General features: G+C 34.8%; 5 protein-coding genes and 1 non-coding gene across 6 annotated transcripts; 2 read left to right on the top strand and 4 right to left on the bottom strand.

Annotated features, from left to right (window-relative positions):
* Positions 1-2,432: 2,432 nt before the first annotated feature.
* Positions 2,433-2,516, top strand: TRNAL-CAA. The gene has a single exon. It is a non-coding gene; the product is annotated as a tRNA-Leu (tRNA).
* A 2,306-nt stretch (positions 2,517-4,822) lies between these two features.
* On the bottom strand, positions 4,823-5,652 carry LOC111398576. Its single transcript, XM_023025541.1, has one exon. The coding sequence runs from the start codon at positions 5,551-5,553 to the stop codon at positions 4,837-4,839; it is 717 nt and encodes a 238-aa protein (XP_022881309.1). The 5' UTR covers positions 5,554-5,652; the 3' UTR covers positions 4,823-4,836.
* Positions 5,594-8,099, bottom strand: LOC111398198. Its single transcript, XM_023025132.1, has 7 exons — positions 8,089-8,099; positions 7,813-7,979; positions 7,638-7,726; positions 7,504-7,539; positions 7,233-7,323; positions 5,847-5,889; positions 5,594-5,762 (listed from the first exon to the last, which is right to left on the bottom strand). Exons 1-7 carry the CDS (start codon positions 8,097-8,099, stop codon positions 5,594-5,596), a joined length of 606 nt encoding a protein of 201 aa, XP_022880900.1.
* An 8,142-nt stretch (positions 8,100-16,241) lies between these two features.
* Positions 16,242-22,528, bottom strand: LOC111398575. Its single transcript, XM_023025540.1, has 4 exons — positions 22,186-22,528; positions 20,616-20,765; positions 19,676-19,747; positions 16,242-17,336 (listed from the first exon to the last, which is right to left on the bottom strand). Exons 1-4 carry the CDS (start codon positions 22,396-22,398, stop codon positions 16,668-16,670), a joined length of 1,104 nt encoding a protein of 367 aa, XP_022881308.1. The 5' UTR covers positions 22,399-22,528; the 3' UTR covers positions 16,242-16,667.
* Positions 22,529-51,718: 29,190 nt separating this feature from the next.
* On the top strand, positions 51,719-53,204 carry LOC111398196 (aluminum-activated malate transporter 9-like). Its single transcript, XM_023025131.1, has 4 exons — positions 51,719-51,760; positions 51,885-52,225; positions 52,622-52,673; positions 52,740-53,204. Exons 1-4 carry the CDS (start codon positions 51,719-51,721, stop codon positions 53,202-53,204), a joined length of 900 nt encoding a protein of 299 aa, XP_022880899.1.
* Positions 53,205-64,135: 10,931 nt separating this feature from the next.
* LOC111399217 (disease resistance response protein 206-like) lies at positions 64,136-64,873 on the bottom strand. The gene has a single exon (XM_023026482.1). The coding sequence runs from the start codon at positions 64,827-64,829 to the stop codon at positions 64,242-64,244; it is 588 nt and encodes a 195-aa protein (XP_022882250.1). The 5' UTR covers positions 64,830-64,873; the 3' UTR covers positions 64,136-64,241.
* Positions 64,874-72,089: the final 7,216 nt, after the last annotated feature.

Raw genomic sequence — 72,089 nt, 5'->3', positions numbered from 1 at the left:
TTTGATCCTCTAACTGGTGGGCTTGACTCATTGAAAAAAACGAGTCCGAATTGTTCAAGACGACTCAAGCTCGTGAGCTACTCAACCCGTTTAACATCCCTAGTTATATCTCCCATTGGATCAACAATCTTGCATTCTAATGTTGATTAGGTGTGCAAATACTACACGTTTGTTAGTTTTAGAATCAATCAATTTTTTTAGATAAACAATTTTTCTCATTCTTATAAGTAAGATTGTAAATATCATAAGCCAAATGATGAGTTTGAGGTTAAATGATTTAATTTTGCTTCACTTATGACCGAAATTATCCAGAAAAGAATACAAGAATTGAATAATAACAATAATATTAACTCTTGAATTTTAACAGGTTCATTTGTACAGCTCATTCCTATATTATTGACGACAATGTTATTGTCAATAGATATTTATGGAATCTACTAGACTCAACACGTGAAACATTTTAAAAGGTCATTAACGATAGAGTGACACCTAATGGCTAGACACTGAAATGTCAAAGTTATAAATAGGCATGTTTTCAATAATGGCTTGTAACTATATAGTACAATTTGCATAGTGAATTATATAGTTCGTGTCGTAAATGCTCTGGGGTAGGTTATGTTCTAAACCCGAAACGTCCGACTCGGTCAATTTTGAACTATTCCGAATGAATGTCCTGATTTAATGATAGCAGCCGGCCCGGCCCGGCCCAACCCAAGTCGGGAAATTGGTTTTTCCCTTTTTTCCCGTTAATTTCATTGTAACAAGAGTTTCTATGCTAAGAAGTTGATCGCTTGAAACTCGGATAAGACTTCCTTACCCATTTTTTAATAAACTTTTTCCCCATACGAGTCAAGATCATCACTTGACCTCAATCTTTTCATAGTTTTTAAATTGTAAAAATAAATAACTTCACACGATCAAATATACCGAACAGATAAATCTGATAAAAAAAACCATGACTTTTGCACAATTTTCATAAATAGCAAAGAAAATCTTCAAAGCACTCATCTCAATCATTCACTCCATTCATTCTCTAGGTAAAAACGAATTAAAGTATTAATTAAGCTGAAACCCTAGGTTCTAGATGCACTAAACTTATCAACACTACCTACGAATTTATTTTATTATTATTATTGTTTTTTTTTTTGGGTTTGGGAGAGGGGGAGGGGGAGGGGGACCGACTCTAAGTACAACAAATTTCACCTTTGTAACCTTAATTTTGAAAACCTAGCTTCCCAATTTGAACGCTTTCAATACCACCAAAGACACATTCGAAGACCCTTTGAGAAAATCACTTGATACCTTTGTCGGTAAACTTCATCATAGAAAAATCTCGATTTATCATATAAGAGTGCATCAATAGGTGGGTGGTCATATTATTTGTCAACGGAGATTTTAATAGCTAGGTTTAGGGGTTAGGGTAACTGGGTTAGGTTGATTTGAAAGGATTTGGTAGTTTTGAACTAGTAAACCGACCCGACCCACATAACCTCAAATGTGTCTAAACCCGATCCAACATGACTAGAATATACTTTATCGAATAAGTTGAGTAGTTCTAATAATTAACACTAGAATAAAGACGAGACTTGTATCCTCTCCTCTTTTATTTTCTTTTATACATTGTTAACAAGTCGTGACAGTATTTGTAATTTAGGGTCCGTTTAATTGTAAAGATGAAATTGAATTGAAAACGAATTTCAAGGAATTGAATTGCCTAAAAATTGTTTACCTGGGAATTGTAAATTATTGTATTTGATTGGTATAATTTTTCACGTGAAAAATGTTGAAATAAAAATATTTTTTTATGATCGTTTGGCTTTGTTTTACACAAAAATTGTCAATTAAATGGATGGAATTTACTGGTATTGAAAATGAAATTTGTTTCCATTGCAAAATAATAATAATAATAATAATAATAATAATAATAATAATAATAATAATAATAATATAATTCTAAAAAATCATCTATCTTTTGGTGTTCGTTTGACTTCGTTTTACATGAAAATTGTTAAATAAAGGAAATATTTTTTTTACAATAATTCTTGCAATTTGTTTTCATTGAAAAAATAAAAATAAATAAAAAATCGCTACAGTAAATCGGAATTGAAATTTTCACCATTTCTTGAAAAACTGGAATTTTCTTCTTTCCAAGACAAGCTAGAAAATGGATTCTTTGAAAAAAAAAATAAAAAAAAATGGTATCAAACAGGGCAAAGATGAAAAATGAATTTGATTTTCCATAAAAAATTTTACACAATCAAACGCGCCTTAGTGATTAAAACTATATAAAATATGAGAGGGTCCATCTCCAAAAGCTAGGTTTATAAAACCCAGGCGTTTTTGTACAGAAGTTGAAGGCTGGCTAGATAGTTAACTGATGCAATAAAACATAATTGGATATCATAACATTGTAGTCACATCATAACATTGTGGTCAGGATGGCCGAGTGGTCTAAGGCGCCAGACTCAAGTTCTGGTCCTCGTGAGAGGGCGTGGGTTCAAATCCCACTTCTGACATTTTCTTCTTTTCTCTCTCACTCTCTTTGGCCTCACAGTTGCACATAATCCCACAACAATTGAATTGTCCCCGCCTTATTTTTTTCTTTTTAATTTAAATTTTTACGGTCACTCCACTTGCAACTAATTAAGTCAACAGGAAAGAAAACGAAGCTAATTTATGAGCCACTTTATTCCCTTCACGAGAAATTGAAGCAACAAGAGCCGCAACCAACATCAAAAAGTAAGGATAAAATATCTGATAAAACTCTTGCATTCGAAGCAAACTGAAAATCTGACTTGAGACTCTATACCATCCGATGGAATCACATTTGAATCCAGAAAATCGTTCTCCTTTGCCAAAAGAAAGTCATCTTCATTGTGAAAACAACACAATCATCATCTACCACGCCATCGTGAATAACTACACCAAAACTAATAAAACTCAGCTCGACCGTCAAAAACCACCCATATAAAACACTCTCTCCAGGGGCGGACCTAAACTTTTAGAGTTGTGGGGTGAAAAATTAAAATTTAACTTTTTTAAAAACAACATAATATTAATGAAAATAAGTTAATACGTATTTTTGATACTTTTAAAATGTCATATAATTACATCATTATCAACATTATTAAATAAATTTTGCTACTTGTATAATTTTATTTACCAATTCGTTGACAAATGCTAAGCCGACGAATTTGACAAATGCTGAGCTAACCAATTTGCTGACATTTAATCCGTAACGATCCTATAATTTTTTACATCATATTTCATATAAAATTTTCTAATAAAATAATATAAAATATATTGAAAAATTATCGTACAAAAATAATAAACACTAATGAAATAATTGAATTTTTTTAAAAGAAAAGAGGAGTTAGACGTTTTTTTTGAGACGTAGGTTTGACGAATATTTAATTATTTTCGATGTCCGTTTGGACAATTCAATACGAAAATGATGTAGTTTTTGAAATGAACTTTTACATTACATAGATGATTTGTGGGTTCGGATAACATACAATCGCCGACGAATTTTGAAAGTTGGCATATTATCTAAATTTTCGAAATACTAATTTCAAACGGCCTACTTCGATATATCGTAACTTTTGCTATGGTTGACCATTTCGAACACCTTTAGTGAGTGAAAAATTAGGTCAATTCGAAATGGTATCAAAAATACAATATTTCGACTTTATTTGACATCTCATAATGAGTTGTATTAAAATAAGTCATAAATAGATCAAAGCAACTACTTTTGAGAGGTAAATAATAATAATAATAATAATATATATATATATATATATATATATATATATATATATTTGTGAGTGACACACACACACTCACATATATATATATATATATATATATATAAGTGACTCCACGTGGGTCCGTCCATGGATACTACCATAATAATTTTCTCACACCAAATCACCCATATTCCACACACACACACACACACACTCACATATATATATATATATATATATATATAAGTGACTCCACGTGGGTCCGTCCATGGATACTACCATAATAATTTTCTCACACCAAATCACCCATATTCCACACACCAAATACCATTCAGAACTAAACAGCATAAATGCATGATGGAAAAATTTTCAACTTCATGATTAGGACTGGTCAGTGCTATTCAGGACGCAGCTAATCCAAAAGGATAAATATATATGTATCGAAAATGGGTTACCAAATTGGTGTTCTACTCTCACATGGATGCGGGCCCGCGTGCAATTGCAAATTCCGATTTGTGGGACCCACCATCCTATTGTGAGCGTGGGTAAAAAATTCAGTAAAAATGTGTAGGTAAATATAACATATTAATCCAAAAATAGTATGCATCTCAATAAAAGCAGAAGTACTATTATTAAAACTAAACAAAAATAAATTTATTAAAAATATGAAAACGTGTCTTAAGTACAAATCATTGAAGACTTTAAGCAATTAACAAACTAGCATTAAAAAATAAAAAATAAAAAAAATTAATGTTTTTTCCATTATAACATACAAAATAGCACAACTTTTGGTATGAATTTCCCCTCCAGCCACAATGCAGTCCGTTTAAAAATTTATCTTGTTTATCATCCCTTCGGCCGAACCAAGGGGTCACCGTTGAGGATTGTTTTTGGCTTTTACGGGGCTGAGTTACTTCAGTTTGAAGCATTCAACCAAAGTACTCGGACCAAATGACTTCACAACCATAGTAGAACCATGTCTCCGAGGGTATTGTTGAACAACTCTTCTGGATAAGGCTATTCAGAGATTAGAGTTTCGTAAATGGGGGCAACCTGGTTATGATTTGTATGAGAAATAAGAATTGAGATTTTATTTCATCAAATCTAAGAATACAAAGCCATTCCACAGGCTATGCAAGAGAATGGATGGCAGTAGATTCCTTGATCTTGCATAAGTTACACCCATCACAACCCCAAGAAAAATAAGTGGTAACATCCTCTGTACATTAAAGTGTGCCAAAGCAAAGCCGATTGAACTCATCAATATAGAGCCCCACACGGGCATGTATTTAGTCAAAGAAGGAAGAAGGAAGCCTCGGAAGACAATTTCCTCCCACAAAGGAGCACAAACAACAAGTACCAGTGCATAAAGTGCCATTGCAATCGGATCTCGAGCCACTATTGATTGCTCTACACTAGAGAGTGTGACAGGAGTCGAAGGCAAAACTGGAAGAAGATTTAGGTTGAATTGAGAAAGACAATTGACCAATGGAAACATCAAGCATCCAAGAACAACGTCGAAAAGCCAGTTTCCTTTAAGGCTAAATCTAAACCAATTAGATGGCAGGGGACGGAACCGAGACAAACACCGATGAAGAATTAAAATTCCAGCAAGCCCTTCAGTTACATCTGTCAGAAGGCTAAACAGTGCCTGCCCTCTGTAAGTTAGTGATACCTTGCTGAAGCCAATGATGTGAGCTCCAAATGGAATCATCCAAGATCCCACAAACCAGAATGATACGGTCCAAAGGAGTGTAACCTGCGTAGCCATAATTTTTTCAAACATGAAAAATATTGTTGTCATCATTTTATTATTTTATATACTTAATAAAAATGGGAAGGAAATATTAAAGAAGCAAAGTTAGACAAGGCATGGGGTTCACAATGAAATGATAAAAATTTATAAGAGCAAAATTTTTTACAATAACTACATGTCTAGTGGTCAGCTGGCTTAAAGACGCTGATGCAGATGCATTTCTACGTAGCTGTGGAGGATTAAAGGAACCTTCTTGTCCCCTGCAGATATGGGGGCAAACCCATATTCAATCATAAAAAAGAATAAGCAAGCACCATGCAACATGTAAAAGTACCACAACGCACTTTGATACAAGATCAACTCCACTTCTTTGCCTGCGCAATGTACCTGTAATAGAATAGAATAGCATATTAAGGATGGAAAAGAATTAATTGAATGTACCAAAAAGAACAGAAAAAGAAAGACTATCAGCATCAAATGAACTGGTTTAATAAATTTTTAAGATTTCGAAAATTTTGGCACAGATCATAGTGCTAGTAATAAGATTTCCAGTATTTTAAGAGACTATTTGAACTGGTGCTTTCAATTTGCAGATATGTGTAACTCTTGTAACTCAAATGCATCATTAAATATAATGAGGTTAATGCACTATCATTACACAGGTGCCTAGTGCACCATAGCTGGTGCTCTTAGTATCGATTTAGGTGATGTTGAACATCAACACTTGGTCAAGTTTATGCATCATGAGAACAAAATGCTACAAACTAGAAGATCCCGATTTAAATGCCATGTGCATGATAAAATGCTATCCCCACATTAGGAGCCTTCAGGAAGGTTGCCTAGGAAAGTGACTAGCTGAAATGAACAAGTGTTTTGTACTCTTTGTATATAGCCCCTACCTCTACTCTCTGTAATTCTATCATTTAGGAAGATAAATATTGGCGGTCCATGCAAAATAAGCAAGATGTGTACGAAAAGCAATAAAATTGTCGAACAAAATGCCCAACTTGAGGGAGATAAAGCCTAATCTACATAAAATGATGGGTAGGGCCTGCACATTCCTGTAGATAGATGCCTGCAGAAAGAAATAACTTCTCCAAATCATTGTGGTTTGCCACAGCGTAGTAGGGACAATAATATCAAGAACTTATCTCACGTGTTGAACTAGTCATGGTTGAACAAATGCCCGAGTCCAACTAAAATTGGAGTATGCCCAAATCAAAGTTTAGGAAAACAAACAGATACAAGTACAAAAACATCTGGGCCAGACCTACATTAGGATTATGGACCGGAAATCTTAGGTTTTAAAAGACCCTCTCCTACCTGGAGGCCCAGTGCTCTCTCCTGAACAATGCAATGACATTAGAATAATGTAGCTAAGTAGCTGGATGACAGATGAGATCCATTTCTACCACTCATGTCCATACTACATATGCACTATTGCAATGCCTTAAAAAATGAGTCGAAGCCCAACCACACAATGTATTGGTTACAAAACAAGCACACCTCTTTACCCATCAAAAGAATAATCTGAAACCGATGAAAACAGTGTAGAGTCCTGGCTCTTTGAAAAACCCTTTAGCATTCTCAAATCAAACTAATATTTGGGATGAAGAAGATAAAACTTCAAAAAGTAATGGTAACACATAAAACAATTAAATATTAAAATATATGGATATCGTTCGAATTAAGGTTCACCAGAGAAGATAACATTTCATTCTCAGTCATACCTTTGCTTTCCTCCTGTTGAAGCATTGAAAATGATCCAAATAATTCAGACATTCGGCTCAATGTTGTTTCTGATATAGACCTTTTGAAATACTACAACAAAAGATATTAGCCAAACAGCAGACTGTTACAATTTATGCTAACTCATGCTGCTGAATACTTGAATGTTAAGGTGTGGCAGGCTGGGAATAAGACGACCATCCTTTACAGTTTACAGGTACTTTTCATATGCACAGAAAGTAGGTTGTAGAGGAAGAATGCAACGAAACTTACAGATTCTTTGTTCGAAGCCCCATATTTGCTCTGGATCTTTTAAAACCAACCATTCAAGGATTTAGTACGATAATAATTAGGAGGTTAAGCTCTTGCTGGGAACATAAAAAAGTAATTTCTAGATATAAACTCACCTTCAGTGAAAAATCAGTTACATCTAACAACAATAACTTGGCCTCAAAATAATGTGCTAAAGCCTTGGCAAGCATTTGCTGGTACAGTTCTAATAAATAAACATGAATTATATTTAGATGCATTGACAAGGAAGTACTTGCTAAGAATAAAACGAAAATACTGGAAATAACTAACCCGCAGGGCCAGAAAGCAATATTGTTCGACTTGCAGGAGAAAGATTCCGTGTGTGCTTAGTAACATCAGCTTTCAAATGAACAAAAGCAGCACTTGTTAACAAGACTCTTGTCTGTTCACTGTAAATTTGATGAGCAAGAAAGACATCAACACTGTTATACTCAGTGCTTCAATAGCAATAAAAGTAGTCCATAACAATTGGGCTTAGATTACATCATCATCTACATAATGCAACAAAGGAAGTTTCAATTTTCCAATTATCTGGATCAAGAGAACGTGAAATTCATTTTTACAGAAACCTAATAATTTTCTCACACCAAATCACCCATATTCCACACACACACACACACACACTCACATATATATATATATATATATATATATAAGTGACTCCACGTGGGTCCGTCCATGGATACTACCATAATAATTTTCTCACACCAAATCACCCATATTCCACACACACACACACACACACTCACATATATATATATATATATATATATATAAGTGACTCCACGTGGGTCCGTCCATGGATACTACCATAATAATTTTCTCACACCAAATCACCCATATTCCACACACACACACACACACACTCACATATATATATATATATATATATATATAAGTGACTCCACGTGGGTCCGTCCATGGATACTACCATAATAATTTTCTCACACCAAATCACCCATATTCCACACACACACACACACACACTCACATATATATATATATATATATATATATAAGTGACTCCACGTGGGTCCGTCCATGGATACTACCATAATAATTTTCTCACACCAAATCACCCATATTCCACACACACACACACACACACTCACATATATATATATATATATATATATATAAGTGACTCCACGTGGGTCCGTCCATGGATACTACCATAATAATTTTCTCACACCAAATCACCCATATTCCACACACACACACACACACACTCACATATATATATATATATATATATATATAAGTGACTCCACGTGGGTCCGTCCATGGATACTACCATAATAATTTTCTCACACCAAATCACCCATATTCCACACACACACACACACACACTCACATATATATATATATATATATATATATAAGTGACTCCACGTGGGTCCGTCCATGGATACTACCATAATAATTTTCTCACACCAAATCACCCATATTCCACACACACACACACACACACTCACATATATATATATATATATATATATATAAGTGACTCCACGTGGGTCCGTCCATGGATACTACCATAATAATTTTCTCACACCAAATCACCCATATTCCACACACACACACACACACACTCACATATATATATATATATATATATATATAAGTGACTCCACGTGGGTCCGTCCATGGATACTACCATAATAATTTTCTCACACCAAATCACCCATATTCCACACACACACACACACACACTCACATATATATATATATATATATATATATAAGTGACTCCACGTGGGTCCGTCCATGGATACTACCATAATAATTTTCTCACACCAAATCACCCATATTCCACACACACACACACACACACTCACATATATATATATATATATATATATATAAGTGACTCCACGTGGGTCCGTCCATGGATACTACCATAATAATTTTCTCACACCAAATCACCCATATTCCACACACACACACACACACACTCACATATATATATATATATATATATATATAAGTGACTCCACGTGGGTCCGTCCATGGATACTACCATAATAATTTTCTCACACCAAATCACCCATATTCCACACACACACACACACACACTCACATATATATATATATATATATATATATAAGTGACTCCACGTGGGTCCGTCCATGGATACTACCATAATAATTTTCTCACACCAAATCACCCATATTCCACACACACACACACACACACTCACATATATATATATATATATATATATATAAGTGACTCCACGTGGGTCCGTCCATGGATACTACCATAATAATTTTCTCACACCAAATCACCCATATTCCACACACACACACACACACACTCACATATATATATATATATATATATATATAAGTGACTCCACGTGGGTCCGTCCATGGATACTACCATAATAATTTTCTCACACCAAATCACCCATATTCCACACACACACACACACACACTCACATATATATATATATATATATATATATAAGTGACTCCACGTGGGTCCGTCCATGGATACTACCATAATAATTTTCTCACACCAAATCACCCATATTCCACACACACACACACACACACTCACATATATATATATATATATATATATATAAGTGACTCCACGTGGGTCCGTCCATGGATACTACCATAATAATTTTCTCACACCAAATCACCCATATTCCACACACACACACACACACACTCACATATATATATATATATATATATATATAAGTGACTCCACGTGGGTCCGTCCATGGATACTACCATAATAATTTTCTCACACCAAATCACCCATATTCCACACACACACACACACACACTCACATATATATATATATATATATATATATAAGTGACTCCACGTGGGTCCGTCCATGGATACTACCATAATAATTTTCTCACACCAAATCACCCATATTCCACACACACACACACACACACTCACATATATATATATATATATATATATATAAGTGACTCCACGTGGGTCCGTCCATGGATACTACCATAATAATTTTCTCACACCAAATCACCCATATTCCACACACACACACACACACACTCACATATATATATATATATATATATATATAAGTGACTCCACGTGGGTCCGTCCATGGATACTACCATAATAATTTTCTCACACCAAATCACCCATATTCCACACACACACACACACACACTCACATATATATATATATATATATATATATAAGTGACTCCACGTGGGTCCGTCCATGGATACTACCATAATAATTTTCTCACACCAAATCACCCATATTCCACACACACACACACACACACTCACATATATATATATATATATATATATATAAGTGACTCCACGTGGGTCCGTCCATGGATACTACCATAATAATTTTCTCACACCAAATCACCCATATTCCACACACACACACACACACACTCACATATATATATATATATATATATATATAAGTGACTCCACGTGGGTCCGTCCATGGATACTACCATAATAATTTTCTCACACCAAATCACCCATATTCCACACACACACACACACACACTCACATATATATATATATATATATATATATAAGTGACTCCACGTGGGTCCGTCCATGGATACTACCATAATAATTTTCTCACACCAAATCACCCATATTCCACACACACACACACACACACTCACATATATATATATATATATATATATATAAGTGACTCCACGTGGGTCCGTCCATGGATACTACCATAATAATTTTCTCACACCAAATCACCCATATTCCACACACACACACACACACACTCACATATATATATATATATATATATATATAAGTGACTCCACGTGGGTCCGTCCATGGATACTACCATAATAATTTTCTCACACCAAATCACCCATATTCCACACACACACACACACACACTCACATATATATATATATATATATATATATAAGTGACTCCACGTGGGTCCGTCCATGGATACTACCATAATAATTTTCTCACACCAAATCACCCATATTCCACACACACACACACACACACTCACATATATATATATATATATATATATATAAGTGACTCCACGTGGGTCCGTCCATGGATACTACCATAATAATTTTCTCACACCAAATCACCCATATTCCACACACACACACACACACACTCACATATATATATATATATATATATATATAAGTGACTCCACGTGGGTCCGTCCATGGATACTACCATAATAATTTTCTCACACCAAATCACCCATATTCCACACACACACACACACACACTCACATATATATATATATATATATATATATAAGTGACTCCACGTGGGTCCGTCCATGGATACTACCATAATAATTTTCTCACACCAAATCACCCATATTCCACACACACACACACACACACTCACATATATATATATATATATATATATATAAGTGACTCCACGTGGGTCCGTCCATGGATACTACCATAATAATTTTCTCACACCAAATCACCCATATTCCACACACACACACACACACACTCACATATATATATATATATATATATATATAAGTGACTCCACGTGGGTCCGTCCATGGATACTACCATAATAATTTTCTCACACCAAATCACCCATATTCCACACACACACACACACACACTCACATATATATATATATATATATATATATAAGTGACTCCACGTGGGTCCGTCCATGGATACTACCATAATAATTTTCTCACACCAAATCACCCATATTCCACACACACACACACACACACTCACATATATATATATATATATATATATATAAGTGACTCCACGTGGGTCCGTCCATGGATACTACCATAATAATTTTCTCACACCAAATCACCCATATTCCACACACACACACACACACACTCACATATATATATATATATATATATATATAAGTGACTCCACGTGGGTCCGTCCATGGATACTACCATAATAATTTTCTCACACCAAATCACCCATATTCCACACACACACACACACACACTCACATATATATATATATATATATATATATAAGTGACTCCACGTGGGTCCGTCCATGGATACTACCATAATAATTTTCTCACACCAAATCACCCATATTCCACACACACACACACACACACTCACATATATATATATATATATATATATATAAGTGACTCCACGTGGGTCCGTCCATGGATACTACCATAATAATTTTCTCACACCAAATCACCCATATTCCACACACACACACACACACACTCACATATATATATATATATATATATATATAAGTGACTCCACGTGGGTCCGTCCATGGATACTACCATAATAATTTTCTCACACCAAATCACCCATATTCCACACACACACACACACACACTCACATATATATATATATATATATATATATAAGTGACTCCACGTGGGTCCGTCCATGGATACTACCATAATAATTTTCTCACACCAAATCACCCATATTCCACACACACACACACACACACTCACATATATATATATATATATATATATATAAGTGACTCCACGTGGGTCCGTCCATGGATACTACCATAATAATTTTCTCACACCAAATCACCCATATTCCACACACACACACACACACACTCACATATATATATATATATATATATATATAAGTGACTCCACGTGGGTCCGTCCATGGATACTACCATAATAATTTTCTCACACCAAATCACCCATATTCCACACACACACACACACACACTCACATATATATATATATATATATATATATAAGTGACTCCACGTGGGTCCGTCCATGGATACTACCATAATAATTTTCTCACACCAAATCACCCATATTCCACACACACACACACACACACTCACATATATATATATATATATATATATATAAGTGACTCCACGTGGGTCCGTCCATGGATACTACCATAATAATTTTCTCACACCAAATCACCCATATTCCACACACACACACACACACACTCACATATATATATATATATATATATATATAAGTGACTCCACGTGGGTCCGTCCATGGATACTACCATAATAATTTTCTCACACCAAATCACCCATATTCCACACACACACACACACACACTCACATATATATATATATATATATATATATAAGTGACTCCACGTGGGTCCGTCCATGGATACTACCATAATAATTTTCTCACACCAAATCACCCATATTCCACACACACACACACACACACTCACATATATATATATATATATATATATATAAGTGACTCCACGTGGGTCCGTCCATGGATACTACCATAATAATTTTCTCACACCAAATCACCCATATTCCACACACACACACACACACACTCACATATATATATATATATATATATATATAAGTGACTCCACGTGGGTCCGTCCATGGATACTACCATAATAATTTTCTCACACCAAATCACCCATATTCCACACACACACACACACACACTCACATATATATATATATATATATATATATAAGTGACTCCACGTGGGTCCGTCCATGGATACTACCATAATAATTTTCTCACACCAAATCACCCATATTCCACACACACACACACACACACTCACATATATATATATATATATATATATATAAGTGACTCCACGTGGGTCCGTCCATGGATACTACCATAATAATTTTCTCACACCAAATCACCCATATTCCACACACACACACACACACACTCACATATATATATATATATATATATATATAAGTGACTCCACGTGGGTCCGTCCATGGATACTACCATAATAATTTTCTCACACCAAATCACCCATATTCCACACACACACACACACACACTCACATATATATATATATATATATATATATAAGTGACTCCACGTGGGTCCGTCCATGGATACTACCATAATAATTTTCTCACACCAAATCACCCATATTCCACACACACACACACACACACTCACATATATATATATATATATATATATATAAGTGACTCCACGTGGGTCCGTCCATGGATACTACCATAATAATTTTCTCACACCAAATCACCCATATTCCACACACACACACACACACACTCACATATATATATATATATATATATATATAAGTGACTCCACGTGGGTCCGTCCATGGATACTACCATAATAATTTTCTCACACCAAATCACCCATATTCCACACACACACACACACACACTCACATATATATATATATATATATATATATAAGTGACTCCACGTGGGTCCGTCCATGGATACTACCATAATAATTTTCTCACACCAAATCACCCATATTCCACACACACACACACACACACTCACATATATATATATATATATATATATATAAGTGACTCCACGTGGGTCCGTCCATGGATACTACCATAATAATTTTCTCACACCAAATCACCCATATTCCACACACACACACACACACACTCACATATATATATATATATATATATATATAAGTGACTCCACGTGGGTCCGTCCATGGATACTACCATAATAATTTTCTCACACCAAATCACCCATATTCCACACACACACACACACACACTCACATATATATATATATATATATATATATAAGTGACTCCACGTGGGTCCGTCCATGGATACTACCATAATAATTTTCTCACACCAAATCACCCATATTCCACACACACACACACACACACTCACATATATATATATATATATATATATATAAGTGACTCCACGTGGGTCCGTCCATGGATACTACCATAATAATTTTCTCACACCAAATCACCCATATTCCACACACACACACACACACACTCACATATATATATATATATATATATATATAAGTGACTCCACGTGGGTCCGTCCATGGATACTACCATAATAATTTTCTCACACCAAATCACCCATATTCCACACACACACACACACACACTCACATATATATATATATATATATATATATAAGTGACTCCACGTGGGTCCGTCCATGGATACTACCATAATAATTTTCTCACACCAAATCACCCATATTCCACACACACACACACACACACTCACATATATATATATATATATATATATATAAGTGACTCCACGTGGGTCCGTCCATGGATACTACCATAATAATTTTCTCACACCAAATCACCCATATTCCACACACACACACACACACACTCACATATATATATATATATATATATATATAAGTGACTCCACGTGGGTCCGTCCATGGATACTACCATAATAATTTTCTCACACCAAATCACCCATATTCCACACACACACACACACACACTCACATATATATATATATATATATATATATAAGTGACTCCACGTGGGTCCGTCCATGGATACTACCATAATAATTTTCTCACACCAAATCACCCATATTCCACACACCAAATACCATTCAGAACTAAACAGCATAAATGCATGATGGAAAAATTTTCAACTTCATGATTAGGACTGGTCAGTGCTATTCAGGACGCAGCTAATCCAAAAGGATAAATATATATGTATCGAAAATGGGTTACCAAATTGGTGTTCTACTCTCACATGGATGCGGGCCCGCGTGCAATTGCAAATTCCGATTTGTGGGACCCACCATCCTATTGTGAGCGTGGGTAAAAAATTCAGTAAAAATGTGTAGGTAAATATAACATATTAATCCAAAAATAGTATGCATCTCAATAAAAGCAGAAGTACTATTATTAAAACTAAACAAAAATAAATTTATTAAAAATATGAAAACAAGTCAAAGTACAAATCATTTAAGACTTTAACCAATTTACAAACTAGCATTAAAAAACAAAAACAAAAAATGATTATTGTTTTTTCCATTATAACATACAAAATAGCACAACTTTTGGTATGAATTTCCCCTCCAGCCACAATGCAGTCCGTTTAAAAATTTATCTTGTTTATCATCCCTTCGGCCGAACCAAGGGGTCACCGTTGAGGATTGTTTTTGGCTTTTACGGGGCTGAGTTACTTCAGTTTGAAGCATTCAACCAAAGTACTCGGACCAAATGACTTCACAACCATAGTAGAAGAACCATGTCTCTGAGGATATTGTTGAACAACTCTTCTGGATTAGGCTATTCAGAGATTAGAGTTTCATAAATGGGGGCAACATGGTTACGATTTGTATGAGAAATAAGAATTGAGATTTTATTTCATCAAATCTAAGAATACAAAGCCATTCCACAGGCTATGCAAGAGAATGGATGGCAGTAGATTCCTTGATCTTGCATAAGTTACACCCATCACAACCCCAAGAAAAATAAGTGGTAACATCCTCTGTACATTAAAGTGTGCCAAAGCAAAGCCGATTGAACTCATCAATATAGAGCCCCACACGGGCATGTATTTAGTCAAAGATGGAAGAAGGAAGCCTCGGAAGACAATTTCCTCCCACAAAGGAGCACAAACAACAAGTACCAGTGCATAAAGTGCCATTGCAATCGGATCTCGAGCCACTATTGATTGCTCTACACTAGAGAGTGTGACAGGAGTCGAAGGCAAAACTGGAAGAAGATTTAGGTTGAATTGAGAAAGACAATTGACCAATGGAAACATCAAGCATCCAAGAACAACGTCGAAAAGCCAGTTTCCTTTAAGGCTAAATCTAAACCAATTAGATGGCAGGGGACGGAACCGAGACAAACACCGATGAAGAATTAAAATTCCAGCAAGCCCTTCAGTTACATCTGTCAGAAGGCTAAACAGTGCCTGCCCTCTGTAAGTTAGTGATACCTTGCTGAAGCCAATGATGTGAGCTCCAAATGGAATCATCCAAGATCCCACAAACCAGAATGATACGGTCCAAAGGAGTGTAACCTGCGTAGCCATAATTTTTTCAAACATGAAAAATATTGTTGTCATCATTTTATTATTTTATATACTTAATAAAAATGGGAAGGAAATATTAAAGAAGCAAAGTTAGACAAGGCATGGGGTTCACAATGAAATGATAAAAATTTATAAGAGCAAAATTTTTTACAATAACTACATGTCTAGTGGTCAGCTGGCTTAAAGAGATTCAAAAATTGACAACCTATGGAAATATTCTACAAGCAATGACCTTGAGAAAAGCTAGAAGTTAAATTGAATAAAGGCGATATTCATTAAAGCGACAGCTATCCAGAGCCTTTAAAACGTACTCAATTCTGGGCAATGACGATTTACCAATGCACTGTTCTAACAAGTAAACTTCCAAAACGAAATAAAAATGGCATTCATTAAGCTATAGCTGTGGAAAGCCATTAAAACACACTCAGTTCCCTTCTGTTCATTAGTGCTTGACAAATATAGCCCTTGTTTGAGCCCCCTTTTTTAAGTAAGAAAAAGTATTCGGTTTACGTGTAAAATTATTTTATTGGAGAACGTGTGGTTGACAATGAGTTTTCAAAAAATGAATTTTTTAAAAAAAGGGGCTCAAACAAGGGGTATACCAGAGAATAAGCTTTCAATAATTTATTTTAATGACCAGTCAGCATTTTTTAGAATTTCAACTCTATCTTGTAAAACTTTGGTAGGGAAATATTATGAAGATTAAATAAAGGTTATTATATCATGATTGCATTTTAATATTACATAGTGAGAAGCAACTAATCTGTTCCAAATTTGACACTCGGATTTCTTACTTTTGCTGTAATTTTTTGTAGTACTATACTTGTGTTCAATTGATGTTTTATTGAAATAAGAAATTTATATATATATTCCTATTATATGTTGGAAAACAATGTAGGGAACTATAGTGAAATATGAGTAGGAGCAGTTTTAAAATGTGAACACTGAATCTACACTCAAAAATGTGGTCAATTGATGTTTCACCTCTTTCAGATTTTCTTTATAACAATATCCGATCTAAAATGGAAAAGTTTCACCTTATACTATGAAATTAGTACACTTTATCTCAGAATTTTTTTACCTACCATATTACTTCTTTAAATGCTCGAATAACAAAAATATTACCTTGACCCTAATTTGGTCGGCACTTCTCCATATTATGACATCCTTTCGACTTGAAATTGCAAACCAAGACATCCTTTGATATGAAGGGACTAAAAGCCCTGGATTTTGATAAACTCAATACATAAGTGTCAAACGACATGCTAAAATTTCCCACTTCATCTGTATAGATCATAGGTTCCGAGTCGATAATGTACAAGCTCACCTAAAAAGATCTCTCAATTTTTGTACCTCAAAGCATATATGCCTTAAACCTGATTATAGGTGTCCTCAAACATTTACCTACCAAACAAGACTACTAAAGCCACATAATCACAGCACACACTTCAGTTCATATCAATTCACTCAACTACATTAAGTGCTGAAAACAGAAGTGGCTGGATTAGCTACTTTTCAGTTTATGAATTGATTAGGAAATATTACCTATGTAGCATCTGCTATTAATCTCTTGCTTAGCATTTCACTTTTATAGGACATATACAAATAAGTTCATCTTAGGACAGTAGATATTAAACAGTTCATTGTAGGTTGGACTAAGTTGAGCATTATTGGTTCATTAGTTCTAAATTAATAGGCATCAGAGTCAAACTTCGAGTCTTTCTCTTCTGCACTAAACAAGGTAGCCAAAAGCAACTACTAGTCTTCACCATCACTAACTTTATTGTTTCCAATAATAATTATTTATTCATCACTAATCAGAGACAAGGAATTTCCCACCAGTTGAAGAGAAAAATCTATTATTTTTCCTTAGATACCATTGCCATAGTAGACACATTAGTTTAAAGCAGTATTTCCTCTGGAATGGTGTTAAAAAGAGAAGATTTTTAGCTAAACGAATTAGATGAAACAGGATGATAATTGGATATGGCTATACACCATATAAAGGCTAAACATTTAGCAAAAATACTAATGAAAAATATAGCCCCCGTTTGGCCCTTATATTTTGAAAATGAAAATGGGTGAAATAGTATTTTTTTTGAAAAATAAGTGATCGAAAAGAAGGAAAAGGTTTTCGATTTACGTGTAATATTATTTTATGGAAGATTATGTGGCTAAAAATAAAAGAGAGAAAAATGGAATGGAATTTAATGGGTGCCAAAAGGTGGCATAGTAACTTCCATCAGATAATGCCACTCAAAACTTTAGAAGAATTATGCTCTAAAACTTCAGTTTATGTTGTCATAAGGCACAAGGAGTACCCTTACCTGTAGGATGGTCTCTGCAGTCCATGGCACAGCCCATGGTTTCCCAATCACTCTAAACATTGCACCTACAATCTGAAAAGCATATAATATGGATCCCATCAGTTATTTCTATAAATGTTCTAGCAATTATACACATCATAACTTTGTGAGTGACGATTGAAGATTTGCAACCATATTGTTGGAATTCATACCTCCCCCCCCCCCTTTTTTCATTTTTAGTTTCTAATAAGAAAACAAAGAGAAACATTAAATTTGTTAAAACATATAATAAATGTGGCAGGATTTTTCACCTCCCCGTTCTTGCTCTCAATTTCCATGGCCACAAACAGACTCTCAATTTGTTTAGGCATCATTTCTGTAGGACTTTGTATAGCTGAAGAAGTGCTTCTCAAGTTAAAACACCGATAGAGAGTCTTGCGTGCTTGGTCATGTTTTCCAGGACCTCCACAAAGCTGAGGTCCCAAGAACGATCTTTCAAAAGAATAAGTACAAGAGCTTCTCAGAACAGGAGCTTATGAAGCCAATTTAAATATGAGTAGTTCCTTAAATTTACATACTTCCTCAGGAAAGGATCTTTTTAATAAAAATCCAACATAATGTAGAGTCAATTTCTTATAAAAACGTTCTTTTTAAGATTATTTTGCAACTAAAACCTACACCAAACAAACCTTTAGTGATCCAACATCAGCGCATCGTACATATAATCTATGCTTACAAGAATCACTCAATAGTGCTGTTGTGCAAAACTCCTAAACCAAATTCCATTAGTAAAGAAATATAGGTACAATACATAGAATAATATATCAACTAATGATTACCATTATACAAAAAATAAACGGACATTATTTCCAGGTGATCAGGCTGGGGTTCAACCAGGCCACTATTTACACACAAACGTGCAAATTCAAAAAATACCAAATAAAAAGAATGGCATTATTACCTCTCCGAGATTTGAAACCCAATTTCTTTTGTCAACATTAGGTTTATCAACTTCCACCTTCAACTCCTCATGAAGAACCTCCTCAACAGACTCAGGATCTGGGGTGCCTGATGAAAATTCTTCATGCCTAAAGCACAAGATTTTCCTCCTCTACAATATGAAAGAAATGAAAATAAACTCACTTATGGCATACACCAATGTTATGTATCCAAATATATAAACCTTGTTTACAAACACACCTAATATGACTGACGACATGCATAAGAAAGTATCATTACTCCAGATTACAAAGCAGTCAATGGTATATGAAAAAAATAAAAATAATTCAAGACAAAAAAATACGTCAATAATGCTTAGGAGAGAACCATTGAATCTTCATGATGACAATTAGAAAAAACCGAGCAAACTCAACCCATAATTTCGTTACTGTAACTACCTATAACAAACAAGCTAAAGGTAACCAGTTATCACTGAAACTAACTGAATCAAAACCAAATGTAGAAAGAAATTGTCCATAAACAGGAAAAAGACATGCAAATACACAGACATGAAGACGTGAATAGATAGGATTCCTATGGTATATCTAGGTAGGACAAAAAATGGAACAGCAGGAGTGACAAGACAGGACATGGAGATACGTCATTTCTTAAAAAATAGGACACAGAATCCTGAAGCATTGCGAGAAAACATATTTCTGTATTTATAATAATATAAATCTCTAAATTACTATATTTATAATAACATTAATATCTAAATTCCATGGAAGAAAGTTATTCGACATCAATTGAATATTAAAAGTGGCATAATAAAATTAGAATCTTAATGCATTTTGTAGCAGTAGTAATAATAGTTTCTACTCAGAGCAACCATAGAAGGAGTATATTCAAAGTTCCTAATATAATGTCTCAAATTCAACTATATCACATCATTGTCATTGTTAACATCATCAATTAACAACCTAGCAGCCATTTGAGTTTACTGAGCGAAAATATTGAACGTTTTAGAAAGAACCAAATTTATTTTCTTCAATACCTCCATACATAAACAAAGCACGTGGATAGATAAGTTTGATTAAGCATTGTTGCCTTTTGACAACCCAACTGCTATATCTCCATACACAAACAAAAGCAAATGCATGTAGACACAAGTTTAATTACACATTGTTAAGACTGCCTTTTGATAGACTACTATTATTCCCCAAAAAGATGTGCTAAAAAAACTCAGCCCTATCTTAACTATTTCTTTTTTATAAGAAAATGAAAAAGAGAGGCACAATCACCATCCTATCAAAAATATTAATATCGAAACGCCTCAATTACTCCAAAAAACGGATAGTCCGATAGCTTCGACGAAGAACCACGAATGAACTTTCTCCATCAATTATCATTTCGCTCCAAATAAATACAAAAAAAATTAATGATATATATCTACTGGAGTTTTGTGGCTAATATCAATGCACCGACATAAACAGAACCCAGTTCACATCTAAACGACTTCATACTGACGCCCAAAGCACAAAAAATGTAAAATTCGATTCATGAAATAGTAAAAATTGGGTTTTTATTTTCACCTTAGCTGAGAACCTGCGATGAGTTTCGGGGACCCGAATCGTACGAGTGACAGGAAAAACTGATACAGGGGTGAATTTCGAAGCCCGAAATCTAGGGCTTGAAGTTGAAAGGGGAATAGACGTAATGCTATTTGAGCTTAGCATCATCTTCTTCATCTTAGGCTGGTAAAAAAAATCCCTCAAGTTAAGAGAGGAAGGGTTGATTGAATACATGAATTTTATGCATTATTTCTCCTTCTCCCTTCCAGTTCTACAGCACATCTGCACAAAACCCTAATTTGTAAAATATATGGATTTTTATTTTATTTTATTTTATTTTGGTTCAAGCAGACGTTTTTTGACTGCAGTTGAGACGAGAGACAAAACGCCGTTGGGTTGAACAAATTGTCATGTCACTAATTCCTCTTGTACCGAAGCTGGTACACGCATGAAACCTATATAGAAGTTTATGCCCGTTTGGTAGTGCTTTTTTATCACCAAAAAATTAATTTTTTATTATTATATCACTATTTTAACTGTCATTTTTTACTTTTTCACTCACATGTGATCCCCACTTTTCTCTTAAAGGTCAAAAAATCAATTCTCAAAATCACTATCAAACGGATCCTTAAAATTGACAACGTGACATTAGTGCTTGGAAGCAATAAAAAAATCTACAAAAAGAAAGAGACCGAATGTTTGGAATTAACACACCACATTAGTGCATTTTCCCCGCCACTGAGATTTCACCCGTCGAATCCTATGTGGTCGATTTAGGGATGGCAAAATGTTTCGCGGGCCCGAGCCCGACTCGAGGCTCGATTTCACAAAGCCCAAGTCGGTCGGTGTGGCTCGTGGGCCAGCTCGAAATTTTAAAAAAAATTATAAATATAGTTGGTTGTTGCCTTTACAAAGGCAAGCAACTGCCATGGAGAGGAAAAAAACAAAAATAAAAAAATAAAATCTGCTCGATAAGACCCAAGTCGAGCCTCGATTTTTAGGCCGAGATTTTGCTCGGCTCTGCTCAGGCAAAAAAAAAAGCTCGAGCCAAGCCCAAGCCTCGATTTTCGACTCGCGAGTCTATTCGACTCAACTCATTGACACCCGTCAAATCCTCTTGTACATTTCCCCCACCGACCTCCTGAATCTAAAGTCACAATTGCCAACTAAGATGAAAAACCCAGAGTACTCATCAACGACCACATCACCCTCAACTGCAAAGATGGTGATGTCCAACTTCGACGATGGCCAAATCCAGTCTTCAGTAACTCCGGAAAACCCACGTGGGGCACACTCATGTTGTTATAATTATGTTTCAGATTTTTTTATTTTTTTATTTTTCATGATTTGGTTCATTTGTAATATAAAAACCTTGGTCTATGAGTTCGAATAAGGTTTTGGAGATGTATGATTCTATGATAATTTGCTTCGAACTCAATGAATCATTTTTTGTTGTTTCATTGGCTTATTCGCTATTCTGTAATTTGTCTATACATGTGGATATATGAAGTTGTCAATTACATGTGAAGAATGATAAAGCATTGGGATTACATTTTGAATTACTTATTAAATTGTACTTGGTTTGCTGAACGTTGCAGCTTATTGTGTTACATTAGAAGGTTCTATGGAAGACGTACGTGATGAATTTTTGGTAAACAGAGATATAGAGGAGAATGTTGCGGATAATATGATATTAGTGGCGAAGGAAACGTTGGGAGAATATGGTTCGATGGTGCCTGAGGCTACGGAGGTGGGTATGATATTCAAAGATGAAAAAGAATTGTGAGTTTCTATAAAGGATATGCCTGTCATATAGGTTTTCCAATTAGAAGAAGGAATTCGAAAAAGGGAGACGATGGGAAATTGAAGTATGTGACTTTCACATGTAGTCATGAAGGTCGAAGAAGCACCAGTACAAGCGGTTGTTTGAAACCCCAATCAACAATTTAGATAGATTATAAAACCAGGATCACTGCATCTTCAGATATTCATGGAATCTAAAGAATTAACATAGTTCACCTTGACCATAATCATAAAGTAAGTCCTTTGAAGTCAAGGTTGAATCGCTGCAATCGAGAATTAAGTTCAGATGTGAAATGGAAGTTTGAAGTGAATGATATGGCCGGAACTCCCTTGCACCAATTCTGCAGCTGTTGAAGCAAGTGGATATGAAAATGTGACTTGCATGAAAAATGATTGTCGAAATTATATTGAACAAATGAGACGATTAAGACTTAGTGAAGGAGATGCCGTAGTGATACAATCCTACATTTCGAGTGCTTGGGATTCTACTTTAGTATGGATTTAGATGATGAGTCTAGGCTTAAGAATGTATTTTTGGCAAGCGCGTTGTCACATTTGAAACCACTTATCTAACTAATGAGTATGACATACCTTTCGCTCCTTCCGTTGGCGTTAATTATCACGAACAATCAACACTGCTCGGTTGTGATTTGTTGTCCAATGAGGAACAGATACTTTTGTGTGGCTATTTAGGATATAGCTTTAGTGCATGCATGGAAATGATTTCCATTTAATCATTACCGATCAAGATAGACTATGCAAAATGCAGTTCAGATTTTTTTCTAATACGAAACATAGATGGTGTTTGTGGCATTTCTAAAGAAGTTGTCAAAGATTTGGATACCATGTTGATAAGGCTTCCATTTTTTTTACTATACATGGATTGATGTATGATTCGCAGTTCATAGAAGAATTTGGAAAAGGTTGGAGGGTGATCATCGATACGTAGGGTTGAATAATAATGATTGATTATCAAGACTGTTTAATAACATAGGCCCCTGAGTTCCTTGCTATTTGTAAAATACTTTTTGGGTAGGGATGTCAACAACTTAGTTGAAGTAAAAGTATGAATACATTTTTCGATGGGTATGTTCATTCGAAGACCTCGTTAAAACAATTTGTCGAACAATATGAATGGCCACTGAGGAATAAGGTTAAAAAAGGAGTTCCAAACCAACTTCAAGTCATACTCCTAAATGGTGCCGTGTACAACAATGTTCGAAATGGAGAAGTAATATCAGAAATATTACACCATTTCAAAGTTCAGAGAAATTCAAGTCGAGCTCACAAAGAAAGTTTATTACAGCATCATATCTACGTCATAGGGAACTTAAGAGACGACCTACAAAAAACTAGAGGTTGTTATGCATGATGACCAACAGAAGATTAAAAAAAAAAAGTTTTTCTTCTCATTTCAGAGAGATAATTGTGAAATTGTTTAGAGTTGCAAATTGTTTAAGCTTCAGGGAATTCTGTGTCGGCATGGTATTGTAGTATTGATCTGTGATGACATCAGGTCGCTGCCAAAGAGGTATATACTATGGAGATAGAGGAGAGACGTTTGTAGAGTACACACTAGGGTCGCAGTGAACTATGACGGGTTGGTTACTACTTTTGAATAGTTGAGATACAACAATATGTGTCACACTTTTACCGATGTTGCAAACTTCGCGGCTGATGATGAAGTGCACTGCTATGCCATCAAGGAGTGGATAATTAATCAAAAGCAGAAGTTGATTACAATAAAGTTAGATAGTGGAAGTAATCAGGTTTCACAACATATTATTCAGTGATAAAAAGGTTTTTCTTTTCATTTCAGAGAGACAATTGTGAGATTGTTTGGAGTTGCAACTTGTTTAAGTTTCAAGGAATTCTGTGCTGGCATAATATTGTAGACTTGATCCGTAATGACATCATGTCGCTGCCAGAGAGGTATATACTACGGAGATGAAGGAGAGACGTTCGTGGAGTACACACTAGGGTCACAGTGAACTATGATGGGTTCATTAGTACTTTTGAACAGTTGAGATACAACAATATGTGTTAGAGTTTTGCCGATGTTGCAAACTTGACGGCTAATGATGAAGTGCACTGTTATGCCATCAAGGAGTGGATAATTAATCAAAAGCAAGAGTTGATTACAATAAAGTTAGATAGTGGAAGTAATCAGGTTTCACAAAATATTATTTAGTTAGCCTCGTAGTGTAATCAATATGAAAACAAAGCTAGAGAGTGTACATAATCCTATATCAATGAAAAAAAAAGGGCGTGCCTAAAAAGCTCAAGAGAAAAATCCCTTTGAAGTCCTCTTCAAAAAAATCAAATGTATGTTTGTCACTTTTTGTCGACTAAAATAGTATTCCATTTCAATTACTATTTAACATGTATGTATAGAGGTGGGCGCGGGTCGATTCGGTTCGGTTCTAAAGAGAACCAAACGAACCAAAATTTTTGGATATCTAGAAAATGAAACCGTCGGGTCCAATTATTATTATGGAATCGTTCGGGTTCGGCTCCTTTCGGTTCAGTTCCGTTCGATTCTGTACTATAATTAAATTTTTTAACATTTATAATAACATTCTATAAATATAACTAATGACACATTCAATGGTTTTGGAATGTTAGAGGCTAGTAGATTACCTTCTTCAAATGATTGCTACAGTTAAAGCTTCAGTCTGTGGAGGTCATAGCGTTGGTCGGCGATTGTATAGGTTTTGAAATGTCACCGAGATTGCGAGAGTCGAGACAGCGTTATGTACTTCAGTGTAGGTGTTTAGGGTTATTTAGTGGGTTGGATCTTGTTGGGCTAAGAAATGGAATAATAAAATGGTAATTGGGCCAAAATTAGAAATGAAACAAATTATTGGGCCAAAATTTTGGATTTAGAAATTGTTAATTTGTTTAGAAAAAATTAAAATTAAGATATTTTTATTTATTCAATATAAAAAAATAGAAAGATTTGATTCTTATTCGATTTTTGGTCTAAAATCGAGAACCGAACCGTACCCATCGGTTCTCAATTCAGATACCCTTTCGGGTATTTAATTTGACAAGAACCATTCGGTTCGGATTCGATTCAGTTGGTTATGTTCGGGAGATTTGCCCAACCCTATGTATATACATGCAGGCTACATCGAATTCAGCCGAAGGAAAAAGATCGACATCCAGGCACAGTAATACAACATCTTTTGCACCCGTCGTTCAAGCATCTCAACAATACACACAAACACCGTTTTTGTATTCGCAAATATTGTTGGTTAGTATACTTAGTTTATTATGATTATTTGTTCGAAACTTTATTTGCCTTGTTATACGATGTAGGGTAACGCAAAAAATCATACCTTTTCGCAACAATTATTAGCCTCAAGTTCAGTCCTCCCAACGTCAACAAATCTCAAGTTTGGTTCTCAAGGTTTACACACGTTTAAATCTTTAGGTTTGCATTCAATTAGTTTTTATGCACATACTTACGTTGATGCAGTACAATAGGTCGTTCAAATCCATACAACTATCCACATTTCCCGCAAGAAGATGGTCAAGCATATGAACTGTGGAGTCCAATTATTTTTATGCCGATATGGGTTTTGCTAGGGAAAAAGGAGATGGTTTGCTGTATTGTAACATAAGGATTGAGTTATTTATCCTTCTATACTTTCCGAGACATGTTTTAAATTCTTATAATTCGTGTATTGAATTCGACTCTTGTAATTTTCATTAACCAGTTAATGTAAAACATTTTCATCTTATTCGTAGAAAATCCACAAACGTACGGGATCAATGTACAAGCAATAATAAAGTGAGTTAAGAGTATCGTCTCCACGAGAAATAAGGTCTAATATCTAGTTCAGTAGCTTTTATTAAATTTGAATGAATATAAAATTGAAATAGTTATTTCGTACGTATTCTATACTATTCCTAAACCAAGAAAGCAAATAAAATATTAATCTAATATATGTATATTTGTATTGGAATCATAAATCCCTCTGTTGCCATTTAATTCAACTCTTAATTCATAATTTAGTAAAGTCATGCATTCAAAACAATCGATAATCCACTTTTATTTAATATTATTTCGCAAGATATATTAAACCTATGTTTAACATGACCCGATCCAATTCTAGTCCAAATTCATATGAAAAATATGCATTGATTCATTGGATTTATCACACATGATTGCAATGCCATAGATATTATTCCTAATGCCTATTGTCCATGTGTTGATTTTACCGCATTTTAGACTTATTGTGAATATTCCTACATTACCATAAGCAATTTACTATCTAATTGGTGATCAAGCAATCAAATAGTTCAATGAGAATGCAAAATCAATCAAGAAAAAAAATCATGAAATACTAAATTAATTGTCTTGAATTAAAATAAATAAACAATAAGGTTCATCATTCATCCAACACATTAAAAAACTAGCATAGCATATTAATATATAAATTACAAAAAGAATAATAGAAAAATATCACCCGAATAATGAAAGAATACAAAAGATGTTAATCTTCAACTCCAGAGTTGAATTCTTCAAAATCTTTGACATAAAATGAGACGGCTTCATGTACAAATCAGATTCACAGTGTATCAGGCAATGGATGAAGATATTGCAAGTTCAGTCCTCCTAACAATTTTAGGGCAACAGATCAAACCAAACTCCTCCAATTTACCCAAATGATTCTACTTCTGATTGTAGTTCACTCCTAAATGGCAAGATGGGAAAATTACCTAAACGAGTAGAATAGAGAAACACCAAAATATAAGCTACACCCATTTCACAACTTCTCAACAAGCTCATATATATCCCATAATTCCATATCTTGAATGAAACATTAATAATTTGTTCAAAAATCCAAAAATCTTACCTTTTCAAAAACACCACAAATCTTACTTTGTCAAAACCCTATGCAATCGGTACTAGTTCCAACGACAATGAAATCGGCAAGAATAAAGGGTTTATGCAGTCGGTAATATTTCAAAGCTAAAGACATTGGCTTATTTTATGTTCAACGGATCGACGAAGCCAGAGATGATGATGAGAAGGCTGTGAAGTCGAAAGGAATTAATTGTTTCACGTTGTGGGTTCGACGAGGGGATAGTGGGATAGGTTTTTTGTTAGAACTAAAATTGAAGTGTTTTGTTATCAAAATTGTCGTGCTTTGTTCCTTTTTTTTCCTTTTTCATTTTTCAAATAGTGATTGATAGCTCATCTGGAATTCTTCTGTCAACCTTCATCTCTACACATAATGGCATTGTTATCATATTATGGTTGCACTTGCTAAACTGGCTAAGAAATGAATTATGTAATTTTACCTTTTCTCAAAAAAAAAAAAAAAAGAAAAAAAAAAGGAAATTTATTCTTTTCAATTATAAGCTGAATGGGTTAAATCCATCAATGGTCACCAAACTTTTTACTTAGTATCACTATGGTCACTCAATTTGAATTTGTTTGACTATGACTACCTAACTTTATACTTAGTATTGTCATGACCGTCCAATTTGATTTTATTTCAATGTGATCACCCAATTTTTTATAACGTTTCAGCATTACCATCTAACTTCTTTTCACTATTTTCCCTAATTTTTTATAATGAGTAAAACAGTAAATTTGCATTGTGTGTGTGTGTGTGTAAATTTAGCTTATTTTAAAAAAATAAAATAAAAAATTATTTTAAAAGAAGTTTTTAAAATAAAATAAAAACTTATTTTAAAAAATAATACGATAATTAGAAAAATAAAATAAAATAAAATAAAATGTTATTTTAAAAAAAGGTCTTTAAAAATAAAATAAAATAAAAAATTATTTTTAAAAAAATGTTACTTAGAAAAATAAAATAAAATAGTAACATTTTAAAATAATAATAAAAAAACTTTTTCTTTTTTTAAAATTATTTTTTATATATAATGTAAAATTACCATTTTATCCCTTATAAAATTAACGAAAATGGTAAAAAAAAGTTAGGTGGCCATGGTGAAACGTTATATGAAATCAAGTTACCAAGGTGAAATAAAATCAAATTGAACGACCACAATAACACAAAGGATAAAATTAGATAGACATTGATGAATTTAATTTAGAAAGAAATGCTATTGAATTTAATTAGATAAACCCAAAAAGGGGCATTGCGTTTGCCGGGAGTCGAACTCGGGTCTATTGCTTGGAAGGCAATTATCCTAAATGTTGGACTACAAACATCATGCTATTGTTTAGAAAGAAATTCTTCTTCTTCTTCTAATTTCATTGAATTTCATATACCAAAACAGGGAAACTACTATGATTTTGCATGTAATGATCATAACCTCGACTACCAAGACATTTATTTATTTTTTTTAACAAAATTAGTTTTGAATTGTCGGTCCTAATAAAAAATATTATTAGGGATGAGCGTATTAATCTGAACCGTTAGTCTTGATTCGATTTCAAAAATTACATGAAATTAAATGTTTCTATTTATAAAATACTCAAAACTCATGTTTGGCCAAGGTTCTTGAAATTTTAAAATGGAAACTCGATTAGGGAGTGGATTTTCAATTTTTTTAAGTTGTTATTCTTTTTCACTTTTATTCACCTGTACCCCCTACACCCGGCAATCCTACTTTTAACTAAGCCATCGTAGATGAGAGACTTCCTCAAGGACAAATCAAAATTCTAACCGAAAGTCAAAGATCCAAATGCCAATAGCTATGTAGGAGTCACCACCATGGAACCGCCACTTCCACGTAAGTACATACTCTTCTTCAGTGGCAAAACTTTTGTTTAAGGGATATAAAAAATTGGAAAGAAAACTTCCAAAATTAATGGGAAGTCCGTACGTAAATTTTTTTTTCTTTAGCTTTTTGGCTTAAAAATAAACTAGTTGAATGACGAATGTAAAAAATTGCCCTTTTTTTTTTTTTAAATTGCTATTATAGAATAGATTCTGAACCAAAATCGATAGTTCCGTTTCGATTCCAAAATTACATGGACCCCAATAGTTCCATTTGCAAAATAGTGAAAATTACATGGAAGCCTATTTTTAAATAATTACATTTCAAAAATTAGATTTAAAGTTTGTTTATACAAAAATCAAATAATAATATAATTTTTTAATATTAATAATTATCTAATAAAAATAATTTAATCTGCATAATGAAGAAATCCTAAAAACCCCAAATTTCCTTTCTCCATAAAAATTATTCTCACAATGCCTTCATCTCCGACACGATCAACCTCTTCCATCAACTTCGGCGCCAATATCCCCTTCATTCATCGACGCTTTAGCGCATGGCATTGCGCACAGCGTGCAATGCTGTCTCGTACTGCATCGCAACATGTTGCACTGCCTACAGCGGCGCTTATTGCATTCAGCGTTGCGCCACCATGCGCTCATTGCCAATTCAGCTCGTAGCGACGCTCATTGCCGATTCTACCTTGTTGCACATTGTGGTTGAGATCTGCTATGCGCAGTGGTCAAGATTTGTAGCTCCGCGATCTAATGTGGATTTTTGGTGTGTTTTCAGTTGGTAGGTAGGGACTGTGGTGGTGTTTGGGTAGCGATGGCTTTGTTGGATCCAACGATGGCGAATGTATGTAGGATTTGGTGGTGGCTGTGGTTTTGTTGATGGTGATGGTGGTATATCTTGTTGGTGGCGATGGTACTGGATCTGTGGTGGTGATGATGATGTTGGCTGAGGTGTTTGAGATAATGGTTTTGTTGTCAGGAAGTGGTGGTGGTGATTCTAGCAATGATGGATTTGACGGCGATGAGGCTAGTGGTGTGATGACATAATGGCCACAATTGTTGGTGGTGGTTACAAATGATTTGGTTGATTGTGATCAATAAGTTGTTTAATATATAACAAATGAAATAGATAAATTGTGATCTATAAATAATGTGTGACCTAAAAATTTGTTAATTTGTCACCAATAATCTAATAATTTGTGACCTAAACTTAATTATGGCCAATTACTTTGATATTTTTGTGATTATGAAATAAGTTATGACTTATAAAATTTGTGATTTGTGAAAGGAATAATATGTGACCTATTAATTTGATATATTTGTGATCGTGAAATAATTTGTGAGCTATAAAATTTTCAATTGTACCAAAAAATTATTTGCAACCAATTAATTGTGATTTATGATCGATAAATAAATTATGAATTATAAATTTTTAATTTGTGATCGATGAACAAATTTTGACCTATAAAATTTTTGAATTGTGACCGTAAAATAATTTATGACATATAAAAATTTTGATTTATGATCGAAAAATAATATGTGACAAACAAAATCATTGATTTGTGATCAAATTGTATATATTTGTTACCTTAATATATTTAATTAATAAAATATAAAATTAATTAATTAAATCATAAAATAAATTTTTATAAATATTTGATTTTTGAAATTTGAAAGTTTGCTCTTCATTTTGAAATGGGTGATACTTAACGTTTTAGTTATGAATTTCTCCTTGCAAAATATTTGAAGCTTATTAAATGATTTCCGTTCTTGAAATACTTGACCGAAACTTCCAATGCCCAATCTTTGATTAACCTTTTACTTTGGAATCTCATGACCCTACATGTACTATTACAACCACACCTTTAATTTAGCCACATGGATGCACAAGATAGATTTATTGGAAGGTTCGAACAAAAATATAGTCAACATGGTGCCATGACACACCACGATGATGAACTCTTGATTTGGTGCGACCTCCATAATAATGATTAATGAAGGCCTTGTACGATAGAGAAGCTAGACAGCGGAGGTCATAATTTGTGGAAAGCGATGAAGTAGTACTAGCTGAAGAAGTGTGAACAAAAGTTCTACATCGACTAAAAATATAGAAAAGCAACGTGTTCGAAAATTGAAGACTTAGGAAATCAAGAAGACTAAAAGAAAATGATGAAGAAGAATTGTCGTCCACATGCATCTTCACTTGGATTGAGAACATTATAGAGAATTTCAATGAACACGAGGCGAGGCATCTTATTCTAGTTGATGGATTGGTGGACATAATTTTGCTTTAAAGTTATGGTTAAGACATTTCATAGACGAATTAAAAACGTGTATTCTAAAAAATGCATGTACTTTGGCTTTACTGGAAAAAGATATATAAAGCCTATAGAAAAGATGAGAAGTTCTAATTGTTCATTTACTAGTCAATATCAATTCCCGGACTACCAGATTTTGAAAAATCCAAATCACTTTCGTACACGCAGACTCGAGCAAATAGTCATAAAATTAACTAAAGTGTCTCATTTTTTCCGATAAATTGGGATACGGCAAAGTTCGGGCTTGAGACTTGGGTTGGAAGAGCATATGCTCATCTTATTTCTCACGAATTTCTTTTTCAATCTTCGGGATTTGAATTCAAGACGTCTACTTTATGAGAGATTGAAACTTAATCCTTGTAGACGTTATAGAAATCCGTGAGGGTAAGATGAGTATACAGTCACTCAAAGTGGATAGTATTTATAAGTTAACGCTCGGTGCTAAATAGATCATTTTTCGTGAGTTCATTCGCTTCATCATCTACGGGAAGATCCAATGGATAATGATAACAAGAAAACATGATAAAATCAGCAAATTTAGAGGCAAGAATCATCCCTTCAACAATGTTAGAAAACAACAAACAGTACTATAATCACTGCGTGAAGATCAAATCATTTTTCTTATCTGATGAATATCATGAATTTCTTAGAGCAAATCTAAACTACGGATCACTTATAAGAAAAATATGTTCGACTTCTTGTCGTCAATCAGTTTTCACCACATAGTCGCACTAGAAAATGCCTTTGTACTTATCTTTTACGAACACCAAAGAGAATAGAATGCAAAGAGATAATTAAAATACTTTAGAACATCATTAAGTCAGATACCTCTAAAATTTTATGTTGGAAGGATGTAGTCTAATCCCTTTCTTTAAGTCACAGTAGCCTTCTTCAGAATGTTCCATCTCAATATTCGATCACACCTCGATTCTATAAACTTGCTCATTTTCCTTCGAAAGGCTTTCTTGCACTGTAACACACAATCTTAAAAGGGCTTTTTAGTTTTTGATCAAGAATTAATATCACTTCCTAGGATCAAAGCAAAAGTTTCAACTAGAGTTTGAATTCATCACTCCATTGGAGAATGAATGGGAAAAAGGGTAGTACAGAGATCAATATCCCTTCCATTACCAATACTAGACTCCCAGGAAACAAGAAATGTGGTCAAGCTAGCGCGTCGGGCAAAGGCTGTATTTTAAGTTTTTGCGATGTATGCAAAGAAGATGGCAACAGAGTAATATTCTCACTAAAAGTTGGCCTTGCAGTTCTTTTTGTATCACTCTTTATACTATGTCGAGCCCCTTATCAAGTTTTCGGCACCATTATTATCTGGTCCATCCTCACTGTTGCCATGATGTTTACTCTTAAAATTTATATCTAAATGATATCGTCATACATGAGGATACATGTCATGTTCTACAGGTATGGATTAAGTTCATGGATTTTACATTGATCATGATGCACATATACTTGTATAGACATAATTGAATAATTACCTTTACGTGTTATCTTTGGCGTTATTGTTGGAAAAAATTCCAACTTGGGGGGCCACACATGTACATTTATTAGAATGTGTGGTGTTATTTTAAAATAAATTTAGTCGATAAAGTGATTCATTGGATTTAATTTTGGACTAATGGGTATTAAATTTTATGGAATTAAAGTGTAGAGACCAGAAGGTGTTATTTGGAATTGATAAGGGGCCGATTTGAAATAACTTATAGTTAATAACTGCCAATTGCAGTTATTTTAATAAATGGTTATGGTCCCCAATTTAAACGTGATTTTTTTTGGTATCTCTGCATCCCCATCAACAGAGACTTTTCAAGAAAACAAAGGAAGGAAAATCACGTATCAATTGGAAGATCAAAACCCAATTAAAGCAATCAGATTCATGGATTAATGTATGTTTCCGCACTTTTCATTGTCTCTTTGATTTCGACATGGAATTTATGATTTTATGAATATGGTTCCTTTCAATTTGTGCAACAAGTGGTATCAGAGCCATCCATTGTTGAAATCTTTGAGAAAAATTGTAATAATTTGGTATTTTTTGGGTTATTGTTATAGATCTTCCATGATATTTATGTGAAATTTATATTACTGCAATTTTTTTTCTTTTTGAGATTTTCAAATTTAACTATTTGAATTAATTATTGTTGAATTTGAGAATTGTTTGGCATATTATTTACGATTATAGATCTAGATCCAGTAAAAGGGTTTTGGAATCTAAAGTTTTGAAATTTCATTTTTCGATTTTGGCTTAAAAAAATAAAAATAAATTTGCAATTGGATTTGGCCGGCTCCGGCGCTGGCTGCTGCGTGCCGGCAGCAGCGCCGGCGGCGCTGTGAATGGTGAGAGAGAGAGAGATGCCTACAGCTGGGTGGATTTTTTGGGGCGGGGGCCTGAGGTGCAATTTTTGTAATCTCAAGTCCTTGCTTGCAATTTCTAATTAGGGTTTTAAAATTAAAAATTTAAATTTCAGTCCCTAAACTTTGTTATCCATCCAGGTTGGACCTTAAGGTTATGGGTTTAATAATTCAGCCCCTAGATTTTGGAAAATTATTTAATCTGGGCCATTAAACTTTTGAATTTTGCAATTAAAGCCCCCAAAGTTCATAATTAATTAAAATTGGCACTTAAAGTTTTAAAAATTTTCAAATTTTGATCCCTAAAGTTTTGAATTATTAACCCTCAGGTCCCTAAACTTTCTAAAGGCATCTAATAATGCAAAATTAGTGATTCTCTCTCTCAAATTTTGGTACTAAAGACTCCCTTAAGAGGAATAATTAAGATTTAATTATGTGGAACAATAAAATTCAAATATTTTGGTAATTTATTCATAATAAATTAAGGTTATCTAGCATTTTGAATAAACTAATTGAAACAATATGTCGTCAAAGTGACCTCTTTTGTGTAGATTGGTTTATTTGGATGTTTAGATGTTGTGTGTGTGTTTTTCATGCGGGTATTAGCCGGCCCAAAGGAAGGTTAATACTTGGCCGGATTACATACATACTTGTGGTGGTGAATGTGTGACAATTATAAGGTTTCCATGTAAATAATAAATCAATCCAAAGATAGGTTTATTATTTGACAGGAGTTATTGTCAATGTTTGATCACTACACCGAGAATACTACTTGCAATTAGTATTACTGTCCAAAGATTTGATATTAATGTTGCACTAGGTATCTTGAGATGGGCTTACCATTATTTGAATTTATTGTTCATTAAATATGGATATGAGCATAATTAATTGTTTCTTTTTGTTCTCTCTACAGTTAGTTCATCTGCTACAACAATATTTGCTAATTTCAATTCAATTCCTATACTTAATGGAACAAACTTCAAGGATTGGAAAGAGAACATATTGATTGTTCTTGGCTGCATGGATCTTGACCTTGCACTTCGGGTTGAGGAACCCACTCCTCTTACGGAAGAAAGTTCTCCTGATGAAAGGAGGAACTTTGAGAGGTGGGATCGCTCAAATCACATGAGTCTAATGATCATTAAGCGCAGCATTTCGGAAGCCTTTAGAGGTGCAGTATCCGAAGGGATAACTAATGCCAAGGAGTTCCTTGCCGAAATTGAGAAGCGTTTTGTGAAAAACGATAAGGCTGAAACAAGCACGCTTTTTAAAGCTTGATTTCAATGAAGTACAAGGGCAAGGGAAATATAAGGGAGTACATCATGGAGATGTCTCATATTGCTTCAAAACTTAAAGGTCTAAAGCTCGAGCTATCTGATGACTTGCTCGTTCATTTGGTATTGATCTCGCTTCCTGTACAGTTCAGTCAATTTAAGGTCAGTTATAACTGCCAGAAGGAGAAATGGTCTCTAAATGAACTCATTTCATATTGTGTGCAAGAGGAAGAAAGGTTGAAGCAAGAAAGAGCTGAAAGTGCTCACTTGGCAAGCACTTCTAAGGATAAAGGCAAGAAAAAGAAGAAGGAATATGCAACTGCTCCTAAGGGTCCAGCACAAAAGAAATGAAAGGAAGACAAAGATACTTGTTTCTTCTGCAATCAGTCTGGACATATGAAGAAGGACTGTGCCAAATATCACGCATGGCGTGCAAAGAAAGGTATAATTCTTACTTTGGTCTGTTATGAGAATAATTTAGCTTCAGTACCTAGAAACACTTGGTGGATAGATTCTGGTGCTACTACTCACATTAGTGTTTCTATGCAGGGCTGCCTGAGCTACCGAAAGCCAAGTGATGGTGAAAGATACATCTATGTTGGTGATGGAAAATCGGTGAAAGTTGATGTAATAGGCACTTTTAGGTTATTATTAGAAACTGGTAATTATTTGGATTTGGAAGACACTTTCGTTGTACCGTCTTTTAGACGAAATTTAATTTCTGTTTCTTCTTTGGACAAATCTGGATATTGTTGTTCATTTGGAAACAATCAGTTTAGTCTTTCTTTAAATTTCAATATTATTGGTACTGGTTTGTTATCTGCATATGATAACCTGTATTTGCTTGATATTATTGCATCATATAATGAGACCTTGCATGTGGATTCACGTGGTACTAAACGAAAATTAAATAAAGAAAATTCTACAACGTTATGGCACAAGCGCTTAGGTCACATCTCAAAAGCAAGAGTTGAACGACTTGTGTCAGATGGCATTTTGGATTCCCTTGACTTCACGGATTTCGATGTCTGTATCGAGTGTATCAAGGGAAAACAGACCAAAACAAGGAGATTAGGTGCTAAAAGAACTTCAGACGTCTTAGAATTGATACACACAGATATTTGTGGACCATTCCCTGCAGCTTCTTGGAATGGCCAACAATATTTTATATCATTCATAGACGATTACTTACGTTATGGGTACTTATATCTCATACATGAAAAGTCTGAGTCACTGGAAGTGTTCAAAGCTTTTAAAGATGAGGTTGAGAATCAACTTAACAAAAGAATAAAAAGCGTTAGGTCTGATCGTGGTGGTGAGTACTACGGCAGATATGACGGTTCAGGTGAACAATGTCCGGGACCATTTGCTAAATACCTAGAGGAATGTAGAATCGTCCCACAATACACCATGCTAGGATTGCCTAGCATGAATGGTATAGCTGAAAGACGAAGCAGAACTCTTAAGGACATGGTAAGGAGTATGATTAGTCATTCCACCTTACCAAAATCACTCTGGGGAAAAGCATTAAAGACTGTAGCTTATATTTTGAACAGAGTACCAACTAAGGCTACTGCTAAAACACCTTATGAACTTTGGATAGGCAGAAAGCCTAGTCTAAAGCATTTTCACATTTGGGGATGTCCAGCTGAGGCTAGGCCTTATAGGCCACATGAAAAGAAATTGGACTCCAAAACAGTTAGCAACTATTTTATTGGTTATTCTGAGCGATCCAGGGCCTATAAATTTTATGATCCCACACTTAAGTCAATTTTTGAAACGGGAACTGCAACATTTTTTGAGGTTGTTGAGTTTGGGGGGAGAAATAAGGTTAGAGACATTGTCTTTGAGGAAGAAGTTGAGGAATGATCGGTTTCGATTTCTACTATTGCTTTTGACAATGTACAGGTTTCTATACCTGTTGTTGATCAAGAAGCATATCCAAAACCTCAACAAGACAATGTTGAAGTACCTCCTATCCAAAATGAGGTAATTATTCCAAAAATAGAAACTCAACAACCTCAAGAGCCAATACCATTAAGGAGATCCACGAGAGAGAGAGAGGAAAAGTACTATTTCGGATGATTTCATAGTATTTCTCCAAGAACATGAGGAAAATAATGGAATGGTGGGAGATGATCCAATCAATTTCCATCAGGCCATGCAGGGTTCTAACTCTCAAAAGTGAATTGATGCCATGAATGAGGAGTATAAATCTATGCAAGACAATAAAGTTTGGGATCTTGTCCCGTCACCTGAAGGTGTGAAGCCCATTGGTTGTAAATGGATTTTTAAAACCAAGAGGGATTCAAATGGTAATGTGGAAAGATATAAGGCTCGTCTTGTGGCTAAAGGCTTTACCCAAAAGGAAGGTATTGACTTCAAAGAGACTTTCTCTCCAATTTCAACGAAAGACTCTTTCAGGACAATTATGGCACTTGTTGCGCACTTTGACCTTGAGTTACATCAGATGGATGTCAAGATGGTGTTTCTCAATGGCGACATTGATGAGACAATCTATATGGTGCAACCAGAAAACTTTGTGTCAGGAGACTCGAAGAACATTGTTTGCAAATTAAAGAAATCCATCTATGGGCTCAAGCAAGCTTTCCGTCAATGGTATCACAAATTTCATCAGGTCATTATCTCATTTGGTTTTGAGGTAAATGTCGTTGATGATTGTGTGTATCACAAGTTTAGTGGGAGTAAGCATATTTTCCTGGTTTTGTATGTTGATGACATACTGCTTGCCACTAACGATATAGGCATGTTGCACGAAATCAAGAGATTTTTATCAAAGACTTTTGAGATAAAAGATCTTGGTGACGCCTCTTTTGTATTAGGGATTCAGATACATCGGGATCGTTCTCGAGGTATTCTTGGATTGTCACAAAAAAGCTATATCGATAAAGTACTTAAGAGATTTTGCATGCAAAACTGTAAACCAGGTGACACCCCTGTCGCTAAGGGAGACAAATTTAGTCTCAAACAGTGCCCGCAAAATGACCTTGAAGCTAAGGAAATGCAGAAGATTCCCTATGCATCAGCTATTGGGAGTCTAATATATGCTCAAGTATGTACACGCCTAGACATAGCATTCATTGTTAGAATGCTATGCAAATATTTAAGCAACCCTGTAATGGATTATTGGAAGGCAGCCAAAAGGGTTATGAGGTATCTAAAGAGGACAAAGGATTATATGCTCACATATAGCATATCGGATCAATTAGAGATCATAGGGTACTCCGATTCTGATTTTGTTGGATGCCAAGATAGTAGAAGATCCACATCAGGTTATATTTATCTGCTAGCTGGAGGAGCTATTTTCTGGAAGAGTGCCAAACAGACACTCATAGCTTCTTCTACCATGGCAGCAGAGTTTGTAGCATGCTATGAGGCATCTAATCATGGAATATGGCTGTGAAATTTTATCACTGGGTTGCGCATTCTGAATGGCATAGAAAGACCACTAAAGTTGTATTGTGACAACAACTCAGCAGTTCTATATTCTAACAACAACAGGAGCTCATCTAAGTCAAAACATATTGATATTAAATTCCTAGTTGTGAAGGAAAGAGTACAGAGTGGACAGATTTCTATAGAGCTAATGGACCAAACTCCATGATTGCTGATCCGCTTACTAAGGGATTATCACCCAAGGTCTTTCATGAGCACACCGCTCATATGGGTGTTGTACTTCTTGAGGATATCATGTTTTAGTGGGAGTTTGTATTCTTATTGCTTTATATATGTTTAGTTCTTTGGACACATTTGTGTATTTGGATATTTTCTGTACAGAAATAAAATATTCAGTTCATTCCACTCTGTTATTATGTTCAATATTGATCTCACTTAAGAAATAAGGTTGGACCAGTTGGAAATAGACATGTTCGGATCACATAACATGTAATTTCCATGCTACACTCCCATAATTGATCTATGTCATTTGGTTGTGGTGGATTTTTTGATACCCAATAATCCAGACGATGATTTAAAACAGTTGTCGGATTATTTATCGACACCATGGACTTGCTCGGCTCGGAGATGAACTACACTTTTGGATGATTCGGGTTTGGATTGGATGATTATTTGGTTAGTTGGACCATTTAGTGATTAATATGGAGTTGAATATTGGCCTATTAATTTAGGTTAATTGATAGCCCACTTAGTGAACCCCAGGCCCAATTAGAGTGACCTAAACTTACCTATATATATGTATTTATCTCCCAGCCGTTTTCGGTGGTGTTTGTGTGTAGTAGCAATGAAGAGGAGGGTTGAGAGAAGAGAGGCAACTGAGAGAGAGGGAAGCCATGTGAGATTGTGAGTAAGATTCAACCACTGTTCTTCTTCCTCTCCATACCTTTGTGGATTGCTAACACCACCACCCTTCTCCTTTATGGGGTTTGAGAGAGTTTGGATAGTCCAAAGTGAAGGTGAAAGTCTTGGGTCGAGTCAAGGTAAATTGGTGTTCGTTTGATTATTTTCTAAGCCCGGAATCAAGATTTATCGAGGGATTTCCGCTACAAATGGTATCAGAGCTTGTGTTGTTGATAAATCTGTGATTTTTGGGACTAAAAAGGGGTTGGAAGTGGCCAGAAATCGGATTGAAAAACAGGCAGAAAAACTGGATAGTTTTCTAGATTTTTTAATTTTCTACCGGATCTGTTTTGACATTTTCTAGTGAAACCAAAAGGAGTTTGACAAAACGGACACCACCGGTGGACTGTGCAGACAGAGAAGAAGCCGGAAGAGTGACAGGTTGTTGGCGCGTGGCCGGCCGACATGGCGCGTGGGAAAGACGGCGATGGCGCGTGAGGGCACGTCCGTCTGATTCCATTGAAGTGGTCTTCAGACAGAATCTTCCCCATGACGAGATGGACCCTGTAGTGTTTTCAAATTTCAGTTTGGAGCAATACAGTGAAAGTTGGACGATTTTGCCTGGACGTTTGGGTGCCGGGTGCTGTTTTCTTGTTGCTGTGATTACTGGTGACTTTAAGATAAATAGTGATAGTCCTGAAGTGGTGAATTCGCGTCTCTTGATATTTACGGACCTTCAGACGTGGTCTGCTCGGTGTCGTATTCTTTGCTTTTTATTATTGCAGTTGAAATAAATGTGTAGAGTAATTTATTTTTTGTATTAGAGGTTATCGTGTGGGGTGACATTAGGTTTGGGGTTAGCATGAAGGGGTAACCATTGCCTGTTGCTAGACCTAAGAATTATTTGTTAATTATTTGCCTTAAATTTTTTGTGAATTTGCTGTCAATTTTTCTACATTATTAGAATTGCATGTGGCCTTAGAAAATTTTACTGGACTATTCTATGTGAATTGTGTTCATACTTTACTTGAGGTCATTATTTTGCATTGGTGCCAAATGTAGGTCTAAGGTAAGTGCAAAAAATAACATATATTTTAATTGTTGTAAAATTTGGACATAGTTGAAAGAGATTTTCCTAGGATGATAATAAAAGGAAAGATGAGGATAGAGACAAGGTAAATGTGACTTTAGGGTCGAGTAGTGATCCTAGTGAGGTTTATTGAGAGAATAAACCTGGTTCTTGCATTGCATCTGTGTGTAATCCTTTCTGCATGTATATGATCACTTAATTATGTTGCAATGTTGATGTTACACTTTCAATATGTTTGATATGTGTAATTGCATGAGTTAGAGTGACTTATTACTTTGTGTAATATGTTCACATGTATAGTGGGTTGAGTTTTGTGGCGTACTCTATTTGCTCTGTGAATGGTGTGAGAGTATGGTAGTGAGAAGAAAGTTGGGCAGCCGTTTCTCTCCTTTATCTTTGTGAGCATGTGTGGTTTGTGAGATTATGTGAGGCAGCCATGTTAGAGTTACCTTCTTTATCTTTGTGAGCCTCCTTTGTGAGTGTTGTGAAGTAACCGACTCTTTCTTCAATTTTTCTTTGTGAGTGCCACCTTCGCCATTTTCTTTGTGGATTTTTTGGAGCTTTGGTGATTGGAGTAACCTTTGTGGTCACCGAAAGGTGTCGTTTTGCCATAGTGAGTTTGAGATCCATTAGCAATAAGTTGGATGTCTTTTGGTAAGGTGGAGTATAGATGCCTAGGGGTACATGGTGATTTGTACCAGGGGATGTGGAGTGTGACATTTGGATCACGAGTAGAGATGTGATCAAATGTGTAGAATCCTTTATCTGTGAAAGAGACCCTGTACAGGTGGAGTGTGAGAGAGGCACTTCTATCACTTCTGTAAGGTGGAGTCCCATTATCCACGTAGGTTGGGAGAAGTGATGTGGTGATAGAGGGTTATTCCGAGAGCTTAGGATCTATTGTGACTTGCCATTTTGACATGAGTTGTGTGATCTATTTAGTGAGCATGATGGGCGATGAGAGGAGATATGTGTTCTCGAGGTGGGAGTAACACGAAATGGGATAGGATAAGTGTGGTGAGATCTTTCATGGGGTCATTTATGCAATTGTTGCATATGTGTTTGACCATGTGCTGATTAACTAGGTGTTAATTTGTAGTTCAGTGTGAACATGATTTTGAAAAGATCTGTGTGTGTTATCTTATATATATCTTCATCGCATGATTGTTTGTTCACTGTGAATACTTGTTTCTACTTAGGTGTTTTTGACCTTAACCCTGGTGAGTACATGGAGCAAGTATCGTATGTGTTTCAAGTTGGAAACACGAGGTAAGGTCTGTTATTCCAATTTTATTGGATTACCTTAATTGTGCAAGTATAAACTGTGTGTTTTGGTTGCTTACAGATTATTGGGCATCAAGGTGGAGATTATTAGATTTTTTGATACCCAATAATTCGGGCGATGATTTAAAACAGTTGTCGGATTATTTATCGACACCATGGACTTGGCTCGGCTCGGATATGAACTACACTTTTAGATGATTCAGGTTTAGGTTGGATGATTATTTGGTTAGTTGGACTATTTAGTGATTAATATGGAGTTAAATATTGGCCTATTAGTTTAGGTTAATTGGTAGCCCACTTAGTGAACCCTAGGCCTAATTAGAGTGACCTAAACTAAACTATATTTATGTATTTATCTCCCAGCCGTTTTCGGTGGTGTTTGTGTGTAGTAGCAATGGAGATGAGAGTTGAGAGAAGAGAGGCAACCGAGAGAGAGGGAAGCCATGTGAGGTTGTGAGTAAGATTCAACCACTGTTCTTCTTCCTCTCCATACCTTTGTGGATTGCTAACACCACCACCCTTCTCCTTTATGGGGTTTGAGAGAGTTTGGATAATTCAAAGTGAAGGTGAAAGTCTTGGGTCGAGTCAAGGTAAACCAGTGTCCGTTTCATTGTTTTCTAAGCCCAAAATCAAAATTTATCGAGGGATTTCCGCTACAAGTTGTATGGGTGTACGTGACCATTGATGGATTTAGTCACGCTAAATGTGACGAAAATCGCCTTGATCCTCCATCGATGTAACTAATGGACGAGATTGTTTGGAAATACCCTTAATAACGATAGCACAATTTTGATCTCATAAGTCTGTACACATTTATAATGTAACATGTTTGGCCCAGTGGGAGATTGTTGGAAAAAATTCCAACTTGGGGGGCCACACATGTACATTTATTAGAATGTGTGGTGCTATTTTAAAGTAAATTTAGTCGATAAAGTGATCAATTGGATTTAATTTTGGACTAATGGGTATTAAATTTTATAGGATTAAAGTGTAGAGACCAGAATGTGTTATTTTGAATTGATGAGGGGCCGATTTGAAATAACTTAAAGTTAATAACTGTCAATTGCAGTTATTTTAATAAATGGTTATGGTCCCCAATTTAAACGTGATTTTTTTTGGTATCTCTGCATTCCCATCAACAGAGACTTTTCACGAAAACAAAGGAAGGAAAATCACGTATCAATTGGAAGATCAAAACCCAATTAAAGCAGTCAGATTCATGGATCAAGGTATTTTTCTGCACTTTTCGTTGTCTCTTTGATTTCAACATGGAATTTATGATTTTGTCAAAGGATTTTATGAATATGGTTCCTTTCAATTTGTGCAACAGTTATGTCTCTGAAGGTGACAGTTTAATCGACGTTTCAACCAAGCACTTGGGAGCCTGCTTGCTGGAATCTTAGCCATTGCCATTGCACAGTTAGCCTTCAGCATTAGACGAATTTCTGAGCCAATTATAATTGGTCTGAGCATCTTCGCTGTTGGTATATCACCAGACTACTGAAAATAACAAATGAACTTCCCTTCCAAACAATACGCTCGTTTGAATTTGGCAGGGACTGTTATGTCATTCGTGAAGCTGTGGCCATCCCTTGTTCCTTGTGAGTATGGATTCCGAGTTATACTTTTCACCTACTGTTTGATCATTGTTTCTGGCTATCGAATGGGGAACCCAATCAGAACAGCCATGGATCGGCTTTACTCTATTGCCATTGGAGCAATTGTAGTAGTGATAGTAAATGTGCTCATTTTTCCTATATGAGCTGGGGAACAGTTGTACCAAGAATTTGTCAGTAACTTTAATTCAGTGGCTGATGCACTTGAAGATATGCTAATTTAATAAAAATTGTTACACCAAGATATCAGTACAAAACCAGAAAATAAACAAGAAAATATTACAAGAAAAAATAGCAGAAGAACAAATCCTCAGCCGTTCACTGAAACTCGAACCACACGGCATCCAGATGAAGGTCCTTTCATCTATGGGGCTCAGACTCAAGAAAATACAGGATTGTGCCCGTCTATATGACCCACACCGATCGCCCCAAACCCTAAGGTTTTCCTCTATCAGATTAAAGGAAACCACAAGGGTAAATCACACACCAATCCCTCCAATAAACTTAGTATTTAGTATCACAAAGAAAAATCACTCAGATTTCAGATCCAATCAGAGATTGGATAGTCACAAAGAAGGAAGGGTTTGGAAAGATCTCGAAGCACAGCCGCAGCTGAAGAGAGGAGTAAAAATGACGGTCCAGCTGAATTAGGGCAAGAGATGGAAATATATATATCCAACCAAGGCAGCCGTAGATCAGATTTCAATCCAACGGTCAGGGGGCTTTCAGTAATCTGAAGAAAAGCGTGTTTTGGCTACGTTAAAAAAGCCACGTCAAATAACACGTTTTTATCTACTTTTGGGCCGGGGCGGATCAGGGTCAAGTTATTGGGCAAGAGCCTAGAATAATAAAACAGTTATTTGGGCTTTAGCCCATTTGTCATCATAGCCCAGAAAGGTTATTGGTCATCACAGCCCAACAACCTCCACCTTGATGCCAATGGGATTTCTGAACACTTGCAGCCCTCCTATTGACACCAAGTTTGTACCTGCATTTGAAGAATTAACCTGTGTCAATATTCAAAAGTGCCAAACATGATTTAAACTTAGAAAGAGGCAATACCTTTGTCCCCATGTCTGATGGATTGTACTGTGTAGGAATTTTTTCAAGAAGAACAAATTCATTTGAGACAATATCTCTAATAAAATGTAACTTTACATTTATGTGTTTAGTTCTTTCATGAAAAACAGGATTCTTACACAAGTGTATTGCACTTTGGCTATCTGAATAAATAACTACAGGTTCATTTAACATCCTAATTTCAGATAATAGTCCCTTAAGCCACAAAGCTTCCTTCACAGCTTCTGTGGCAGCTACATACTCGGCCTCTGTGGTTGATAAAGCAACTATAGGCTATAATTGGGACTTCCAACTCACACAGGTACCACAAAGAGTGAACATATAGGTAGAAGTGGACTTTCTATGGTCCCTATCACCAGTAAAATCAGCATCCACAAAGCCTTTAAGTGTTATTCCTTCATTACCTCTTTTATATACTAATCCTATGCTAGAAGTGCCTTTTAAGTACCTAAGTAACCACTTAAGTGCTTCCCAATGTTCGGGACCAGGATTAGCCATAAATCTACTTAAAGTGTTGATTGCATGAGCCACATCAGGTCTGGTACAGCCCATGGTATACATTATAGACCCTACAGCATTAGCATATGGAACCTTTTCCATGTACTTTATATCAGATTCATCAATTGGGTATTGCTCTTTACTTAATTCGAAATGACTAGCTAAAGGCAAAGACACAGATTTTAATTCATGCATTGAAAACTTGGATAGAACTTTTTCTATGTAAGCTGATTGTTTCAAAATCAAAATGTATTGTGCTTTTTTCTTCTAAGTATATCCATTCCCAATATCCTTTTAGCATGCCCCAGATTTTTCATTTCAAATTCAGCACCAAAAGTATCTTTAATATCATTTATCTGTTTTAAATCAGGCCCAATTAGCAGCATGTCATCAACATAAAGTAACAGAAAAATAGATATTGAAGAATCAGAATCTTTCTTAAAGTAAAGACAATGATCATAAGAGCTTCTTACAAAACCAACAATCATGACAAAAGTATCAAACTTTTTATACCATTGTCTAGGGGACTGTTTTAAACCATATAAGGATTTTTTAAGCAAGCACACAAAGTCAGATTTAGATTTATTCACAAAACCTTCAGGTTGTGACATATAAATTGTCTAATCTAAATCACCATGTAAGAAAGCTGTTTTTACATCCATTTGTTCTAATTCCCAATTGTGATGTGCAATTAATGCTAGTAGGACTCTTATGGCTGTGTATTTTACAACGGGTGAAAACATCTCATTGTAATCTACACCCTGTTTTTGTGTAAACCCTTTAGCAACTAATCTTGCTTTAAATCTCACAAGCTCATTATCTGAACTGCCTTCTTTCACCTTGTAAATCCATTTACAGTCAACTATGGATTTATTTTTGGGTCTAGGCACAAGATCCCAAGTTTTATTCTTCATTAGAGAACTCATCTCTTCTTTCATGGCAACTTCCCACTTGCCAGACTGGTTACAACTCATGGCTTTACTATAGGTCTTGGGTTCCTTATAGGCTAGGTCATTATAAGACATGACAGAATATGATAGATAGTCTTCATATCTTGTAGGTTCTCTTATGTTCCTTCTAGGCCTATCCCTAGTCAGTTGATAGTCACTAAGATCACTTTGTTGACTGGGATCATACATTTCAGTTTGTTCATGTTCCTCCACACCTGAATTTTCTAATTCAGTTTGAGTCTGAGGTAGTGTAGGTTCATTTTCTCTCACATTATTAGGAACAGAATCAGTTTGAGATCCCAACTCCAACTGAAACCTTGTCACACTTGGGTTTTCAGGGTCTGCAGACTTTTGTTTGTCTAAACAGGGCATCTCTTCCTTATTGAAGGTAACATCTCTACTTGTTATCATTTTATACCGCCCTTGACCTCTAGCCCATAACCTATAGCCCTTAATTCCTTCAGGATAACCTAAGAACACACATTTCTGAGCCCTTGGCTCCAGTTTCCCCAAATTCTGGTGACAATAAGCTGTACACCCGAATATTCTAAGGTGGGAATAGTCTGGTATTTTTCCAGACCACTTCTCTTCAGGTGTCTTACCTTCCAAAGCACTAGCAGGGGTTTTATTCACTATATATGTAGCTGTTATTATAGCCTCCCCCCACAATACCTTAGGAACTCCTGATCCCACCATCATACACCTAACCTTATCCAACAAGGTCCTATTCATTTTCTCAGCCACCCCATTCTGTTGAGGTGTGTATGGGACAGTTTTGTGTCTTAGGATTCCATTTGATTCACAAAGTTTATCAAATTCTGAGTTGCAAAATTCAAGTCTATTATCAGTTCTCAAAATTTTAATCTTTGTAGACATTTGATTTTCAATAAGGACTTTCCATCTTTTAAACTTTTCAAAGGTTTCAGATTTGTGCTTTAGTAGAAACACCCACACCTTTCTTGAAAAGTCATCAATTATTGAGAAGAAATACTTATTTTCCCCTGGAGTAGTTGTGGAGGTTGGACCCCACAAATCTGAGTGGACATATTCCAATGGAGAAGTAGTTTTATGTTTTCCAGAATTAAAATGGAGTCTGTGATGTTTGCCAAAAGTGCAGCTTTCACAGAACGGTATTTGTGATATTTGGTCCTTACCAAATACCCCCCTTTTATGTAGGATTGTGAGGCCTTTTTCACCAACATGTGCAAGCCTCTTATGCCATTTTAAGGTGGAATCAGATTCAGTATTAGAGATAGTTGAATTATTTTCAAGTACTATTTCAGCTTTAACTACATAGATTCCATTTTTCTTGACACCTTTAAAGATGACAAGAGATCCCTTGATCACTTTCATCAATCCATCCCTAATCCTACCACACAGCCCTAGGTCATCTAATTCTCCCATAGAGATCAGATTTCTTTTAAGTTCAGGAACATACCTCACTCTCTCTAGGGTATACATGTATCCATTTTCAAATTTTAGGGTTACATTACCTAGTCCTTCAACTCTGCAGGCAATATTATTCCCCATCACCACTTCACCACCAGCTAATTTCTTAAAATCTTGAAGCCATGACCTTTCATGTGTAATGTGAAAGGTACAACCTGAGTCCAAAATCCACTCATGAACATATCTATTGTAGGCATAATTTGCCACCTCCAGATCAGGTTGCTGAGCCACCACATATACATCAACAGTATCAGGCTCAGTAGGCTCAACTACATTTCCCTCATCAACTTTCTTCTCTTTAGGTTCAATTTTCTTGTTATAGCAGTCTTTTATGTAATGACCAAGCTTACCACAGCCATAGCACTTTCTGTTATTTCTAGATTTTGATTTAGATCTTGATTTACTCCTAAACTTCTTCCTGTTACTATTTCCAGAATTGTTTTGATTTGGATAGTTATTATTTTGCCTATTTGGTTGCCTCCCCCTTATGTACAAACTCTCATGTTCCTTCCCATGTTTTTCAGTTTTGAGTTCCAATTCTTTACTTCTTATGGAATTTATAACAACTTCTGGGGTCAAAGTATCTCTGCCATACTTAATAGCAGATTTGACATCCCTATATGCCTCTGGTATAGCATTAAGAAGTATTACTGCTTTATATTCTTCAGAAATTTTATCCCCTGCATTGGTGATATCTTGTACCAATTTATTAAAGGTATCAAGATTATCATCCAGGTCTTTGGTTGGATCAATCTTAAAACTAAAAAACCTTTCTAGAAGGAAGAGTTTATTAGGTAAGGATTTCACTAAGTACAGTTCCTCTAATTTCTCCCATAAGGCCTTAGCATTTTCTAATTTCCCTACTTTCCTTAGCACTTGGTCAGATAGGTGGAGAATTATTGAGGTATAGGCTAGGTCATCTGATTCAGTTTTCTGATCTTGTGTCATTGTTTCAGGAAACTCTCCAGTTATTGCCTTAGAGACTTTCTGTTGTACTAAAACCCCTATCATTTTTTGCTGCCATATTGGAAAATCTCCCTTCCCATTAAAGATCCCAAGTTCAAAACTAGTGGTAGTCATTTTCTAGATCAAACAGGTCACACTCAGTAATTTCTGATTCGATCACAACATACAAGTGAGAAAACAGAGATTCTTCATATCATAGGCAAAGCAACATAATGTGTGTAAGTGAATAACAATTTAAAATACACACAGTCTTCAACACCAAGTTAAAGAAATCAACTACCCTGCCCTACCAGGATTCCGTGAGACTCAAGATCTCATGTCAAGGCTTGGGTGAAGGGTAGAGGTTTTGTTTGAATAAAAAGATTAAGAGAGATATTAATACAGGATATAAGAACAGAACACACGGATTACAATCTTCAAGCACATCAAGAATCAGTAACTAAAACACAAATATACTTCAATACTTTTATCAGATGAATATAGGCAGAATAACTCTTAACACACATATATACTGCAATACTTTTATCAAACAAATGTAGGCAGATTCATGCTAAGTGCGCAAGCATACTGCATTACTTTTAACAAAAGACAAGTATAGACAGTTTTAATGCTTAAGTACAAAGTTCCAAATTCACAAAACAATTAACAAGGAAAAATTATCAGTCAACTAAGACATGTAACGAAAAAATCAGGCAGTAAAGTTTTGAGTTCAATAATTAAACCACAGTGGTGGTCGTTTCACTTGACCACACACAGTTTCCACGAAGGCGGCAGTCAACAGTACCCAAACTCGAACAACTCAAATAACCGAAGCAGTTTTTCACCAAGAAAAAACAGATTTATCACAAAGAACATCGAGATCTAGGGTTTTAACTCAAAAAAAAATTTACCAGGTCACTGTATCAGGTAAGAACGTGGTTCGATTTACCCACACGAGCCAGACGAAGGCTCTGATACCACTGTTACACCAAGATATCAGTACAAAACCAGAAAATAAACAAGAAAATATTACAAGAAAAAATAGCAGAAGAACAAATCCTCAACCGTTCACTGAAACTCGAACCACACGGCATCCAGATGAAGGTCCTTTCATCTATGGGGCTCAGACTCAAGAAAATATAGGATTGTACCCGTCTATATGACCCACATCGATCGCCCCAAACCCGAAGGTTTTCCTCTATCAGATTAAAGGAAACCACAAGGGTAAATCACACACCAATCCCTTCAATACACTTAGTATTTAGTATCACAAAGAAAAATCACTCAGATTTCAGATCCAATCAGAGATTGGATAGTCACGAAGAAGGAAGGGTTTGGAAAGATCTCGAAGCACAGCCGCAGCTGAAGAGAGGAGTAAAAATGACGGTCCAGCTGAATTAGGGCAAGAGATGGAAATATATATATCCAACCAACGCAGCCGTAGATCAGATTTCAATCCAACGGTCAGGGGACTTTCAGTAATCTGAAGAAAAGCGTGTTTTGGCTGCGTTAAAAAAGCCACGTCAAATAACACGTTTTTATCTACCTTTGGGCAGGGGCGGATCAGGGTCAAGTTATTGGGCAAGAGCCTAGAATAATAAAAAAGTTATTTGGACTTTAGCCCATTTGTCATCATAGCCCAGAAAGGTTATTGGTCATCACAGCCCAACAAAAATAGTACAAGAAACGAAAGATGTAAGCTAATATTAACAAATAAAAATATGTAAAACAAACATATCATAGAAGCTCCTATTCAGATCCTTACAACATCAAATTTATCTGGTTGCAAAATGTGTTGAAAAATACTTAGATGATCCAGACGAACCTGTATATAGAAAATGTCGATCATGTTGAATTCCTCTGCCAGACTTGAATCATTGGTACGAATCATCTCTATGCAGATGAACATAGATTTTCTTTTCTTTCCTTACCAGTTGTAACATCATTCAATTGAACAAGAACTAACCTAGGATTTCCATTAATGTTTCCGGTTCTGCTTAATAGGCCAATTCAGCTAAATGGGAACCATTCCATGTCAGGTTTAAGCATTTCTTTTATCCATGGTCAGAGTATGTCAAAGTTGGTGCAGTTATGAGATATTGTGCATATGAGGTCATGCACTCCATAGTGTACTTCACTAAAAAATTCAAGTCCGTGCCATATCTTATTGATAATCTTAAGCAGAAAATCCAAAACAACTCGATCCACAGGCCATGTCTACTGAGATATGTCATAAGATTTAACAAAGTTTTATGCAACTGCCAACCTATGACAACCCACAAGAAGTTAAAACTTAAACAAGGAAAAGAACAAAGGAATATACTAAAAGTAGTTCGATCATCCTTGTTAGTTTTCATGAATAATGTTCTGATTGCTTAAAAAAAGCATATCAAATCAAAGGTCTATGAGTTAAATGATCAAGATGAGATTTATAATATTCGTTTGTTCTCTCATATAGTGGTTTACATTAGGGAACACATTACTAAATAACTTTCTGATTATTCTGTGAACAAAAGCATCTGTTCAATTCAAATGTCTTGCTTCAGTTTAAGATAAATGTAATTAAAGAGTCTTATGATCTAATTTGTGAAGAACATATTATATTCCTCAAGGAGAATTGAGTAAATCTATAAAATCCATTATGTAGTTACCATATCTTAACTTGAAGAGTAACTGACATATGTACAATGACATATGTACAATTTCATATATTGTTTCTTCTAGGCTCCCTATAATCTTAGAATCACATTCCAGAAAGAGATCAAAGATGCAACAAGCGATGCTACAGAGCTAGTCTGATGTTTAGGCAAAGACATATGTGATATGCATCGAAGCCTCAAAATGTCCCTTTTAAAACAGGTGCATAGCTCGATTGAACTCCTCCAACGCGCAATAGACATGCACTCTTACCTCTTAACTTCTACTTATGAGCCACCTAATAGTAATACATCTAAGCCACAGCCAAATCTCTCTCTCACCTTATCAGCCACCCTTTCTAGCCTCTTAAACCAACTGGCTGAGATTTCCGTACCAAACGCCAGCCCACCATCACAGGCAGAATCTTACCATGCAATGATGAGGAAGCAATCAAGAAGGCTCTATTCTTGGCCATCCCGGGAAGTTGACGCATTTGAAGAAGAGGGGCATTTTAGCGCAGACATTATTCGTAAAATGGGCGCCCCAGAGAGTACTGCCATAATCTCTCTTGCAACATTTACCTCATTGCTTATTAAGTTTGTGGCTAGCCAGGCTAGGCTTGATCACTTGGTTGAAGAAGTTGATGAACTCTCAAAGATGTCCAATTTCAAACAGGAGGCTCTATAATAGGAGTATTGTGCATCTATCTACAAAACTCGGGAGAAAAAAGATAAAGGATGAAAACTTTAAATGTGGTTCATAATCATAACTATTTTTTGTCACAATTGCAAAATAACAATTTATAGTCCCTGGATATATATTTTTTCCCTTTTATTTCTTTTTGCATTTTATGTATAATCCATCTTCAGTATTGGAAGATATTTCAAATTTATGTTTCTTTGAGTTTCTTTTCTTCTGAAAAAAAAAATCATTTTGAGGATTTATCTAATAATAGATTTCAAACGTGAAAGTATATGTGCTGTGTATGACTATCAACTGCGGTGAGTTTCTATATAATAGGATGCCTTTTTTATATCGTAAAACTCACTACCTATTTGCTCGAATGTTCTAATGATCCCTACAATATTTCTTTCAAATTCTTTTTCTATTTCCCAACCTTTAAATTCCACAACATTAAATTCATTTGAATGTCGTTCACAAATGAAATTCAGTTCTATAAAATTTCGTATAAAAGGTGTTTTCTTCAAAATCTTCTTCAATCACTCTTCTAGCTATTCAAACTAGAAATTTTTGTGGTCTTTGGAAGAATGATGGTTGACAAACATTGAGACATACACCACATGCTCGAATAATCATCTCAACGTCAAACCTTCGATTTTATATTTTGGAGCGTAAAAGATCTTATTCATTTTTATAATTCTTATTCAGATTCCATTATCGATAAATTGGACGATATGACCAACATCCACACTCAACTCCATTATTCGTTTAGTCACTTCTCCTTCATCTCACTTAAAGCATGTAAATCGGTTGAGTCATGATCCTATGCAACTCATGTTTATTAACTGTCTATAAACATTCAAATTAATTTTTTTTCCACATATTTTGTAATATTCACAAGTACTTCCCACTTATATATTAATCATTTCATTCTGTTTATAATTTAATTATTTATATGCACTCCCCAACACACTTTTTACTCTAAACCTCAAAAGAAAGGAAAATACCACTTTGCTCAAAAATGTTTGACACCCGGGGGTGACCAACCCTGACAAAGTGCGCGGGTCTCACGTGAATTAAATAATAACCGGCCCCAAGTGTGTGTGTTCAATCATCATCTATATCTATCATTATGTTCCCTAGCTCTGTTCCAAAAGAAAAGATATCAGCTCTAGCAAATGGATATGGACCAACCCAAAATAACATAATTTTCTGGGCCTAGCCCACTTTCTCCATATATGTAGTAGGGAAAATTAGCCCATCTGTTTTTGCATTAAAATTCAAAAAATACCCTACCTTTTGCCAGTGATAATATAGTACCCTATATGTTCAAACTTCAAATCAATTTTACCCTAAATTTTTCATTTTTCCCACTTGGCCATGAAACTGGTTGGGATTAGGCTGGGTCTTGCTTGGTTCTAAATCAAGTGCTCTTCTTCAACAACTTGCCTTGTGGTTTCAAAACTTTTCAAATGGGTGTGGAGCGGTTTCTAACAAGTAATATAATACGAGTAGCGTGTTTTCTGAGAGCTGCAGTGGTGGCATACAATGGTGTATACTGGTTTTACTTGAAATTTGTGGTGGTAATGGTGGCAGACAATGGGGTGGAGTGGTTTTAGGTGGTTACTTGTGTTCTGTGATGGTAGTGTTGGCAGGTGGTGGTATGAAGTTGTTTCATATGGCTAACATAATATGAAATTCGTGTCTTGAGGTGGTGGCGGCGGTGGCAAACTTTGTGGAGTGATTTAGAATAGTAACAAAATGTGCTCCATGTTTTGTGGTGGTGTGGAGTGATTTTAAACAAGTAACATAATGTGTTACTCGTTTTCTTGTGGTTGGTGATATTGGCAAGTGTTAATGTGAAGTTGTTTTCTGTGGGTAACATGACGTGTTATTCGTGTTGAAAACATAATGTTAATAAATGGTGTTATCCTAAATTTTTTTTTTTTTTAAAACTCAAAGTCCTCCTTAAGATGTTTATTCTTAATAAAACGTTACATATATGTGACCCTAAAATACTTATTTTTGATGAATGGTGGAAATATTTCAATGATAAACTATATGTAATATGATAAGACGTGTTACCCAATATGTAATTCGTAAAATATGTTAAATTTTAATGAAAGGCTAAAATATTGATTTTAAATAATAAGCATATATATTTTTAAAAGTATATGAATGAAGGTATACCGTATATATAATATTGTAATTGATTTTTCATGAAAAAGAGGTGTTTTGGGGGCAAAAAAAAATTTATAAAACGGAGTTTTTTTTTTTCGAGGATATTTATGAAGTTATCATATATGTTACTAGCAGTCCATTATGTTTGGAAAAAAATAAAAAATTCGAGGACCTTAAATAAGATAATTTGGAAAATGGAGCATTTCATTATTTTGAATGCTTATATTCCTGGTGTGAAAAGTGGTGTTTCTCAAAACACTCTAAAACGAGTGCTATTTCTGTAAATTGGGCTTTATGCTTACTTGAAAAATTCTGCCTAATTGGCATTCAATTATTGAACACTTGATACTCATTTGGACTGTGCTAGTTGAGACTCGTTTTGGGCCGTTGGATTAAATACAATGCTGAGATTGACCCTTGGGAGGTGGACCGTCCTTTTCTACCCAAAAGTCTCGTGACTTTTGATTCATTCCAAATTTTTCTCCTTCTCTCTTCTGGGTCTCTCTCTACTTCGTCTCTGAGTCAAAAAATTTTCTCTTGTATTGTAAGGTTTCTGTGATCTTTAAAATGGAGTTTGTGGTTTTTCTTAGTGATCAAGCCTAAGACAGTGACTAATCTTTGTATTGTTAAACTCCTAAACATTTGGTTGATTTCGTGGATTGTGTTTTACGAGATCTTTTAGATCAGTGACTGAAACCTTGTGATTTGAGTGGTTCTTGATGTACTCTTGCTCTCTTGGAAGGTAGATTGTGTCATAGTGGAACGGACTGTCCCTAAACCCCCCAGATTAGGCCTATTTCGGCTAAATTGTGTCAACATCTTTGGTGTTCTTGTGTTCGTTTTGTGTTTCTTGTTGTGTGTTGCTAGTTTTATTACAAATCTTTTTTAGAAAATCAACCGTAAATCCTTACAAACTAGTATTAGAGCCACTTGGCTTCTGGGTTCGGTACTTCTCTGTGTAAATCATTATTCTGGGCCACTCTGGTTTGTCGATCTATGTAGATCGTTTCAGATCTACACACATGCGGTTTGGTATCTTGTCATTAATTTGTGGATAAATTTTTGCTTACTTGAAAAATGCTGCCTAATTGGCACTCGATTATTAACATTTGATACTCAATTGGACTGTGCTAGTTGAGACTCGTTTTGGACCGTTGGATTAAATAGAATGCCGAGATTGACCCTTGGGAGGTGGACCGTCCTTTTCTACCCAAAAGTCTCGAGACTTTTGGTTCATTCCAAATTTTTCTCCTTCTCTCTTCTGGGTCTCTCTCTACTTCGTCTCTGAGTCTAAAATTTTTCTCTTGTATTGTAAGGTTTCTGTGATCTTTAAAATGGAGTTTGTAATTTTTGTTAGTGATCAAACCTAAGACAGTGGTTGATCTTTGTATTGTTAAACTCCTAAACGTTTGGTTAATTTCGTGGGTTGTATTTCACAAGATCTTTTAGATCAGTGACTGAAACCTTATGATCTGAGTGGTTCTTGATGTACTCTTGCTCTCTTGGAAGATAGATTGTGCCATAGTGGAACGGGCTGTCCCTGAGCCCCCCAGATTAGGTCTATTTTCGGCTGAACTGTGTCAACATCGTTGATGTTCTTGTGTTCGTTTTGTGTTTCTTGTTGTGTGTTGTTGGTTTTATTACAAATCTTTTTTAGAAAATCAACCGTAAATCCTTACAAACTAGTATTAGAGCCACTTGGCTTCTGGGTTCGGTACTTCTCTGTGTAAATCATTATTCTGGGCCACTCTGGTTTGTCGATCTATGTAGATCGTTTCAGATCTACACACATGCGGTTTGGTATCTTGTCATTAATTTGTGGATAAATTTTTGCTTACTTGAAAAATGCTGCCTAATTGGCACTCGATTATTAACATTTGATACTCAATTGGACTGTGCTAGTTGAGACTCGTTTTGGACCGTTGGATTAAATAGAATGCCGAGATTGACCCTTGGGAGGTAGACCATCCTTTTCTACCCAAAAGTCTCATGACTTTTGGTTCATTCCAGATTTTTCTCCTTCTCTCTTCTCAGCCTCTCTCTACTTTGTCTCTGAGTCTAAAATTTTTCTCTTGTATTTTAAGGTTTCTGTGATCTTTAAAATGGAGTTTGTGGTTTTTGTTAGTGATCAGACCCAAGACAGTGGCTGATCTTTGTATTGTTAAACTCCTAAACGTTTGGTTGATTTCGTGGGTTGTGTTTCACGAGATCTTTTAGATCGGTGCTGAAATCTTGTGATTTGAGTGGTTTTTTTATGTATTCTTGCTCTCTTGGAAGGTAGATTGTGTCATAGTGGAACGGGTTGTCCCTGAGTCCCCTAGATTAGGCCTATTTTGGTTGAACTGTGTTAACATCTTTGGTATTCTTGTGTTCGTTTTGTGTTTTTTGTTGTGTGTTGTTGGTTTTATTACAAATCTTTTTTTAGAAAATCAACCGTAAATCCTTACAAACTAGTATCAGAGCTACTTGGTTTCTGGGTTCAGTACTTCTCTGTGTAAATCATTATTCTGTGCCACTTTGGTTCGTCGATCTGTGTAGATCATTTTAGATCTACACATAGGCAGTTTGGTATCTTGTCATTAATTTTTGGATAAATTTTTAGGCAATAAATTTCGTTACTAATTGGTTTGTTTTTGGAAGCAGTCACGAAGGTGACAAACAGAGGCTTTTGGTTGTTGACCTGATTTCATGCACTGTATCACTAATATTGTTATAGCAGTATTTTGTAACATCTGTCCATAACTCTTGGCAATTTAAGTTGGACATTTATGTTTTTGGAATACTGGCATATATGATATATGGTGCTTTATTTTTGGTGACTCGGTAATGTACATATATCTGGTTTGATCTGCCTGAGATTTGTTAATTAGCCCGTTTTGTACCTTGATATATATATTTGACTGAAGATTTTGTATATCAGACGAAACTGATATAAAATATATACTGTCAAATATTTGATATACTCTGCTTCAATCTTTGAAATGTTGTTATTGGACTTTTTTTTTTTTTTGGATTTCTTGAAACTGTATACTACATAAAAATAAAATAAAATAAAAATTCAAAACTTTTTTTGTGATACCCATGAGTACTACCCACCCTTTTACATAATTTGTAATGGGTTCGAAGGTTGAATTGTCTCAATTCGATAGAAAGGGGGCCTGCTCTATATGGAAGCAGAAAATGAGGGTCATCTTGATCCAACAGAGGCTTGCAAAGGCCCTCGATGATCCTGCAACTTTTTCTGATGAGTTAAAAGTAAAACCTGCTGAAATTGAAAAAATGAATGGGATTGCTTATAGTTCTATAATCTTGCATTTATCTAATAATGTGATTAGACAAGTTGATGATTCCAAAACTGCAAGAACTTTGTAGACTGCCTTGGATGGTTTGTTCTTAATCACGACTCTTCCTAACAAGATATATTTTTTAGAAAAAATTATTTAGTTTTAAAATAGACCCAGGAAAGAATTTGGAAGTCAATTTAAGCGACTTCAGTATAATAGTTAAGAGCTTAGCACACTATGATAAAAAGAAATTGAAGATGAGGACTTGGTTGTTATTCTTTTAAATTCACTGCCTGAATCTTACAAAGATGTCAAAAAGGCCATAAAGTATGTCAGGGATACTCTCACACAATCAATTGTAATAGATACTTTAAGGTCAAGAGAATTAGAAGTCAGGAGAGAAAATAGAAACAATTCAAGAAAAGAAAGCTTATTTGTAAGGGGAAAAACTGAAAAGAATGAATTTAATTTTCAAAACAAGAAGGTGTAAGGGAGATCTAAAAGTAGATCTAAATCTAAAGACAGAAATAATAAGAAGTGTTATAACTGTGGGAAGTTGTGATACTTCAAGAGGGACTGTTTTGATTGAAAAAAGAAACAAAAAGATCAGAATAATGCAGCCATAGTGTCTGAATTAGATAGCCTACATGTATTAAATGTGTCAACTGAAAACCCTAGTAAAGACTGGATCCTAGATACTGGATGTATCTTTCATATGTGCCTAAAAAAACATGGTTTTATAATTACAAAGAAATAGAACCAGGAAAAGTGTATATGAGAGATAATAATTCCTAGACTGTAATTGGCACTGGTGACATTGCCATAAAAATGTTTAATGGCATTGTCAGAACAATAAAAAATGTGAGATATGTCTCAAATCTGAAAAGGAACCTTATTTCACTAGGGATACTTGAAGATGAGGATATAACTTCAAATCTGATAATAAAACCCTAAAAATTATGAATGGTTCTTTAGTTGTGATGAATGGACCTAAAAGAAATGGACTATACTGTGTAGAAGGAAAAACAGTTATATCATCTGATTCAAATGCTCTAACTGTTAATGAAAATAAATCTGGTCTTTAGCATAACAGATTGGGATATTTTGGAAATAAAGGGCTAAAATCTTTAATTGATCAAAAATTACTTGGAAAGGATGACATTGAGTCTGTGAACTTTTGTGAGACTTGTGTGTTAGGTAAGTCCCACAAGGTTAGTTTTGAATCTAGCTCAGATAGAACCAATAGGCCTTTGGATTACCTACATGCTGACCTTTAGGGTCCAGAAAAGCACTCCACCTTTTGGTGGAAGTAGATATTTCTGATCACTTATAGATGACTACTCTAGGAAGGTTTGGATTTATTCCTTAAAGGATAAATCTGAAACCTTCCAGAAGTTCAGGACATGGCTGAAAATTGTTGAAAATCAATTAGAGAAAAAATTGAAAACCCTAAGAACTAATAATGGGTTGGAGTTCTGTAATGCTGAATTTGATAATTTCTTTAAACAGAAAGGGATATTAAGGATAAGACTGTGAAACACAGACCTCAGCAGAATGAGGTAGCTGAGAGAATGAACATGACTATAATGAGTAAAGTTAGATGCATGCTTATCAGTTCTGGTCTAGCTAAAGGGTTTTGGGCTGAGGCTGCTTGTACAGCAGCTTACTTGATCAATAGTTCCACTTCTAGTAGTATAGGGTTTAAGACCCCACAAGAATTGTGGACAGGTAAACCCCCAAACTTAACTTATATAAGGGTTTTAGGATGTACAACATATGCACATCAATTTGAAGGAAAATTGGAACCTAGAGCCACCAAATGTGTGATGCTAGGATATCTAGAAAGTGTTAAAGGCTACAAGTTGTGAGTTTTTGGTGTTCGATGCATTAAGATTGTTAATAGTAGAGATGTAATCTTCAATAAATCAGAAATGTCATGCCTAAAACAAGAATTTACAGGAACAGATAAATTTGAAAATAATAAGACTGTTCAAAGTGAGGTGAAGTTAACTAAATTTAACCCATCTCAATTTGAAGATGATGGAAATGATGTTGTACATCATCAGGATAAATAAGTTACTGAACCTGCAGAGCCTAATGAACCCCAGATTGGGGCTGAATCTGAAGAACCTGATCATATTACTGAACATACTGAGGTTCAAGATTATCATCTCACAAGGTATAGGGCAAGAAGACAACCTAGACCTAATCCTAGTTATGAACTATTAAATTTGACTGACTTTGCCTTAGTCTCCAAAGAAGAAGTAGAACAAGCTGAACCTACCTCTTATGAAGAAGCTATTCATGGGAAATATTCTGAAAATTGGTTAAAGGCCATAAAAGAAGAGATGCAATCCCTGAATGAAAATAAAACTTGGAAACTTGTTAGAAAACCTGAGGATCATAGGGTAGTACAATGTAAATGAGTTTACAAACTTAAAGAGGGTAATAGCCCAACCGATCCTATTAGGTTTAAGGCAGACTAGTGGCAAAGGGGTATACTAAAAAAGAAGGGGTTGATTACAATGAGATATTCTCACCTGTAATCAAATATAAAACTATCAGGTTGATATTTGCTCTAATTGTCCAATTCAATTGGGAACTTGAGCAACTTGATGTGAAAAATGCATTCTTATATGGGGAGTTGGAAGATGATATCTTCATGAGTCAGCCTCAAGGCTTTGAAGTTAAAAACAAATTTGAAACAAAGTCCTAGACAATGGTATAAAAGGTTTGATGCATATGTGTTAAAAATTGGGTTCAAAAGAAGTGAATTTGACGCTTGCTTATATTATAACAACATGAAAAATGGGGGTGAAGTTTACTTACTATTGTATGTGGATGATATGCTTCTGGCCAATCCTGATAAGTCTCAAATTACAAGATTAAAGGATCTTCTGAAATCTGAATTTGATATGAAGGACTTAGGATATGCTAGAAAAATCCTAAGGATGGCTATAAAAAGGATCGGATATGAAAATAGGTTAACCATTACAAAAGAAGCATACCTAAATAAAGTAGTGGTCATATTTGGTACGAAAGATAGTAAAGTGGTTAATGTACCCCTTGCAGCCCACGTGAACCTATCTACATCACACTCTCCTAAATCTGAAGAAGAGGTGAAGGAAATGGAAAACATACCCTATATAAATGCTATAGGTTCTGTTATGTTTTCTATGATAACAACCAGACCTGACCTTGCTTATGCAATCAGTTTCCTAAGCAAATTATGTCCAATCCTAGCAAGCCTCATTGGGTTGGGATGAAATGGTTGCTTAGATATATTGTTGGTAAATTAAATTTGGGATTAGTGTATGAGAAAAGATCTAAAAATTTAACTCTAAAAGGCAATGTTGATACTGACTTTGCTGGTGACAAAGACAGTAGAAAGTCTACTACAGCTTATTTCTTTACTCTTGGCAAAAATTAAATAAATTGAAAATCACAATTACAACCATTGATTACATTGTCCAGCATAGAAGCTGAGTATGTAGCCATAACTGAGACTGTAAAAGAATGTACTTGGTTAAGAGGGATTTTAAAAGAATTGAACTTTATGAATGATACTCATATTATATATACTGATAGTCAGAGTGCTCTATTACTAAATAAAAATCCCGTCTATCATGAAAGATCAAAATATATTGAGGTAAAGTATCATTTTATAAGAGAAAAATTGTCTCAAGGTGAAGTTAAATTGATTAAAGTTCATACTGATAAAAATCCTTTTGATATGGAAACCAAAGTTTTGCCTATAAGTAAGTTTAAAACATGTTTATCCTTGCTTCATATTGACACAGGTTAATTTTCTTTTGCAGGCCCTAGGGCAATGATGATAGAGAGCTGTTCCATGGCAGTTTCAGCAACCAGAGAGTGAGTATTGTTGAGAATCAAGGTGAAGAATGTGAAAAGTGGTGTTTCTCTGAACACTCTAAAAGAGTGTTATTTCTGTCAATTGGGCTTTCTGCTTACTTGAAAAATTCCGCCTACTTGGCACTCGATTATTGGACACTTGATACTCGTTTTGGACCATGCTAGTTGAGACTCGTTTTGGACCATTGGATTAAATGGAAGGCTGAGATTGATCCTTGGGAGGTGGACCATCCTTTTCTACCCAAAAGTCTCGTGACTTTTGGTTCATTCCAGATTTTTCTCCTTCTCTCTTCTGGGTCTCTCTCTACTTCGTCTCTGAGTCTGAAATTTTTTTCTTGTATTGTAAGGTTTCTGTGATCTTTAGAATGGAGTTTGTGGTTTTTGTTAGTGATCAGGCTTGAGAGGGTGGCTGATCTTTGTATTGTTAAACTCCTAAACGTTTGGTTGATTTTATGAGTTGTGTTTCACGAGATCTTTTAAATCGGTGATCAAAACCTTGTGATTTGAGTGGTTCTTGATGTACTCTTGCTCTTTTGGAAGGTAGATTGTGCCATAGTGGAATGGATTGTCCCTGTGCCCCCTAGATTAGGTCTATTTCGGTTGAACTGGATTAACATCTTTAGTATTCTTGTGTTTGTTTTATGTTTCTTGTTGTGTTGTTGGTTTTACTACATATCTTTTTTTAGAAAATCAACAGTAAATCCTTACACCTGGCTCAAGAAATCTTCAATCTGCGTATATCTCTGAAATCGGCTTTCGAGTAAACTACTGTAATATAAAATTTGAAGTGGGGAGTAATAATGAAACCGATTTTGAGCCAAGAAAATGTCTATGCACAATTTTAACAAGTAACGTATTCAATTTTTTTTATTATTTTTTTCCTTTGGCTCCCAAGAATTACTTAGACTTGTTAAGTTTATTTTGTTTACTTCATTAATTGGACGTTAAATTGTGTGCTTCTTTTCAAATTTCTATATTCTTTACTTCTTTTCTTCGAAAGTTAAGGAAAAAAAACCAACTCAATTGGAAAGTGATACATATCAATTAGAATTAGAAGAGAGAATCACAAACTAATTGAAAAAGAGAAATAATAAGAAGAAGCTACAAAAACGTGCATAACTTACAATTCGGGTATTGAATTTTTCCGAGCAGTTTGATTCTATATAATTTTTCCAAGTGACGATGTAGGCAACTTTTGGGATCAAATTCCGTTGTTCGGATGTCCATTTTAGCAAATTTCTGTTTTAAGCTAGTTTAGGGATATTTTCATCATTTTTGTAGATTGGTAGTTTTATTCATATTTATCTACGAAATCTTATATCTACAAAATTAAGATATCCAGTCGATTAGTATTTGTTCCAAGTCTTTAAATATGTTTTAAGGTTTTGAAAACTTTACATTCAATTTTTTATTAATTATATTACAGTTTTCCCATTATTTGGTTAATTCCAATATTTCTCACTTTGATTCGTGTGTTACGAATAAAAATCTTTTTATTATTATTTTGCGTCAGGAAGTTAGTAAGTTACCTTCCCCCAACGAAAAATAAATAAATAAATAAATCATAGACAACATCATTAGAGAAAAGAATTATGAATAAAATTGAAAATTTTATATCCCACGAAAATCACCTCAGCCCATGGTAGACTTATTTTGAACAACACATTCTATTATAAAAATTATAATCGTGCTTATATCAAATTTTTTACCAGCACTCATATAACTTGATATCAACGCAAAGTCTGAAATAAACCTCCCCTTCAAAAGCGTCTGTGCTCAAAGTGGCAATTCCTCTAGACATGAAAAAATCGCCAGTTCCACCAATGACAGAAATGTCCCTGGTCTTGTTCATCAACGGGTCAGCGCCGGCGAAATTTATACTACCCTTGTGTTCAGTAGAATTGAAAACAAATGAAAAACCTAGCCATGCAGTGAATATATCTTTTTTGTCATAAAGATAGAATCCTTGTGCTCGGCCAACTGGGGTTGAATGGAGATTATTATCTAGTGTAATGGGATCATCAAACACCACCATATTGCCAAAATGGTTTTGGCCACTTAAAATGGTTCTATTTCCCCAAGCTGGTGACCCTACAATGGCTGCAGTTGCATTCTTGGAGTTGTGGCCGTTGTAAAGAATGTCATGGAAGTAAAACACTAGCTGTTTACATGGCTGTGGTCGAGCCCGGATTTTCAGGTTTGGTGTGGCTGAGCATTCGAGGATGAGGATGAGGATGAGGACGAGGAGGAGGAAAAAGAAGGCAAGTGAAGGGAAATGGGTAGTTCTTCCCATTTTCGTATTGGGGTGGAGGTTATAAAAATGGAGAAGTGAATATGATCTAGTTGAGTGTGTGGAGATTTGCAATATCCACTTTCTTTATATAGACTAGAGATTTTTTTTTTTTTGGAAGTAAAAAGAAAAATTAAAAATGAGCCCACAAATTATCTCACACGATCCGTGGTGATCACGAGCATGAGGTGAGAGTTTTATTTGGATTAACCTTCGGTCTAACTTACTCATGAAATATATCTTCATCAACTAGAGGTCAAGTTATAAATCGCTTTCAAAGTCTTATGTAATTTCTTTTTTGTTTTTACGAGTATCAATAAATAACCCACCTATGAGTTTTTTCTTTTAAAAAAAATTAAATTTAAGAATGGGTCCTCATATCCATAAATGGGTACATATATAATGCTTGACTTTTAAGGCATCCTATGATGAGCTTGAAAAGGTTTGAAAATAATTGTTATAACATGTGATTGTTCGTGGTTTAGGTTTGGCTTGAAGTCTAAGATTAACCTAATCATTATACAAGATGATCATTATACAAGATGCATCAGTGTGGACAAATTCTTCAAGAAAATAAAATGAAAAAATTCTACATGAATTCATATATTTTATTGAATTTTTATTATAATTAAATTATTAAACTCATTTTTTTAAAAGGAAGAAAGGAAAAGGGAAAAATGTATTATGTGAGAAAGTCTTTTTTTTTTTTTTTTTTTTAGTTCATCTGATTGTTTGATATATCTTCGTCGGTGAAATCTATTTCTAACTTGATAAGGTGTATTTAATTTGTTAGGTACCTAAGTCCATCAATTATGAAAGTAGTGATTTTTCTTGCATTTGAAATGGTTGAAAATTAGTTAAGATATGACACCAAATTGGCAAAAATTGGATTAGTTAGGCCAACTCTAGCCCATATCGATCCCAATGTCTACCAACCAAAAATTTAAGTGTTTTGCCTACATTTTGATGCATCAAATTTGTGTCTTAATATTATGGAATTTTCGGAAACTTATAATAATTTCTTCAAAATTAAAATATTAAAATTAACTAAATTGTATATATATAACAAAATCATAAGAAAGTGTATGTGTTTTCTTCTAAGTTATTTATAAGAAAAAGTTAAAGTCAAACTTTAATTTTAACTACACATTTTTAACCATTGCCTAGTTTATTATCCACACATTTTTTGGATCCACTACCTTTTGCCTTATAATGAAATTACAAGTAACTTATTAGTTAATCCAATCGCACGCATAGTTTGATAGGTACATTGACAATTTTTCGAGGCAGATATTAAAAAATTACATGTCTTCACCTGGAAAATACTTCTTTGACTTTAAGTTTTATCGTTCACTAGAAATTTATTTTCAACTTATACCATAATTTTGTTCCAAAAGTTCTTATTTTGTCATTTATGAAATAAATAAAATTAAAATAAGTTGAAGAAAATCTTGGGTTGATGTTGGGAGTTATCCAACAAAATGGGCCATCCAGACTCAACCCGTGCAGGCCAGAGCCGGACTTATGCCCAATCCGTGGTATCTCAGGTCATTCGGATTCAAGCCTTCAAGGGAAATTTACACAAATATCAATATTTCGAACAAAAATTAATTTGACAAAGATCAATTTATACATATTCTTATTTTTTTTTTCCTTAAATCTTCATTCATGGTGCCAATTTTTGATAATTTTTATCACTTTTGGAGGATTTTGTGCACCAACACGGTCCACACTACTCATCTACTCTTGTTAGTTACGTCACAACTTTTATTTTCTCCTTGTCCAAATATTTACCCAAAGTTCATCATCAACTACTGGTAAAGAAATCAAGAAATTTTGTACAAAAACTTAATCATTCAAAATAAGAATTCTTTTGATATATTCCAGTCACGACACTATACTTTAGCCTGCATTTGGGAAAAAAATTATAAATAGGCAAAAATGACTGATAAATAAATAGATAGTACTTATGGATGCATTAAAATATGTGGTTGGAAATGAAGTTTGATCATTTATAAATGATTTATAAATTTTGTCAAATGATGACTTCGATTGAGCATGTCTAATTTTAAAATGATGGTATAATTTTATTTTATTTTTTTTAAAAAAAATTATTCCGGTGAACAATAAATCTTGAAGTCAAAAAAGTATTTTCTCGGTAAAAACATGTACTTTTTTTTAAAGACGAGATAAAAAAAAATATTGCAACATGCTAATCAAATTGAATGTTCTATTACATATTAGAAAAATGCTAAACGACCCGCGGGGTTGACACCACGGCTGACCACCCTCTCACATGCCGAGCTGGGTCCCATTGAATAAAATAATACCGACCTCCCCATGTGTGTGTAGGGTGTCAACCCCGCGGTCAAGCTTGTGGGCTATGTAGCACAATCCTACATATTATTATATAGAATATAATTGATTTTACTGTAGAACATTGAAGACTATTAAAACTATATAACTAATATAAATTTTACAAAAATTCCATAATACATATAGCTAGATACCCGCCATATATTTGTTGAGTCAATTCACAATTGTATTTCAAGATTGACAAATTATTTGGTCCAATGGATTAATATCAATTTTCGACCAATGCATGTATATTTTTGTTTATCCTATTTCATACGAAAATATCGAGCCCATGTTTGATCCCCATTTTTGGGGTAAAATGTATTATAGAATAGTGATGTTAGGGAGAATGTGTGGTTAAAATATTTTTACAAAAAAAAAATAGTTTTTCAAATACGTGTATGATTATTTTATGGGAGAATGTATGATTGAAAATGATATTAGAAAAAATGCATTCTTGAAAAAATGAGGCTCAAACAGAGGCTGAATACATGTGTGCGATGTGTGAGCCAATAGACAAATATTTTGTGACAACTTTTGTGCACTTACTCTTGTTAAAAGATATATGATTGTATAAAAAAATTTAAAAATATACGTACTATGTGATTAAAATCCTATTAAGTACCCTCCCTCAGACATCAAACATAGGCTAAATATCCTTTTTATATATATGATTGTTAAGGGAAAGGGATCAAGAATCTTGAAAAAAAAAAATAGGAATGGAATCATGGATCTGGCATGAAACTAAAGAAATTTATTTTTGGCATAAACTAGGTTTATCACGGATCCTGGAATGAAACATGCAAAGGCTGTTTCCTTCAATCTTTCACTATAAGTACAAATAATGAATGATTTTCTCAGCATATAAGCTGTGTTTGCCAACCAAACTATAAATCATTTACATATTCACATTCAGAAATATTATTCATTTATTATTCACATACTTTGTGGATCCATCATTATTATTATCTCTATTTACAAATTATCTATAAATCTGCCAAAAGGAGGATAAGACATGACTTCTCCATCTCTTCTTCTGCTTCTTCTTTTTTTTTTTTTTTTCCCTTTTCCATGCACGCCTTTATCAGAACCAAGTTTGATTTCCTAACCACAGTGACAGTAGTTATAATGTCCATTGTGGGTATGATAATATGTGGTGTTGTCATATTATACTTCCACTGCTGACGTGACAACACCACATGTTGCCACATCCACAACAAACATTATAACTCCTGTTTACAATGGACAAGAGATCAGGTCAACTATCATAGCATATTTTGCTAAGCTTAAAAATTTAGCATCTAAACTAATGTAAAAATTACTTGTAAGTGATTTTTTTTCTTAAAAGTAAAAAAGAAGGTTAACTGTTCAAACACCTTTGGAAGAGTTACAGTAATCCTCAGGGGTCTTACCCAGTTTTTCAAGAAGTCTAGGGAAAGGGAAGGAGAGCATAATTCAAGCAAGGTGAGAAAGTGAAGTTTCAGTTTATTTTGATACAATTTTTGGAACGGAATCATCTTAACTGAAGTGTCCGTACTTATTTTTCTTGGAGTACAAGCTCACGGAAGAAATTAACAAAACATAATTGGTTGCAATATTCGAGCCAAAGAGCACTACAGTGTTTTAGACACACTTGCGAATATTAGTCGATAGTAGGGAGAAAAAGAAATAGCTGCAGCTTGGATCCTTATTGCTCTTGCTATAGCATTATCCGGCTTTAATCTTTTGCCTATTGTCTCGATCCGGATAATTCTTAAAGCACCAGCTTCTGAGAATAATTTTCTGTAAATGCTTTGTCCGATAAAATAACTTTTATAGAAAGTTAACCTAAGAAGTAGAAGTCCTGCCGAACGGCCTCCTAGTATTACCTCAAGTAATGTAAAGATGTGCCATGAACTAGTTGAGTCTCTCAAGACAAAATAACAATTTAGTGCAATAACCAAATTATGCATGTAAATTAATTTTTTTTTCACTGCTGTAAATTGTACCGTTTAGTTCATTAATAAATAAAGTCAATTTTGTTCGATCTTTTTAATTTTTAGATTTTATTTATTATTGTTTATGAAAGAAAGAATGAAGGAATAAACTTTCAAAATAAATATTGTACACAACTTTTGTGCACTTTAAGGAATTCAATCGGCTGTCGGTTAGGCGATGTTTGATTGCAATCCGATTAATTACCTCAACTCCTTCAGACATATTTGTAAGTCGATCTGGTCACCAATTTTTAAGTCGGACTGCCCAGTTCGAGCTTTACAGCTATGTAATGAAATTGTAGAAAAAAATTATAATATACTAATTTTTAAAAGTTATTTGTAGAAAAACTATGGAGAAAGTGGCACAATGATGGGCCAACTGGGCTGGAATTAATCTGCTGTTTCAGTGGGCCGGATCGTCCAAATTGTTAAGTGATTGCTATGTTGTTTTTGCAGAAATTGTAAGCTGGCGAAACACGTTTTTGGTTATGATAAATAGATGCCCAGATTTTGACAAGTGCCACACTTTACACCATTGGATGAAGACTCTAGTGGGTTTCATATTAAAATGGCATTAGGGTTGGACGTCCAGTAGAACCAAACAGAATCAGTTTTCATTCTCTCACCTCACAAGTCTCTGCCTCTCATCTCTCTCTCTCTCTCTCTCTCTCTCTCTCTCTCTCTCCATAATCTGCCAATTTTTGCACTCCAAAAATTTAGCCTATTGATGAGAAATTAATCCAACCTTGTATAGATAATCTTGAGTGATTTAACAAGGTGTATTGATGTTATTCTTGAGTGAATGCCAATGTCGAATGTATAGAGGCTTATGTTGAAATAATATTGAGTGATTGTTGTATAGGCTTCGATTCATCATTCTTGAGTGAATGTTGTCAGTTTATGAGGCTTAATTTTGGGGGAAATCTTGTGTGATTTTCTGCTCGGTGCCAAAAAGATTGTACTGGACAGATTCGTTGGTTTCATTGATATAGTGATTTCTTCCATTTGACGGAAGCTCAAAAGAGGATTAGGAACGAAGTTCCGAACCTCTTGCCTTAGGGCGAAAATACCGTGTTCTTCATTGTGTTTTTTTTTTTTTTTTACATTTTTCAGTTTTCAATTTTTGTGATTTTTTGTTATTTTTGTTGACTTAAGTGGGCTGATTTCTTGAACTTCTCGTAACAAAAACATTACTTTTGGCCTTGCTGCAGATAAATTCTTATATTGTTAGGAATTAGGAAATGAGAACAAATTGTTCCTTATTCATGTAAAAATAAAAAATAAAAAAATTGAAGAACAAATTAAGATATTCATTAAAGTTGTTACAAGCGAATCCAAATGCAACATTAATATTTCAACATTGTAGGAAATTATGAATCTTGTTAATGTGTAATTTATGAGTTAAATATGTATGATTCTTGAGTAAAAACTAATTATCATAAAGCAAAATTATAATTATAATTGAGTATCATGTGATTAAAACTTTAAATTGCATTGATATGGGTCTTGTGGAATGTGTTTGATTACGAGGTCGGTAACTTGTATGATTTAGTCCCCATTTTACAATCATTATTTTAAAACCTTTTTTTTTCCTCTATATACTCATTTTCAACGTCAACAATAATATTCTACACATAAACTCAATTTACTTTTTAACAACACAATTTCCTAAAAATTACAATTCAAAACATTGTTTGGTCAAATAATGGCCAGCAAATAGGGGCTTATAGTTCTCAAATGTATTAGACCATATATGTAATTAAAAAGAAAACTTAAAACTTAACTATTAGTAAATTGAATTAGAAAACACTATACAATATTTAAAAAGAAAATTTTAATTTTATTTATAGTGCTATTGAATATAATCTAGGGAAAAATGCAGCAGAAGCCCCAAATCTTTGAAATATTAGCAGATTTTTCCCAAACCTTTGACTTGTTGCAACCGTCATCATTAACCAAATGTTGCATGTCAGATCCTTTTTGACGGTTTTCATCCAAAATTTCGTTAGTTGACCAAAAAATTATTTTGACCACATTTTAACAATTTTTAAAGGGGCAAAGCCCCCCCCCCCCCAACTCAAACCAAAAATCCACCATTACAAAGCCCACAATTACAAAACAATCTCAGTTTCATCCACGTGCTTCGAGCAATTAGGCTCTTCTCCATCCCACCCTTTATCGTCATCCCATCGTCTCTCGGACCGGGTTTTCAACCCGATCCCTCGATCATCCTCAACTCCAGAAGATGTACTTAGCATTTCCACCTCCGAATCATCTTCCTCTTCCACTGCCCCCTTCTTCTGCTGCTGGTGAGCGACGGGATTTTTCACAGGGACTGAAGCTCGATTGGAAGGTGGCTGGACATAGTTTCGGACGGGCTTGGAAGATGTTTTGGTGGATTTTTCGTAATTGACATTACGCTGTGCTTGCTCTTTCAGTGCCATCTGCAACAGCTCATCCTCGTCGAAATCTTCACTGTCGCTCAACATTTTGAGTTGCTGTTTATGAGTGGGGGTGGGTGAGGGTTAGGTGGGTTGGGGAAGAAGAAGACCACTTTTATTTTTTGATTTTTGATTTTTAATGCAAAGTTACTATTTTGCCCATCTAAAAATTGTTAAAATGTGGTCAAAATAATTTTTTTTGTCAACTAACGAATTTTGAATGAAAATCGTCAAAAAGAGCCTCACAGTAACATTTGGAAAAGCTACGGGTCACGATTGCAACAAATCAAAGATTTGGAAAAAATCTGCTAATATTTCAAAAGTTTCGAGCTTCTACTGCAATTTTTCCTATAATCTAATACGAGTACTATTATCAATGTCATTATTTAGACAAGCTAGTCGCTAATTTTTAGTTGAAGTAGAAATTCAACACAAATAGAATTCCTTTTAGCTTACATCATCTACGGTCTACGGTCCACACAAAATTATGA

This window comes from Olea europaea, chromosome 8 (genome assembly GCF_002742605.1).
Source record: "Olea europaea var. sylvestris chromosome 8, O_europaea_v1, whole genome shotgun sequence".
Classification (NCBI taxonomy): Eukaryota; Viridiplantae; Streptophyta; class Magnoliopsida; order Lamiales; family Oleaceae; genus Olea; species Olea europaea.
Note: the sequence above shows the minus strand (reverse complement) of the source record. Positions and strands in the feature narration are given on the sequence as shown.

Coding starts and splice junctions, on each gene's coding strand:
- LOC111398576 (XM_023025541.1), bottom strand. CDS start 5,553: ATGATGACAACAATATTTTTCATGTTTGAAAAAATTATGGCTACGCAG.
- LOC111398198 (XM_023025132.1), bottom strand. Junction 7,727..7,812: donor ATTGCTTTCTGGCCCTGCGG/GTTAGTTATTTC, acceptor TTTATTTATTAG/AACTGTACCAGCAAATGCTT. Junction 5,763..5,846: donor GGAGTTGATCTTGTATCAAA/GTGCGTTGTGGT, acceptor CCATATCTGCAG/GGGACAAGAAGGTTCCTTTA.
- LOC111398575 (XM_023025540.1), bottom strand. CDS start 22,398: ATGTATTCAATCAACCCTTCCTCTCTTAACTTGAGGGATTTTTTTTAC. Junction 20,766..22,185: donor ATCGCAGGTTCTCAGCTAAG/GTGAAAATAAAA, acceptor TTCATATTGTAG/AGGAGGAAAATCTTGTGCTT. Junction 17,337..19,675: donor CTGCAGAGACCATCCTACAG/GTAAGGGTACTC, acceptor ATGGCTACGCAG/GTTACACTCCTTTGGACCGT.
- LOC111398196 (XM_023025131.1), top strand. CDS start 51,719: ATGTCGATCATGTTGAATTCCTCTGCCAGACTTGAATCATTG. Junction 51,761..51,884: donor CTGCCAGACTTGAATCATTG/GTACGAATCATC, acceptor TCTGCTTAATAG/GCCAATTCAGCTAAATGGGA. Junction 52,226..52,621: donor AAAGTAGTTCGATCATCCTT/GTTAGTTTTCAT, acceptor CTATAATCTTAG/AATCACATTCCAGAAAGAGA.
- LOC111399217 (XM_023026482.1), bottom strand. CDS start 64,829: ATGGGAAGAACTACCCATTTCCCTTCACTTGCCTTCTTTTTCCTCCTC.